At 31.7% G+C, this 72,089-nt stretch overlaps 2 protein-coding genes across 2 annotated transcripts; one reads left to right on the forward strand and one right to left on the reverse strand.

Annotated features, from left to right (window-relative positions):
- The first annotated feature begins 35,082 nt into the window (after nt 1–35,082).
- LOC103573845 (uncharacterized) lies at nt 35,083–37,850 on the forward strand. Its single transcript, XM_008553082.1, has 3 exons — nt 35,083–35,089; nt 36,299–36,990; nt 37,388–37,850. Exons 1-3 carry the CDS (start codon nt 35,083–35,085, stop codon nt 37,805–37,807), a joined length of 1,119 nt encoding a protein of 372 aa, XP_008551304.1. The 3' UTR covers nt 37,808–37,850.
- A 3,868-nt stretch (nt 37,851–41,718) lies between these two features.
- On the reverse strand, nt 41,719–43,116 carry LOC106693843 (uncharacterized). The gene is made up of 2 exons (XM_014443171.2): nt 43,027–43,116; nt 41,719–42,866 (listed from the first exon to the last, which is right to left on the reverse strand). The coding sequence occupies exons 1-2, from the start codon at nt 43,114–43,116 to the stop codon at nt 42,240–42,242; spliced, it is 717 nt and encodes a 238-aa protein (XP_014298657.1). The 3' UTR covers nt 41,719–42,239.
- Between the last annotated feature and the right edge of the window lie 28,973 nt (nt 43,117–72,089).

The raw sequence follows: 72,089 nt of genomic DNA on the forward strand, positions 1-72,089 counted from the left end.
ATGCAGGTTTTCCCGATGATAGATGTTTATTGAAATATTCCCCTATGGGTTCGCCGTACTCAGTTCACAAGATATTAAATTGTTCTTAACACTAAGGTTCTTTTCTTTAACTTAAATCTCTTGGATTTACACTTAACTATTAAACTTAAACTTACGGTTTTACACTTTGAATTCATTGAGTCTTTAGCATATGAGTTCATATGAGTTCAGTCTGAATCTCCGACTCCAACAATACATTCGAAAGAGAATCGCTTTCAACACACTTAACAATTGTTATAAAAATCACCCACGCCTTCTCATGTTGTACGCGAGCGGTACTTTGCGTGAGGTGATTTTTGGAATAGAAGATATAATTTTGAAAAGACAATTTTGAATAGAAATTTAACGGTATCAAGCAACTTGCCACGCCTCCTCGAGTGCAATATCGAGACGATCTTCCCGTCGGATTGTATAGTATACTTGACTGTTTAGATTTTATTAATAAAAATGAACTAATCAGTTTAAGAAAAATAAAAATTAGGAAAAGGGGTTTGCCTAAACGTAACACGGTTTAAAGCTTATGCTGGCCAGCAAGGAAGATACATTAACTTCTCAAGCGTCATAGGCTGCCGCACTTTGGTGTTCATTGTTTTTATCACCTCGGTTCGTGGTTCTGGAAGGAACAATTTAGAATATATTATTGGGTGAATCTAAAATACATTTAAGTGTAATTCCTTGATTGGAGGAAACGTTGACGACGTACAACGAGGTGTTGGCCGAAGTTGCTATACCTAAAATTGTTAACGCTGCATTTTACAGCGAGCGCGGCAAAGACGCCCCTTTGAATGGAGAAGAAGAAGAAGAAGAATAGCTGATATTAACTATGATCATGTACCGTATGGTCAATATCAAAATATTAGCTCTTTAATGCGATACATGAGTACACTTCCTGCATTATCTAAGCATATTAATTTTGTACATGACGCCGGTGGCTATATATTAGTTCATAAAATATGTGATTGCGCTACTATACAAACAATAAAGTTAAATTAAATACTTGAAACGATACTAGGATTTGGCGTAGACTATTCACCTAGACCTATCTCAAATAAAAACAAATGCGAAGGGTGAACTCTTGCATCGTTAGCTAATGCAGTGCCTGGAAACATATTTGTGTATAGTGATATTTGTGAAGGTTATATAACAGGGGACGTGCAATCACCTCTGCTACGTCTCGTACCTGTTCATACCGATCATCATTACCTCTATGGTTCAACTAAAATAAAGACTTTTTCACCGGGCTGTTCTATACCCTTATTACGCAGAACCATGAACAATATTGAAATTGATATAAGAGACGAGTTTGGGAATCCTATTTGATTAGAATACGGTACGCTGACCGTGGAATTAAATTTCAGAAGAAAAATTCAAGCATCACAAAATGGCCAGGTCTGAAATAATACAGTACGGTGATGGAACTCGTGATTATAATGGCATGTCAAGTTCACATAGGCTTGCCAAATTAAAGAGTCCATGGTATTTGTAGCTTCCTTGGCGGCTTTCTTAGACGTGTATGACCATTTTTAAAAAGCGGTACAAAAGCACTTGGCAAGGAAGCTTTAAAATCTGATATAAATATTGCTACAGATGTTTTGAATCACAACATACCAGTAAAAAAGGCGTTAAGGGCCAGAGGTTTATTAGCTTAGCAAGAAGACATTCTAATAAGAGAAGACGAGTGATAAGAGATTATAACAGGGCTATGCTGCTACTCTGGTCGTTCATTTATCAAGGGCGCCACTGAATGTGATAACGGCTTCCCAGAGCCGAATCTTAGATCATCAGGGTCGGTGTAGTTTTATTTAATTGTGAGAGATGGATGAGGAAGGATAATTTATAAATAATTATAATGGTTTTAACCTTTTCATTTAATAAACCTTTTTAACCTTATGACCGTTATAATCCTTATATCTTCATTAAACCTTATATACTTTATAAACTTTTACCACTTATAAACGTTATAACTTCATTAAACCTTACAACCTTCTATAAACCTTATTTAACTTGTAACCCTTCATCACTTATAAACCTTTCATTTATCAACCCGCAATATTTTATTTATTAAAAGCTGCCAACTACCTTTGGCATTTTACACACACTTACACACACAATAATTTGCCAACTACCTTTGGACTTTTATTTCCTTACAGCTAATTTTAAAATCGCTTAACCTTCGCGACACCTTAATCAATATTACCACAAATTCTCCATTAAAAATGCTGATTATTTTACTCACACACTCACTCAGCCCCCTGGACTTTATTCCACACATACACTGATTTTAAAATACACTACTGGAAAAAATTAAAGGATCAAAAAAAAAAATTCCAAATTTTTAGGTGCTTTTCAACAGGCCGTACCTTCGAGATAAATGGTCGTACAAGGAAGAAAAAAAACGGAAATCGTAGCTCCAAGTATCTATTTTTTAGATTAAAACTTCAAAAATGTTTAGTGTCAGCGGTTTTTGAATAATCATAGAAAAACCAGCGACAAAAAAAATTTCAAATTTATTTTACATTTTTTAACTTCCCGCTAAGAAAATCGACGATTTTCAAAAATTTCGGGAAGTTATTGTTTTCACCCCGATTTTCGAAAATCGAGTTTTCATCGGATGTCGACGTTTTGAGGTCCTAGGAAGCTATTCTGACTATTTTCAGAATGATGTTCGAGTGTGTGTATGTATGTGTGTGTGTGTGTGTGTGTGTGTGGGGGGGGGGGTGTATGTATGTGTGTGTGTGTGTGTGTGTATGTGTGTGTGTGTGTGTATGTATGTAAACTCTTTGTAACTTTTGAAATAATGAATCGATTTGGACGGTCGAGGTGGCAATTAAAAGAGCTTGTTGGCCATCAACTTTCCTGAAAATTTCAGATTATTTGATCGAATAGACTCGAAAATATTTGCGAATTACGAAAAAAAAAAAATTTTTTTTTAGTTTTTTATTGATTTCTCAAAAACGACTTATACGATCTAATCAGCTCTAGTACTCAATAAAACGCGTCGATTGCCACCTCAAACATCTAAATCGGATAATTCGTTCGAGAGTTATCACGGGAGAAAGAAATGGTGAAAAGCGGTTTTTTCTAAATATTTTAGAAACGACTGACGCGATCGATTTCAAATTTTAATCAGCTCTAGGATTCAATAAAACGCGCCGATTGCCACGTCAACTATCGAAATCGATTGATTAGTTCAAAACATATCGGCGTTGAAATGTTAAAAAAATAACATTTTATGTTATTTTTTCCGGATAAATCATAATATAACGTACTAAAATGTGCCTGATATCATAACAACTCATCTTTTTTATGGTTTCTTTTGATGATATAATGTCATCGGACTTGGTCTTTAGTTTAAATCATATTATCAACAAAAAAATCGATAAAACGTAGTTTTTAATATTTTTATCGGATATTTCATATTTTATTGTTTCTTACATGAGTCAAAACTTATTTAAATCTTGATTTTAATCCCTGACATTGATTTCTGCCTTAATACACTTATTTTACTGAACATAATCAGGAACTAAATTTAAAAAACCGGTTTTTTGATGATTTTCTATTCTTAAATTTTAAAACTTTAGCATAACAGGTAACTTGTTAGAGCTTGAAAAGATCATAAAAAAACAATTGCATGTGATAGCATTTTCGAGCTCGAAGAGCTCGAAAATATATCTACACTAATATTTTCGAGCTCTTTGAGGTCGAAAACAGCGGGAAGTTTTGGGGCTGGCCCGCAGGGTCAAACGACGCCCAGATTTTTTTTTTGGTCTACGGGTGTGGGAAATTTTTTTTTTACTTTACCTCTAAAGATGGAATACTTTCATTATTTAGCTTTAATTTCATTTTTTAAAGACCTCGATACGTCCACTTGTCGCCAAGATATCGGTTTTCAAATGGAAAAGGATCCTTTTGTCTTTGATTATCGATATCTACAGTTAATAGACAGTTAATGTCGACAGTTAATAGTAACACCCATTGGAATCTGATTTGTCATGGTACTGTACGAATAAAGGTTAGGTTTGATACAGGCTTAGAATCTACCATACACTGTCCAGTTTATGCTGAATATGAGAGTGTATTAGAAATAGACGCCTCCAGACAAGTTACAATAGATTTTCCCGGCTAAGCAAAATAAGATATTCGGTTGAAATTCAAAATAAAATACTTCAGTTACTGGAGGTTCACCCAAACCAAAACTGTACTGGCTAGGTTTCTCTGTGGTTTTCCTAGCCACTGCACCTCCATTGCACAAGGGAGGATGCAGGGCGTCACCGTAATGATGCAGTACAGTATAAGCATAAGTCGGGCCACAGCCGCAAAAATTAAAGAAAATAACATCGTAGGGCGTATGTAAAGGGGAAAAAAAACTTAGGGCGTTAGAACGTAAACATTGTAAAAAACTGCAGAAGTTGTACAATTAAAGCACTCTATTAGGAAAATGTAAGTATTATTGTTTTATAAAATCAATTTTTATAAATAAAGTTATAGCATTGCAGCTGTTAATTGCAAATAATAACGAACTAAAAAATATTTTAATTGTTAGTTGTAAATAACGGACGGTACTTCGCGCCCAGAGCTCAGCAGAATTTTTTATCGAGTTTTGTCAACATCATTTACCACACTTAGATAATTTAAACGCTAATGATCATGAACTTTATTAGGATAATAATATATAAAATTATTTTTTATTAAATTTATTTGCATACTTGGCCGATTGCCAGCTGCTATTAATCGATCGATAGTCAAGCGCCATTAATGGGCCCGGGTTATCACTTGGATATTCAGCTGTTCATAGGCCATTAAAAGTTGTCAATGACTGGCCGCTACACAGTTGAAAAATTTGTGTTAAATTTTCCCAAACGTTCCACTCAATTGTTCGTGTTAATTAAACACATTATACTTGTGTCGAACAATAATACGGGGTTAAAACTTATTAATATCAGATAACACATTCAACTTCAGTTAAATTTACACTTGATATTGACAAATAATTGACACAAAATATTTAACCATTGGATTTTTATACACAACAACACAAAATTTTCAACTGTGTAATTATCATACTTCGCCCGGCAAAGGACCATCCAAGTACCGGTTTTCAAACTTCGATGGGGTAAGAAAAGATAGAATTAAGTGTAATAGGAGACAGTTTCGTATGACATGACATTTTTTTGATGATATATTTACCAATACATATTATATATTTTTTCGGCTATAATTTTATAACAAACGTATTTACTAAAATCTCGGAAAAAACTGCGATTTTAAAAATTTTGCGATATTTAATTGGATTTATCTCGAAAACTACTGGTTCTACGATATTGACGTAAATAACTTATTTTGTAGGAAATCATATTCCCTACAAAAAAGTCTTGTACAATATTGTTGTAAAGTTAGTGGCTTGCGAGTAAAATAACATAAACCATGAATTTCGAGAAAAAATTGGCATTAAGACTTTTTACCGGTGAGGCCGGTTACAAAACGTGAATTAGCTACAAGCACTTTCAAAGATAGAAAATTCCTCTGTAATTTCCACCTAATAGTGACTAATTATCATGGAATGCCGCGAAGTTATAGATAACTGATAAAAAAATATTGAAATTTACATGTTAATTAAATGGTAAAATTTCAAATTCATTTAGCGAGTACTTAAAATTATGTTCCTGTAATATTTTATTGATTGAATAAAATTAATTATTTTTCATTGAATTAATTTTACGTAATGTAACGAAAATCGGTTACGATAAGAGAGTCGCCGTGGTTCGCGGGTAGTCAAAACAGATGACGATGCATGAGACCCGAGCTACGACGATTCTCTCATAGGGAACCTGAGATGCAGCGTCAACATTTTGTCAACTCTGTTGGCTTTAATATATTTTTATAACGAATAAATAGTCAGTCTTACAAGAGAGCTCATAGAGCTAGAACCTCTGCTCTCCAGCCTTAATAAATTACTAATAATCCTAAATTAATTCAACCTTATTTTGGGCTACCATTATGCGGCCCACCGGGGGTCTATAGACACTCTAACGAGGCCAAACCTGGATAAAATTAAATCATTAGAAATTATTTTTATTTTTAATTAATTTCGAGTAATTTCCCAAAATGTAACAGTGATTCTGTGACCAAGATGGTTCTAGATTAGAATATAGAAAATAGAATTTAGAAATAGAATTCAGATCTAGATATAGAAAAATAAATTTTTCAATTACAATTTTTGCGGAAGTACAATTATGATTATTTGTGAACTTTATGATTTTTAATTTTGGTGAGGTGAATTGAAACTACGATTTAAACTTATTTATAACTGAAATATTTGTGAAGTGACATTAATTAGTTAAAATAAATTAAAATTAAAGGTTAATGAAAATAAATTTATAAATCAAAATTGATAAATGCGTGGCAAGCGCGAATTAAAAATGTTATTAGACGTCAGATGTACTTTTGACTTCAACTTTTTATTAGTTTGGTAGTGAACCTCAACCAGGTATTCCATACTACAAGTGTAATAAAATTGTAAAAATAAGTAAGATAATTCCTGAATATTAATTCTACTATTAAATATTTATCAGCGAATTTGAATCATAAGTATATTCAAATCAGATATTATGCAATGCAGTGATGATTCGAATACTCTTTAATGCAGTGATGATTTAAAAATTTCTTTTGGCTACGACAAATTATTAGAAGCTCACCAAAAGTAAGATTATTGTAATTAATAATATGCTTTTGCTTACACGCAAGTCCAGTACGCCGTCGGAAGACGCACAGGAGTTAATTGCACCCATTATCGGCAGCCTATTGTTTTATCCAGCTTGATTAACTGCGTAATTTCGACGATTACTAAAATGGATTACAAGTTACATATTTTAATTTATTATTCAATTGCTTGTTATGAGCGAATTTCATATTCAATAATTGAAAAATGTTGCTACGGCTTTAAAGTAATTTTTTGCGAGTTATGCCACGGAAAAATTTAAGCTCGATTACTTGCTTTTCGAGGACAAAAATCAAGTCGATGTAGAACTTTACCGATCCCAGCAAGAATCCATTTGGTGCACGAATCAAGCGGATGCCAGGTTCTACCATTAGTAGTATCTGAATCCATAAAGTTAAAGGCTCATCTTTTAAATGAAGCCGCAATTCGCGAGTTCCGAAAAAAGTCGGAAATTAATCTCGGCCACTTTAATAGATCAAAAGGATCTAACAGAGTTGAAACTGTCTAAGAGAAGACAGTGTTGGATTCAAATAAAGTTGAGCCATAAAACGTACCACTTATAAATATTTTGAATGAAGATACTTTGAAGCATATGATTGATTTTAATTGTTTTGATTGAGTTTAATTGTTTAATTGTTTAAGTAATAATTCGAGTCACGTGTATTTCAAGAAGAGGATGCCTGTACTTGATATGTCAGGAGTCCATTCAGTTCGGTCTGCTCAAGGATTATTGAGGGCTGAAAATTTAAATAACCGGGTTGACGAGCTTGTTGTTGCCGCAACTACGGAAAATGTAATTATGCCAACCCGAGCCAATAGAGTTTTTCAGGTTGTCATGTAACGATTCAAATTATTTAATCGTCATTAGTTGTTAGTAAAATATTTTAATTTCACGTTTAAATTCGAATCGTTGTGCGGGCATTCCGCCATTTCGCCGATGGAGACGGCAATCCGTGAACAGTGCTAGCGCATGCGCGCGGTGTATGAGAAAGCACGTGTATGAATTAATTTTATTTTATGATTTAAAAATACAAACCATTGATTTTTGTTAATTTTAAGTATTCGTTCATCATCAGGTATTATTGTTGTTAATAATTTAACCAAAATTAAATATTGAGAAATATTATTATTTTTCGATTGTTTAATGATTAAACTCGGAAACCAACAGCTGTCGGGGGAAAATTTAATATTTATTTTTATCTGGATCTTTCCCTACTGCTTAATTTTATTTAATTTTCCCGCTCTTATTTATGACTTGTATGTAATTATTTATCATATATTTACTATTTTTTCATTATTTATTTAATTCTTATTGTGTCGCTCGAGTGTTCATCCGCTTCGCCACAAGTCACTTGCTCGGATTTTTCCTCGTAAATTCCCCGTGAATAAATTTTATTCGTTTTAAGTAAATGGTCTGGCGCCTGCGAGCACTAACCCTGCCTGAGGAGCTGGTCCAGGCACGGCAACATTTAATTATTGTTTATAATTTAACAATTATTAGAATTTATTATTTTATTATAACTTGATTTTATTATTCGTTGATATTTCTTATTATTTTTTTTCATCACGCGTGGGCGACCGCATACGCTATATTGTGCGATTCCGCGTCTCCGTCACGGAATTTCAGAACGTTATACGTTATAGGATTTCTGGGTCTCACCCAGGTGATCCGGGTTTGATTCCCGAAACCGGAACCATATAAAGTATACCGTTCTGAAATTCCGCGACGGAGACGTGGAACCGCACAATATAGCGTATGCGGTCGCCCTCGCGTGATAAAAAAAATAATAAGAAATATCAACGAATAATAAAATCAAGTTATAATAAAATAATAAATTTTAATAATCGTTAAATTATAAACAATAATTAAATGTTGCCGTGTCTGGACCAGCTCCTCAGGCTGGGTTAGTGCACGCAGGCGCCAGACCGTTTACTGAAAACGGACAAAATTTATTCACGGCGAATTTACGAGGGAAAATCCGAGCAAGTGACTTGTGGCGAAGCGGATGAACACTCGAGCGACACAATAAAAATTAAATAAATAATGAAAAAATAGTAAATATATGATAAATAATTACATACAGGTAATAAATATGAGCGGGAAAATTAAATAAAATTAAGCAGTAGGGAAAAATCCAGAGGAAAATAAATATTTAATTTTCCCCCGACAGCGGTAGGCTTCCGAGTTTTAATCACTAAACAATAGAAAAATGCTAACATTTCTCAATATTTAATTTTGGTTTAATTATTAACTACAATAATACCTGGTGATTGCCCAAAAATATGATCGCAGTATCACAATAAATTGTAGAAACTCAATAGACCAAAAATAAATATAATTTAACTTAACTAATAATCTTGATTTGATACTAAGTAAAAGAAACAATTATTTAATTTTTAAATTTTCCCAAATAAGAATAACACATAAAAAAAATCTTTGTATATTTCTTTTTTTTTATTTATGTCTAAACACTCGTGAGAGAGAGAAAGACACGGGATTTATCCTTACTCACACTCAAAATAATAAATTCTTCTCTGTTAAAATAATTTATAATTTTAGATAAGAAATTTCAATAATAATTTTAGACAACTGCGGTAAATAAATGAATCAAAACAAAAAAAGTAAAGTCCCTTAATTATCTTACATAATAATAAATATAAATGATAATCCTCAATATTCATACAAATACTTTGAGTGAAAACAAAAAAATAATTTTAATACTTTGGGGAATTTTCACCCAAGTGATGATGTCAGTACTTGAGGAATTCGCGCTGTATGCGCTCTGTAGATATATATATATATATATATATATATATATATATATATATATATTTATATATATATATATATATTTATATATATATTTATATATATATATATATATTTGTCTACCAGCAACGTTTAACTACGTTGTATTTGACTAGTATACATATATATAAAAATACCTGGATATGTTCAACTATATAAAATAATTATCCAACGATACTTAACAATAATTATTTATGCATATGTCGTGTATCATTCAGTTCATAATTATAAACCAAGCAATCGTATCCTCCGCGGCGACCAACAACTACCGGGGGAGGTTATCAGGTAGAAAATATACGCAGCGAAATGAATCCAAAGTACTTAGTTGAAATGATAATCTCCCGATGATCAGATCCAAACGATCAAACAATACAACAACTAAATGGCCAATATTAGCAATAACTTTAGTATTTAGCAAAGATTGAATAAAAAACGTAATGATGCACAATTTTACTCTGAGGACAGCGTCCACACACAATAACTGCCCGTATCTTTTTAATTTATTTACTCTATCCTCCACGTGTTGGTCGTCGCCCATCGCCCTTAATTACTATTATGATTATTTCTACTATCCCTGGGCCTAGTTTCAAATTATAAATATAAATTATAAAGATAATTTCTTGACACCTGAATGAGACATGAATAATTAATTTTATGTATGAACTATTTATTTATAACACATACATGTTTTCATTTTTTCCAATAAAAGAAATAATAATTATTTAAAAATCATAGAATTGACGTTGGGAATATAGCCAAGGTATTGATTTTCCGCTACCCGGCGGTCAATATTTTTCCAAACATCAACTGGCATCCTTAGTCCGATGACAAGTTTAATAAAAATGATATGTTAAACAAATGTTGGGGTATAATGTTACGCTGGATTATGTATCCCAACTGTTACGAAATCATAAACAAATACTTAAAATTAACAAAAATCAATGGTTTGTATTTTTAAATCATAAAATAAAATTAATTCACACACATGCTCTCTCATACGCCGCGCTCATGCGCTTGCACTGTGCACGGACTACCATCTTCATCGGCGAAATGGCGGAATGCCCGCGCAACGATTCCAAATTAAACGTGAAATTAAAATATTTAACTTACAACTAATGACGATTAAATAATTTGAATCGTTACGTGACAAGGTTCAGCATACTTGTGAAAATGACCGCTTTGACTTTCTGAATTTAAAAACCATGAGAATTAACGAACTACTTTACTGCTCTGTAGAGACTAAAGTAGAACATTATTACAGTCAAATATTGGGCTCAAAAATCGATTCACCATCGTGGGTTTTTTCAACAGGAAACATTTCACAAAATGATAGACAATGAACGTTTTATAAACATTATTGTAATAATGTGAACGATGAAAACAGTGGTTCTACGTTTTCAGGCTCAAGCTTTATGACAAATATATATTTTACATTATGTTTTGTATAAAAGGTATATTTGACCTGATAATTCCTATAAAGAATCGTTTACGATTTCGTTTTAACATAACTACTTTAAAAATGATATATTTAAGTTAAGATTAAAAAAACCTCCAAATAAATTTATGTTCTTGGAAACTAAATATGATTATCACAATATTGATTGCGGTAATATCATAAACTTATAACTATACGCTAACTTGAATCAAGAAGAACTAGTAGTTACGGATTTACTTTTGATCTTATTGAATGTAAAAAGATCGAAACATTATTCAATGTTAATATTTTATATGGTTCTTATTGAATTATCATTCAAACTCCGTGTATACCTTCATAAAACTGGTTTAATCTGGATTAAAAATCGGGTTAATTGGGCCAACTGCAAATATTGTCATCGTAGCCTGACGGAAAAATACCGCGGTGTGAAAAATAGATTTTTCAAAACAATCGGCAACGATACTTCCCGTTCTACGTGTGATGTTAATCCACCTACAATCAGTTTTTTCGCTTGTATAAATGTTAAATTTATACACGTTGAGCTATTTATATTCATAAATTTCCAAGGCTTCCACTATTTGTTAAAAACAGTTGGAAGGTCGAGTTTAACTTCGGACAAGCTGCAAAAATGTCTCAAATCCAATACCGTTACCGATATAAAGATTAACTGTCTCCAAAGCATCAACAGCTATACTACATTTAACTAATCAACTTGACCACGTTTAATATTTTCCGACGCCAGATTAGCCAGTGAGGTATATAATAATTATATTTAATTTTTGTATTGCCAAAAAACCAATCGAACTTTAGATTATTTTTGTAACAGAAATATTGATCCACTTATGTCGGCAGGTGCAATTAAATTGTTATTTTGAATTTTACTTATTACTAGGGTCATAAATATAGCTATAAATTTGAATTATTTACTCATGTATGTAAGAAAAATTGCTCATCTCAAGTTCAGCTTTATATTCATAAGTGAAGAAATTATTTACTATACTCAAAATAGATTTTGATTTTTCGTTTATATAGAGTCGTTTAAACATTCAACTTTAGTTTATATAGATTTATTTATATGTTTAATTTTAGTTGGTATTGAGTCATACATTTCATTTGAATTATATCGAGTCATGAATTTCATCTTCAGTCGTAGCGTTATTCATTTAAAACGCTGCGACTTGCTTATGTCGGGAGGTGTTACGTTCCCGTAATATTTTATTGATTGAATTAAATTAATTATTTTTCATTAAATTAATTTTACGTCATGTAACGGAAATCGGTTACGATAAAAGAGTCGCCGTGGCTCGCGGGTAGTCAAAACAGATGACGAGGCATGAGACCCGGGCTACGACGATTCTCTCACAGGGAACCTGAGATGCAGCGTCAACATTTTGTCAACTCTGTTGGCTTTATTACATTTTTATAACGAATAAATAGTCAGTCTTACAAGAGAGCTCATGGAGCTAGAACCTCTGCTCTCCAGCCTTAATAAATTACTATTAATCCTAAATTAATTCAACCTTATTTTGGGCTGCCATTAGCAGCCCAATACCCTACGACTCCGTGGTTATTTTGGGCGCTGCTACCGGCAGCCCAATAATCTAAAAATCATCAATTAAATATTGGGCGCTAATACCGGCTGTCTAATAATTTATCCAGTCCTGGGTGATGCCACCGGCTATCCAGGGTTCCTAAAATCCTGCATCCTTATAAATAATATGGAGACCGGGTCGCGAACATATTTTAAAACCGCGAAAATCAAATCAAATTAATAATTAATAAAATAATCGACGACCACGGGCCACCGGGGGTCTATAGACACTCTAACGAGGCCAAACCTGGATAAAATTAAATCATTAGAAATTATTTTTATTTTTAATTAATTTTGAGTAATTTCCTAAAATGTAACAAGTCGTTTCAAATGAGCTACCCTAATATATATTATCACGTATACCATGGTAAAATTCCTCGACCGAGACGTAGAGCAGTCTGATATCGTATGTTGCTACCCACGTGATAAATAAATGATAATAAAGTAATAATATTCAATGATAATAAATACTGAGATCAAATTATAAGAAAATAATAAATTTAAATAATTGTTAAATTATAAATAATAATTAATTAGTGTACCTGAACCAGCTCCTTAGGCTGGGTTAGTGCACGCAGGCGCCAGACTGTTTATCCAAAACGGACAAAAATTATTCAGGGGGTAAACACTCTAGTGACATAATAGAAATTAAATAAATAATGGAAAATTGTTAATAAATAGTAGATAATTACATACAAATAATAAATAAAATTAGGAAAAATAAGATGAAACAGTAGGAAAAGATCCAGAGGAAAATAAATGCCAAATTTTCCCCGATAGCTGTTGGTTTCCGAGTTTTAATAATTTAAACAATAGTAAAATAATCATTTTTCACAATATTTAGTTTTGTTAAATCATTAGCAATAACACTTGGTTATATTACCAGAAATACACTTTACAATCGTTGTATTTCTACTACTGGGGGTTAATTCATCAGATAATGATCGCAGTATCAAAACAAAGTATTCATCCTCAATCCAAGAAATAATAATATAACTCAAAAATTATTCATACTCAATTTAGGAAAAACAAATTTAATATAATTTTTTTGATAACATTAATTTTTAATATTAAACGAAACAAATAATTATTCTAGTGGAATTTGTCTAAATCATAAATAATCACAATACTTTTCATTTTATTTTAATTGATCTTTTAACACTTGTGAGAGAGAGAAAGATACAGAATTTTTATTCTCACTCACACTCAAAATAATAAATTTTTTCTCTTTCACTTAATTTATAATAAAAATTCGAAAATATTATTGACCTTTGGGGTACATAAATAAATCAAAACAAAGATAAAATTGGTTAGTTATTTTAAATAAAAAAATAACGCTAAATAATAATAAATAATATCTTATAGATACTGTTAGTAAATAATAATTTGAATACTTTGGGAATTTTTCACCTAAGTGATGATGTCAGTACTTGAGGAATTTGCTCAAATACTGTAGGCTCACTATAGATATATGTATCTATAGACATATCTGTATCTACCAGCAACGTTTAACAACGTTGGTTATGTATTTGTATATATATCTATATTTATCTGGATATTTTCAACTACATAAAAAAAGAAATATCCAACGATAATTAACAATAATTATTTATAATATATATCATGTATTATTCAGTTGGCGATTATAAATAAGTTAATTTTTCTCGCCGCGGTGACCAATAATTACCGGGGGAGGTTATCACATGAAAATATATAAAGCGAAAGAAATCCAAAGTACTTACTCATAAATAAACTCCAGATCAGCAAAGCAATATCAATGAATAGGAATCAATTCACCCGGTAAATTATGACCAAAACAATAACTTTATTACTAATAAATGCACAAACTTATCAACAATTTTTATGTTCTTTATACTAGGCCAGCGTCCGTACCCAACACTAATCCGTATCTTTCTGAGTTATTTTACTCTATCCTCTACCTGTTGGTCGTCACCCACGTGGCGCAATCGTCGCTCTTATTTATTATTATCATATTTATTTTTTTTCTAGCCCTAAGCTTAGTTTTAAAATAAACTTATAAATTGTAAAGATAATTTTTCGACACCTGAATGATACATGAATAATTATTTAAGTGTATGGACTATTTACTCATACTATATGCATATTTTTATCTTGTAAAATCAATTAAATAATAATTATTTTTAATCATGAGATTGATGCAGGGAATACAGCCTAAGTATTGATTTTCCCCTACCCGGCGGTCAATATTTTTCCCAAAACATCAAATGACATCCCTAATCGGATGACAAGTTTAATAGGACTAGTCTTCAAAAACCCTTGTAGAAATATGGATTTTCTGCGGACTGTCCTCAAAAACCCCAAATATCCTCAGAAACCCTCCTAGATATACGCAAATGCCAAAAAATGGCCACATAAGCCATACTGGATAAACATATATATATATATATATATTTATTCTGACGTTATTTTTTGTACAAGGCTTGGATTAAAGTTAACGTCATAAGCACCAACTGATTGTATTGTATTTTCGAATAAGGTAACTCAAGACTCATAGTTTAGCTTACAGTAATTAACAATTTTGATACAGATTATTGATTTAAGTTATAGTTTAAGAATGGAGTTTAGAGTAACGTCTGGCTACAGTTACAGTTTTCGATAAGAAAAATTAGAGTAAAGAATTAGAATCAGATTTGTGGAAAATTATTATTGGATATGGCTTGAGATTAGAGTTTGGTAAATGATGGAATTTGAGTTTTGGATTTACAGTTTTGGGTGTATTGAGTATGTGGACAAGTCAGAGTAACCGTGGAGTGAGGCTCAAGTAATTGCCACCCGGTTATATCTGATGTCAGGATGCTTGCCCGACCCTATGAGACTTCCATGTGGATTGCGTAGGTCTAGCTGAAATGCTAGCGCTTCAAAATACGGACTATGGATTAGGTATATGAGATCAATTTTTTTTATGATTGGCAGGACTCAGAGATAGTTTTGTGACCACTATCACTGTGGAAGCCGTTATTTCTGGTCAATTTTGAAGTTTTGGGTTTTGTTGGTAGTCCTCAGTGGACATTTTTGACCAGTGTGCTGCTGAGGGTACCGCTGTTCACTTAAATATAGGAATTCGGTCTGCGATCTCAACCGAAGCCAATCCCAGGAGAACAACCACATTGGGATATCCATGCTCAATAGAATGCACCTTAATTATTGCCTGCTGAGTCTTTGATATTGAGTTGGAATTATGGAGTGAAGTATAGAGCTGATAAAAATGGCGATAATATTTTCAATTTGGGAAGTATGGTCGAGAGCATTCGACTCTAGTAGCTCGAAACGAGCAGACGTGTCCAGAAATGGCGCTACAGTTCATGGCGTTGAGGAAAGCTACCGATTCAGATTATCGTTACAGAAGTATTTTTTAAAAACAGTGTAGGACATCACTTGATATTTTATTCATCAGTAATCAGGTATGAACTAATTATTATAATTATTAATAATGAATCGAGTTTGAGTCCGAGTCTTAAGGTATTATGCTACCGTTTTTAATTATAGAAAAGTTGTAAGATTTGAGAGAATTATGAGAATATTGTTACAGTTTAGAGTCATAATCACGAGTTATTGTTAGTATGATTTTATGAAAATAATTATAAGAAATATGTCCAGTTATTAAACTAATTATTACCTAGTTAACATCAATATAAGACCCATGAATGTTAGTTTTACGATTTTGTTAAAGAAAATGTTCTAGAGTATCGGATCCATCATTATTGGTCTAGTTCACCGAATGCTAATCGAGTATCGGCTGGCTCCAGTTACTTAATAATTCATTTATTTATTTATAAGATCTCGATACGTATCATTTAGGTATCAATTTACGTCTGTTAAGATTACTTTCATTATTATTATTATTAGCTTCTGTGTTTTGCTATAAAGAAGAATTATTTGTACGATACTACTGTTTTTTTTTTTTGTTTATTGTTATATAGAGATTCGAGATTATTGTTGTTTAATAAAAATTGTAAATCCACTAATAATCTACATAGATGTGGAATGATGTAACCCGGACCACTCCCTCTCTCCATAATCCTACACACTGAGCGACACCATGGCATACCGTGACTCTGTTTTTAGTTTTCCAGTCTCTGTTTTATTTGTAACAGGGTAATATTAATGAATATAAAATAATAAATAAATTTGAATTTGAAATTCGTTCCCGCCAATGACTGGCCGATGACCTCGTAAGTTACGAGTAGTGTTGCGACTAGTCACCGGGTGTCGCATGGATCACTAAGGCCCGTCCGTTCGTCATTTCCTTAGTCTAAGAAAGTGGGAATAGGTTTCCGGAGAAGTGAACGGGAGTGAAATAATATAATGGACTGCGGAACGAAAAAGACACACAGAGAGTTGTCGAGACGACGAGAACACCAGGCGGAAAACCAACATCCAGGTAAATATATATGTCCGTTCACGCTTCACGTGGAACGAGGCGATTTATTAATTTATATTTTACTGTTCAATAAATTATTAGGCCTTTAGGCCGATAATCACAATAATCAATAACTTAACAAAAATATTAATGCGTACTGTTCCTTGACAGATTTTGATAAAATAACCTCACGAGGAAGAGACGAGAGAGAAAGCGGAAGAATAGTCCAAGAGGCAATCCAGCCACCACGAGAAAAATTTATCAGCGTGTCGAAGTTTCTCAAGGTAAATTTTATAATTAATTGAGGCCTTTGATTTAATTATCAGAGGGCCGAATTAATTATAAATTAATTACTTAACATCTTTCTGCTGGTTACGTAAATTAAATCGGTATTTCAAGGCCCGTCGGTCAGTTTAACCACGCTTCTCGACATTTCCGTAAAATCTTTGCCGTATACTCGTCGTTCTGTCGAAACTCAAAATTTATTCTATTTCGAGGCCTCTCGGCTGGAAAAAAATACATTTTTCCGCGTAAATTATTCCATAATTAAATTCAATTAAATTCAATAACTTAATAAAATTATCCCAGGCCTGTCGGCCGCTCTAGGCAAAGTTTTCCGCGTGTAAGATCGTAAATTAAGGCCTTGCGACGCCAACTCACCGGCCGAATATTCTAGTCAATTTTAGACGTAATTCTAGTCGTAAAATTAGTCATAAAATATTTTTAAATTAATGTTAAAATAATTCTAATTAAATTTATAAAATCAAAAGTAAGACGCTAGAAAATTACGATAAAATTATCTCGAGTAAAGCTTAAGAATGGATTATTTTGTCAGTAAATTAAGTTGAGTGTTAAAATACATAATGAAAATAATTATTAGTAAATTGAGAAAATAAAATATATAAATTTTGGAATTGGATATTGAAGAGAAATTTGTCTGTGAAAATTAATTAGTTAATAATTAAATTAAAACCAGAATTAATTAATTATAAATATAATTGAATTAAATAAGACAGTGAAAATTAATAAATGAATTAATTGGATCAGTGCAAATAAATAAGAATTAAATAGTTGTGAAATTTATATTGGAACTTTTATTAGTGAAATTTTTGTATTGGGAAATCAAGTTTTGTAATTAAGTAAAAGAAACGGATGTCATGAAATAATTAGAGTTCAAAGTAGATTCAATTAGTGTAAAAGAAAACTGTGTCTGTGATTTAGGTCCGGTGGACATGTTAAGTTATTTTAAATTATTATACATCCAGGGGATGTTTTTAAATTGAAATTAAGGCTTACCGTCCAGGGGACAAGTTAATAAAATAGGTTAAGGTTAATGTCCAGGGGACAATCTTAAGGTTTACCGTCCAGAGGACGAGGTATATTAACGTGGGTGTGTGGGTGTGGAAACCGTCCAGGGGACGAGAAAAATTAGTTTGCCATATGTAACCGTCCAGGGGACGAGAGAAATTAGTTTGTCATAAGGAAATTAGTTTGTCATAAGGAAATTAGTTTGTCATAAGGACTTTAGTTTGTCATAAGAAATTAGTTTGTCATAAGGAAATTAGTTTGCCATAAGAAATAATTATTGTCACAGGTTAATGAAATAAAGCAAGGTGCTTAAATTAAATAAAATTTGAATTAACATTATTTCAGCCTACCCTACGATTCCTCTTCTCACCCACAAAATATTACGAACGACCCTGAGTAATAAATTAATTTAATTTAATTAAAGTAAAATCCTCCAACATCCGGTTCTGGAAGGCCGAGTCCATCTTCCAGTGGCGCCCTAATATTCGACTATAATACTAGGTGCGACCAGACTTGGCAAGATTAGTCTCTCTGTCATATATTTTTGCTTATAAGTTCTGAGTATTTTTGGTTAAGTTTTCGTTTTAGTTTTAGTTTGAGTGGTTTTGGTGATAATTCTACAGATCAAAAATTATCCAGTTTTATTTGTGCGTGGTTTTGAGATAGTTCCACAGATCAAAAATTTATCTAATTCTTAAGATTTACTGGCTTGGTGATTCCAGTGATAAAAATTACCTGGCGCCCTGTTAATATTGAGTCTGGAAGCTAAAGGCCGAGAACGGAGTTGTAGCGCAAAATTTAACGTATAGTGTGAACAATTTTTGCGTTATAATATTTATATATATATATATATATATATATATATATATATATATATATATATGTGTGTACAGGAATATTGTATACATACAATACATTCGTACGCTGCCTCGTACGATACCCTATACACTCACGCCTGAAAAGTGAAAGGTCTGGAGAATAAGCTGCGCACAAAAACGTAACGAGGTCATTCGTTGAGTAGATTTTACACCTCATATTTTTTCGATACCGGGCTCCTTGTATGAAAATCGATTCTTAAGGAGTAAACTCCCAAAAATTCTATGTAATTAGTTGTAACTAAGGTAGATGTCCCAATACCGGAACGACGAAGGGTATACGACTGATTTTTATCGTTTTAAAAATATTCAAATAAATTATAAACCAAAATAATTTATTTCATCATGTAGAATAGACATTTACCAATTAAAAAATAATCAAATTAGTTCATTTTTCTTAAATTTAATATAATAAAAAAAATTTTTTTCTATGACACCCAAAAGACCCAATACCGGAACGCTGAAATAGCCTTGTCCCAATACGGAAATCCGGTTGTCCTAATACCGGAACAGTAAATAAAATAAGTTATTTTTTGCATTCATTCATGGTGAAAATATTAATAATTATTAAATATTATTAATGTAAAACGAGTATAAATGTAGCAGACATCAGAGAACTTTAAAATTATAACTAAATAAGATAAATAATTAAAAACATAATATTTACAAAAAAAAGCACTATTCATTTCAAAATTATTTGAATTCGCATTTTTTAAAACTTTATATTATTAATTATTTACTCGATTTATTAATAATTTTAAATTTGTCTGATATCTGCTATATCACACCTATAATGTAAAATGTATTTAAAATTTTAAAATGATTGAATAATCAATGAAAATAAATATTTTGAACTAAAGAATAGAAACAAAATAAATCATTTAGGGTTATACTAGAAAAATAATTAAAAAAAAAAACTAAAAACAAAAATCTATTTTTTATGATTTAAATTAGAATTTATCTATACTTAATCTATTTTTTATAACAATCATACATACTGCATTAAATATAAGGGCTCCAGTAATAATTAATATTGTACTTGATTTAGCCAGTCAATAAAACTCACCGTTAATGTCTATCGATAACATTAATATGATTGGCTGTTCCGGTACTGGGCATGGGTTCATTTTTGTGTACCAACAGACGAACAGTAAAATTAATATAATAATACTATTTTTTTCATATTTTCAATATGTTTTCTTGAATTTTATGTCATTCAAGATGCATATACAAAAAAAAAATTATTGAAAAGTAATTCTATGCATTTTTTATAAGCTTAAGGGGCCATGAAGGAAGATTTGATATCGGCTTTAGACTCAAAATTTTGGTGCATTGTTGTAAGCTCAATTTTGCACTAATTTTGATGACATTTTACAATCTTATCAAAAATAAAATGATCAAGGTCAGAAACTATTTTTGAAGATAATACAAAAAAAAACATAAAAATTTTAATTATTGAAAAATAACAACTTTTTATAACCTATAGAGACCTACATTAAAAATGAATAATATTTCATATTCTGTACAAAAATAGTTTATGAAAAATAGTTTCTGACCTCTAGAATCGTCCACAGAATATGAAACACCCATACAAAATTCAATTAATGTTCATAATTGTTAATAATAATGCACCGAAAATAATTATCGATAAACAATTTCACATTAGGATAGAAAGTACATAAACTGATGTTTTATATAGTCTCAGTAGATGGCGACTCTAGTCCAATAAAGTTTTAAATTCAAATTCCGATACGGGGTTGCAAGTAAATAATTATTTTTGCTATTTTGATTTATCACTTAGTTTTTAAATATTTACTGAAAAGAAATCAAAATTTTCTCAATTTAGAAAATATACATGATGGGTCATTTTTAATTAATTAAATTATTAATTAATAATTGAGAAATACTTTAATTAAAAATTAGAGACAATGAAAATTTGAAATATTGAACAAAATTATCCATTAAAAAAGAATAATTATAAGTAATTTAAATATTTAAATAATTAAAGTTCTTTTTATTTTGTGTTGCAACTTTTTACTCGATTTTTGCAACTCAAAATTTTTTTTTTCGACATTAAAGATAAAAAAATTGTTATTTCCTTGCAAGAATCCAAAATTATGGCAGATAAAAAGTTCGTTGCTACTTTTTCAAAAATAATTAAAAAAGCTTCACAATAAATTCTAAATTATCATTTTTAAATTTCAATATAATAACATCAATATAAATTAATAAAACAAAGCATAAAATACAATCTTTGTGACGAAAATATTACTTTGAGAATAAAAATTAGTTCCGCAAATCAAAAAAATTTTTGAACTAGGATACGGATTAATTCCAAACATACAAATGTAGATGTATTAATTCTGTAATGTAATGTCAAAAAATTACAAAAGAATAATAAACTCTATAGGAGAATAAAATGATGAATAGGTCCTAAAAAGATATTTTGATGAATTTTTTAGGGCATGCTGGTATTATCTTAAATATATGTTGCTCATAGTTTGAAACTTTTTATTCGATAGGTTTTTTAGAAGAAAATTATAAAAAACCCAATGACAATGTTTTTTTTTTTTTTTTTTTTTTTTTTTAGATAAGCTAAATCGATTTGTCTAAAGTTTAATTATGTTTCTTAGATTGACACATACTTTCTATAGACAAAATGACAGCAAAAAATTGAGTTTTACGAATTCTTTAAATAATACAAATTATTTTTCGTAAAAATTGTAAGCTTACTATAGTATAAATCATTTTATTGTAAAATGATTAACTGCTTGTATCTTACAAACAGTGTACTTCAGCAATATAAGTGTAGCAAATAATTATGTAGAGAATAAAATGTCCTAAAAGATTGGTACTTTGCATATTTTTCGTCAGATCATGAACATTCACACCGAGTTAAAAGTACACCGTGCTCTCCTCGTGAAAAAATCGCTTCCAGCTAACGATTATTTTTTTTTCAGTGTAATTTAGTGAAGTTTTTTGTATAGTTTGTATCGTTGAGAAAAATAAAACTTACTTTAGGTCGGTGTATTCTACCAAGTAGATCGTTAAATTGTTATAGAGTTATACACCAACCAAGTAATATTTTTTTGATTTTACAATTTGTATAATTACTTTAAGAAAATATACTTAGTTGGAGTAGTACTTTGTTATATGATTGAACTAACAATTTTCTTTGTAAGATGCAACGATACATATGCTATCAAAAATTTTTTTTCTCTCAGTGTACACCAAATAAAAATTTAAGAGATTGCCATTTTTTGTTGAATGAGTCTCTGATGAAATAACATTGTTATTATTATTTTTGTTAATGCGTTTATATGATAAAATAATATACAAATTTTAGATCGATAGATGAAGTTAATTCTGAGGAAAAATAATTATAAAATTTTTAGTTTTTGCTTTTTCTTTTTCGAAAACCAAGTCACATTGGGGTCAGAAACTTTGAGAAATTTACTACTAATAAAAAACCCATATGTTTTTAAAATTTCATTGAAACATCTCTCTACTGCCGACTTACCATTCTTATTTCTGTATGATCTCTGTTGGAAATGAAACTATTAACTAAAGCATTTTTAACTCAAATCGTTGCTACACTCTATTGACGGTACATTTATTATAATTACAAAAATTTTATTGCAAATTCATGCAGTTGCGAGTATATTATCAGATTTTTCACATGGCACAAAACAAAAATACTTAATAATTAAAGCTCATAAAACCAAATTCTTAATTATAAACAATCTGTACTTTTTAAATTAGGAATTAATTGTTTGAATCACTAAATTTAAATTGAAAAAAGAATTTTTTTTTCAGTTTTAATTGATCAAATTTTACAAATTTCAGTTTGCTAGTTGATTTCACCAACTATAATTTTTCTTATCGTATATTGATCGATCATCTATTAATTTCTGATTTTATAATTTTTTTCATAATTTGTAATCTAGTCTTCTATATACATTTGTAAATAAGAACAATCTATGACATTATATAACTTAAATGATGAAATTGACACATCCTACATAAATAATTTACCAAAGTATGAATTTCATTTTGCACATAAATTAAAATATAATTTATAACATATAAATAATCGTTTTTTTTGTCTATGAACTTATATGTACCCATATATCAAATTATATATAAACTCATATTAACTAAATGCGACCAATTCATCACATACAGCTCTAATTATAATTATACATCGATTTTTATCAGATCCATTTCATAGTAGTTATTTATACTAATATAATAGAACTTCATTATAATTCGTATATGGTTACGGATATGATTGACTTCTCAGACACAATCAGGTTAAATTGTACATAACTTCATTTACAATGATATATAAATTTTATTATGCTTATATAAAACATCATGTATAATCGTACATGATACTTTGCCCGATTGTTAGATAAAAGACCTATAAATAGACATTTTAAACAAATATTTGTTTCGAGAACAGAAAATGAATAGCGTTGTTTTTTGTAGAAAGTTGGCTTTTCCAGAAGTTCGTGAGAGGGTAGAAAATAAAAATTTTCACGTCTCCAATTTTAGACCGACAGGCTTAAAAATTAAAATATTGATTATGTACAATACAAAAAAATCAATGGTGCAGTTTTTTTTATAAAACCTATCTTTATGGGGTTAGCCGGGGTATTAAAAATTGACTCTATACTCCGTTATTATGTCTTACAACTTTTTTTTACAAAAAAAGTTGTGGGAGAATAAGAATATTTACGGATGTTCAAACGGTTAATGCTAGAATATTGTTATCAATAATCGAAATAGAATATACTCTCATATAACATTAATATTAATATTAAGAGTCGTATCATCGCAATTTTTGATTTTTTTTCATGAGCAGGTGTTTGTATCATAACTCTCAAACCATAGAGATAAACGAAATTGACTTCAATTCGTTTCTTGAAGGAAATTGAATGCTATACACAAAAGATGGGTTTGAAATTTTTCGTAAGATGAATCGTTTTCTTCTAATCATTCCTTGAACAAAGGTATCAATATAACATTTTATTGTTTAACTTTGAAACTTTGTAATTAATGTAAAAGTCAGTTTTCGAAAAAAAGCTATTAAATATTCTCAAAGGAAATTAAATGCTCTACAAAAAAAGTCTCTTAACAATTATTGCTAAACTTACTCTTTCGAAAATTATTCAAAGTTGAAGTTAAGTTAAAACGATTTCAATAACTTTAAATAACTTTGTTCAGTCACGAGCTTGATTAATTTAAATCAAGCTTCGTGCATTTCCGCTCGGTTCGGGAGAAGCCAAGCTCGCTACTGACTGAAGGTCAGAATAGTGCCGGGTCACTCGCTATTTGGGCCCGGCACATACAATTTCTAGCTCAGGATCGTGTCAAGACGTCCTGAGAACCCGCTACAAGCTGACCAATCACAAAATTCGTTTTATATTGGTCAGCCTATGAGAGAGCTCGCTATCAACTGATACCTGTTGGCGCGCTTTTAAGCCAATAGGAAAATTCGTTATATGCAGCAAAGCTGCCACGTCGACACCAAGCTTCTCGACGATTCAACGACGCTACCATTATTCATTCTACAACTATCTGTCTAACCGCTTCGCTCAGAGTTTCTACAACGTGTCTTTGCTACTTGCAACCTCGTGCTTGAACCGCTTCAGTAAATAATTTGTGTAAAATTATAACTAAATCGCTACGCTAAATTATCCTCAATATTTAGACAGTACATCAAGGCTGCTATTTATTGAGAATAAATAAATTGTTCTTGTGACAATAATTAATTGTTAATTAATTAGTATTGACTTAACCGCTATTGACCACGTGTCAATTTTATACGTGAATTATATCTTTGAGTTTGCATTCGCTATCGCGTATAATTTATCTAGTCGCATTCGCTATTAATCATAATTCTCATAATTTTTAAGTGTAAATAAATCTATAATTTATTTAGAGACAAAATCTGTGTAATTTTTAATTGTTTAACCAACCTCGCCTAAACCAGATCCATTTAGTTTATTCGCTCATTTTACAAACTTTTAGAGGAGTAAATTTAGCAAAGATTGTTTAGGGTCTTTTTTTTGGACAGCATTTAATTTTCTTCAAGAATATTTATTGCCTTTATTCTGGAAACTTATTTTTAGATAAATTACAAAATTCCAAAGTTAAACAGTCAAATTGTAAAATCATGCCAATGTTCAAGGCATAATTATAAGGAAACGGTTGATCTGATGAAAAATTTTCATTAGACCTTTTTTTTAGAGCATTCAATTTCCTTCAAGAAACGAATTAAAGTCAATTTTGTTTATTTCGATGGTTTGAGAGTTATGATACAAGCACCTGCTCATGAAAAAAAAATCAAAAATTGCGATGATACAACTCTTAATACTAATATTAAGGGTTTAAATTTTTACAATAATTTTTTTTTTTGTTGTCCCAAATAATATTTTCAATATACTTAAAAATCAAAAAAATAGTCGATTTTTTTAGCCCAGTCTAATGTAAATCAATATATAAGATTGCATCACTTAGGTCGGATCAGATCTAATCACATATAAGACAATATATAACTATAATTTATGTTAAAATTATTATATTAAGTCCTACATAAATTAGACAAATGATCATTGTTCATTGATTCAATAGTTTATTTTTAGTACAAGGTATGATTGAACAGTAAATTTTTGGATATAATCTATATTTCTTTACGAGCTTCTGATAAGTTACTCTTCAGTTTTATAGAAAACACCTATGCTTACCAGATCGTTATAAATTACTTTTAATGTTCTGATTGATTAAAAACTTGCAGTTCCTGAAAAAAATATAAAATTTGATTTTATTATTCACTGTGATAAATCATAACTTTTTTCAATCAATTTTGTAACATAATTTTCAAAACACGATACAGAAAAATTTTTTTTTATATTTAAATAAATTTAATTTTTTTGTATTAAATTTCTTATGAAATGATTATGAGTCTTAATATAATTTTAATAATTATCGAAATAAATAAAAATTTTCAATCTGCCACGCTTATAAAACGGACTAAAAAGTATAAAATAGTTTCCCTGAGTCTCATGAAGATTTAAAACAACATACAAATTCCGAACTTCTTACAAATAAAATTTGAGATTGTGAATTGTACATAGCTAAGAAAATACTTGTAAGATTTAAAACAAAAAAATGTGGGACGCATGAAATACATAACTGCAAGAAGTGCTGACGAAGAGCAATAAATGGGAAAACACACATCAGTTTATATAATTTGCAGCTCAATAAAATTGTTAGTTGAATTATTAATGCATCAATTATCTGTTACATGCGCCCCACGTTTCTCGTTTTAAATCTTACAAGTATTTTCATAGCTATTAAAAATTCACTTTCATAAATTTTTAGGACTATCTGTAAAAAGTTTGGAATTTGTATATGATTTTAAATCTTTATGAGGCTCAGAGCAATTTTTTTATACTTTATAGTACATCTTAAAAACATGGTGTTTTAAAAATTTTTTCTTATTTCGATTATTATTTTCTGCTTCTTGGTATTTTATGTGTGAAATTTTGAAATCGATTTTAAACACTTTGATAAGATAATGAAAGATACATACGCCACATCTCAGGTTTATTCCAGTTTCCATTCACTTGATAATGTCTGAAATAGAAAATTGTTATAAAATATCCTTTTAAGTTAAAAATTATAAATACACGACTTTATTCATGGCGCTGAAAATCCTAGTCGTCTCATTTTTCACCTCCCTTATTGCAATCTCATTACACGGTGTTTGTTTGCCTGTCATCCAGTTGTGAGCTATGTTAAAGAATCGAACTCATTCAGAAGTTAGTTTTTAATTTATTATAAAGTTGTATCGAACAAACAAACAAATGAATACGAATTTTTCATTCGATTATTCATCATTTGTTTTTGTTATTTTATTTTTTTTTTTCATTTTCTATTTCTTCTGCTTCTTCTTTTTTTTCATTTTCTTGCATTGTTATCTAATTCTGAGCTATGCTCCTAATTTCAAGTCTTCAGCTCATCGGGAAGGTAGTTTAAAATCAATTACAATATTCCACACGAACAGGCATACATGGAACCGAGTTGATGAAAAAATAATAAAATAATAATAATAATAATAACGTGGTAATAAAAAAATAAAATAATAATAAAAACGATTAGCTTCGAAGTAATAAGATTATCATTGGTTGTGATACTCTGCCTCTTGTAATGAGAGTAAATGTTTCTATAATTATACACATAATTATAAGCTGAGTTTTTTAAATTCATTTATATGATTAAAGAACTACATAAACAGTATGAGCAATAAAAAATGGCAGCTTTCTCGAACAATCGAAATAATTAATAGTAATAGACATTTAAAAACCATTTTAGCTATTTAGTTATTTTTGCATTTGCACGTAAAGGGCCCACCTTTCCCCTATTAATTCATAAAATTAATAGACCCTCTGACTTTTTTAGTTGCTCGACAGAGCTTACGTGCAAACTCACTAGTTTTGTAAGAAATACTTACAAAAGCTAAATAAAATTGTTTTTGATATATCTCCTATGATAACTTTTTTGAATTACTTTTTAATAATTCTATAAATAATAAGAATATATTTTAAATTTTCACAAAATATTGAAAATAATTTTTAAAAATATTATTCATCTGAACAAATTTAATTTATATTGAGTTATTGAATGTACTCTTTTAAAAATAAAAAATAAAATGGAAAGCAAATAATTTCGCTAACTATAAGTACATAAATTTGAAGAGGTCCTTCATATGAAGTTTACTGATACTTATTGCTATTTGTTCTATTTTCTGAGTAGACAATTAAAAGTCCATTCAAACCATCGATGCTAGAGGTATATCAAAAAATTTTTATTCTTCAGAAGTGAATATCATAAGAAAAAGTATTTAAATACAAATACTATTTTTTAAATGCATTCCTTCATTCGGAAATCATGATTTTTTCATTGTTGCTTCGGAAAAAAAATCAATTTTTTTGTTGAATTATCGTAATTAAATGATTACGCATTTCTTGGCCATATAGAGAATAATTAGTTGTGGATGGATCATCTTCTAATGCCACTGACGTAGCGAATGCTGCTGCATATACTCCACAAATTGTCAAATCACTTCCTTGAAGAGTAAAATTTTTAAAAATAATGTCTTCATCAAGAATCCAGGGATATCGGTTATGTATAAATGCACGCTCATCGAAAGATAATCCTCTTTTTTTATTTCCAGATAAACTATCATATATGTATATTTTATCATCATCACCATTGTAGTATAAGCAAATCCAATGGCCTGATTTATTCCTACCAATTATTTGCAAGTCTTGGTTTGTCTCTGATGGCGTTATAAGGTTAGATATAACAAAATATGACTGGAAATGTATTGTAGTTGGAATTATTGCTTACAATCTGTAGAAAATATTCGATTGATTCATCATTCAACATTTGATTTGGTGTGCCAATGTTGCGTATGACTTCTTCAGGCGATATATTAGCCCGTATAATATCTAATGACTGTATTTTTTCGTTATCTCACAAAACTGAAGGATTATCTACAGGAAGAATCCAGTGATCACATGATTGGTTATTACTGTTTGTAACGTCAAGTAGAGCTGTCGCACTTTTGTCATTCGCAGTCTGAGTTTTACATTTTCTACGTTTTTGAGGGGGTTGATCATCTTGTGTATTTTTTTTTTTTTATTTTTTTTCCTAATTGCAGTTTTTTTTTTCTTTGCAAGTTCTCGAGCTTGGATAATATATTCAGGGTCCCTAATTGGCATTTTCCTAGCTATCCGACTGTCAATAATTTCAGGTAATAAGCAGTCATAATAGAACTTTGTAAATTTTGGTTCCATATTTTTTTCCCAAAATCCATCGTCCTTTGATACGTTTATAAATTTTAATCCAAGTGGAGTTCATATAGCAAAGAAACAATAATTTCGTTGTGCTGTATGTAATTGATCTTGCACTTGGTAGTAATTCAATAGCAGTTTTTTCATTTTCTTTTCCAAATAAAATACTCTCTGAACTTAATTGTGGTGAAAACCGAATCTTCTTGACAATTTCAGCGCAAGAAGTTGATTCCCTTTTATTACAAATTTCACCGAAATGTGATGCAGTAATGATATCAGCTCGATACATACACCAATCACCACAGTTACTTTGACCAACAGTCTCTCTTTCAAACTCTTCACGTCTACGTTGCCGTTCTTTTAATTTTTTCAGATGATCATCTTTGCGTGTGTTGTAAACAAACCACGAAGCATTCTCTGTATTAGCAAATGGTCCATAATCTTTATCTGTACCATAGTAATGCCGGCGCTTTCGTCCACCAGTTTCACGATACTTTTTCGTATATTCCAATTGATTGAGCCTGCTTTGTTCCATTTGTAAAACAATTTCAGACACTGGCTTGTTTAGATCAGAAAAAATTCTCGATAGTATTACTTTATTGTTGAACTGTATCACTGCACAAAGTGCTCTTAATTCAAAAGAATTGCTAATGCTATTGTTAATACGGCGACAACCATGAAACTTATTTGCTAATGAATTATACAGCTCTGCGGCATTACTTGTTGCATTGTCTAAAAAACTGCTTACATTTAGAACTAACCGAGATACTTGTGTCTCGATTTCTGTTAGCATACCAACTTTTCGAAGGAATGCTACTTTATTCTCTGAAATATTTTTACAAATTTCAATTAATTCACCGTTATCATTTTTTTTCACAATTCGCATGTTCTCCAAATATATGGTACGGTGTATTGATTATGTCATTCAACAAACGCGTTGTTTTTTCTTCGACTGTTCCATCCTCGTTTTTGCGACGTACCATTGCTTGCTCTGTATGTACACGCATTTTAAGAGCACTTGTTTTCACTTCTTCTCGTAAGGTCTTAACTAATCCTCTTTTTACGTCACAAACAAATTTAGTTTTTTTAGCTTCTTCTTCCATATGATTATAGAAATTTCGAAATAAATGATTTTTACATTCGATTTTATCAACTCGAACGCTATATTCAGCATGTGGATAACTATCTTCAATCGATTTATATACACTACTATCACCGTCACCAACAACGTATTTATATATCAAACCATGCATTTCAATGCTATTTTTGAAACCTTCTGTAATTATGTCTGTTTCCATACTAGTTGACGCTTGATCACGTCCCCAATTCTTGACACATGGATGTTCTGAATTACGTTCACATCCAGTACAGCATTTATTTCTTATTCCACACCAAAGTACTAGACCAGTACGTTGACCAATAATTACGGCAGTTCCCGATAAAGCATCATATCTTCCTCCTCTATACGATCGTTTAGACCAAGCACCATCTACAATGACAGTAATAAAAGGTCTATCAGGTTTGCCATTTCTACCTTTAACAATATCTCCAGCTTGTCTCGCTAATTTGAGCTCTAGCTGACCAGCTTTTTTCATTTATTCCAGTGATACCTTAGAAATTGATTTACCAATTCTGCTACGATAATCTCGGTATGATACTTGAGATATGAAAGGGATATCCATAGCGGCAAATTGTTCTTGCAGTGCTGAACATCCACTACCAGCTATCAATGTACCGAGTGCAGCACCATCATGAAGGTTTAATTTATCTGATGGCTCGTCAGGATCAGTCCAAATTCGTGCAATTTTTTTACAGTTTCTGCATTCCCAAGTCATAAGTGTTCTCAAACCTTTATTCATTACTTAACGTATTCGAAGATCTTTGAAACGACCTTCACAACTATCGTCATGAGAATCAAATGCATTATGCAACTGTTCAAAGACCCAAGAAAGATCAGTTATGCGGCGACCCTGAATTTTTGGTTCTTCATAGTATAATCTATTACTAGACTCATTATAGGAATCCATAGACTCGTTAGTGCTAAAATTACTTGAATTATTTTTTGATTCGTCTAATAGCAGCCTAGTACTAGAATCATCAGAACTATTTTCTGATTCATTTTGTTGAAATCTTACACCAGACGCGTCAGGAGTATCTTCTGATGCCTCTGACTGATGGTCATCCTGAAGATTACAAGTATCTTTGGGTTCAAGTCTATCACCAAGATTATCAGAAATATTTTCTGATTCATCTTGTTGAAATCTTACACCAGACGCGTCAGAAGCATCTTCTGATGCCTCTGACTGATGTTTATCCTGAAGTTTACAAATATCTTTGGGGTCAAGTCGAGCACCAAGATCATCAGAAATATTTTCTAATTCATTTTGTTGAAATTTTGCATCAGAAGCGTCAGAAGTATCTCGTGACTATTCTAACTGAAATCTACTCTGAAGATCTAAAATATCTTCGAGTTTAAGTTTAGCATCATGCTTATCAGCAATATTTTTCACTTGTGTGAATTTCGGTTTATGAACAGGATTATCATAATGATAATCCCTCCGACACATCATTTCATTGGTTGTTTCATGATAAAAGTTAGGTTCCGTTCCACTAACTTGATGTTTTGCCTGATAGACTTTCATATTTTGAGATAGCTTACTATGGGTTCGGATAGGTATCAAAAGACTTGTTTCACAAGTTGAATTTGATACACTGGATTTATAAACTTTTTTATAATTATTATCTAAGCTATCTACGTCAAATACATGCTTATTATTATTAATAGATACATCGCCGTATTGACAGTAATTTTGTTCAAGCTAGTTATCATTGATTGATTTTTAGTATTCAATGCTTTATGAAAATGAATTTTTCGAGTACCGTTCATTACAACATTTTTTGTACAATGTAAATTATTTGAAAATTCATGCATTTGAATTATTCTACTATTAGAATTGGATACCTCAACAACAGGCATGTGATGATCACTAATACTATTTGTGCGACTAGAAATAGTCGCATTACAGTTTATGCTATTCGACTGATTTTTATCAAGTAATATCAATCCAGCAGATAATTGACTGCTGTCTGATATCATAGTAATATTCGCTGCAGATTGGCTAGAATTAAAGCTTTCTAATTCATGCATAATTTTTTTAAATTTTACTTTTCTACAACCATGCAAATTTTGTTCGTGCAAATTTAAATTATTTTCATGGAAGCTGCTAATTTTGAAAGCATATGATTGTTGATTATCATCTTTATTTATGTAACCGGAATCTTTTTGAGTAGCATCACTATGATTGTAAGTATTTGTATAAGATTTCTGACGATTAAAAATATGCTGCTTAATAAGTTCTGGTGATATAGCAATCATTTCCTCTTTTCGAAAGTCATTTGTATCACTATTACTTACTTTAATTACTATACTGCTTTGAATAGGAGTTGAGATCTCTTCCGAAGTTGTATCCATCGATGTTGGTAAGCCTTGCGGTCCACGCCTACAAGAAATAAAAGTAGCTTAGGAAATTTTATGTATTACTTTAATAAGATTGTAAATATGTAAGTTTATTTAATAATGAACATTTTTATGAAAAGATCTTTAGATAAGAGATTTCAAGCTTTGAAATGTTTTTTTTTTTAACATCTCGATACGATAATTTGTCACGATCATTTCGACTTCCAAACATTACTGTAAAATTTTAAAAAATTTTTCGTTTCTTTAATTTTTTGCATGACCGTATCATGACGAATTTGAAATAATTATTATTTTTAAATTAAAGAAATTACTTATTTTGACTTAAATACATAAACGATTGTTCCAATAATCGCAAATTTATCATTGTTCCATTATCTACCCTACTTGTTCGTTACTGATTAAAAAATTGATTACATACCTATCCAAACGTTTGCTTTTTTCCGGCAATAATTTCGTCGTTTGATGTTCTTCGTGTTCCCCATATTTTTGTGATAATGATCTTAATTATTGTCCCACCTCTATTCCAGTTAACGCTGGGTAAAGATATTTTACAAATGTTATATTATTTTTTGTAGGATTAGAAATAAACCTTATCTAACATCCTGAAAAAGGATTTGTTGTTTAATTTGTTCTTAAATTGGTTGGAATTCATACTTACCAAAACAGTTTCACTATTTTTTTTAATATTTATTTTTTAATATAAGCTGTAACTAATAAGAAAAATGATTGAATTCATTCTGAAATCGAAATAATTCTATTAAATATTTATAAATGAATAACTCAATATTTAAAATTATCAAATTTTTATAAAATCAAAAACGCGTATAAAATATTTTCAAAATCAAATAAAAACTACTATCGTTAATTAAGAAATAACTCTAATAAATGAATAGTCTTTTTTGATAAGTAGAAAATGACAATTTGATAATTTTCATAAATAACTATTTTTTATTTTTCGCAAAGATCTTTATTTCATCTTATTATTAATTTTTTCGGTTTATAAAATGTTTATTTCTGCTAATTAACTAAATTATTAATATTTTATCATTAATTAAATATTTTTTTCAAGGGAAATTATTTATTCATTTCTTTTATATGCAGTTTTTAAACAAATAAGGTTTTTCATTCTTTCTCTTCCAATAGAAAGTAAATTTATGAATATTGTGTATTAATTTAGAACAGTTTAAAAAATATTTAATTTGCTTTTTACTCGTTGGAAAAAAAAATTAGTGCTTTTTTAATGTAATTTCATTAATAAAATATAATTCCAGATGAATTTTTTTAATTAGTAGTTCGAGAAGCAAACATTTTTAATTTTCGAAAAATTAAAAAATATAGTGCATAATAAGGTATCTGAATGTGATTAATTTTTTGAAAAATAAATGTTTCTGTTACAATACTATTTGTTAAAAAATATAAAAATAGAAATTTTATTTTGCTGATCACTGATATCAATATGTATTCAAAGACATTAGAATAATTCGATGTTTAAAAATTGCAAAAATTATAATCAAACTCGTGAGACGGGAATATAATAAAATATGATATATTCTCAGTGGGTTTGCAAAAAAAAACTATAACCCACAGCTTATAATAACATTTAAATGTTTAATCACATTTAACCCTTATGTTAATTTTTGTAAATACTTACATTTGTAATGAGATCCTTGTATTTAAAACCACTTCACTTGTATTGGAAAATTCCTGATTATAAGTAACTAATTTTTTATCCAAAATAGTTAATTATACTATTATTGTTATATCAATGTTATGTAGTATTTATATTATTATTATGAATTATCGTTAAATTCAATTCCTTACAGTAAACCGTATGAACCTATTGTTTTATTATTTTTCTGGTAATCCCACTTACACAGCTATGAAAACACAAAAAACATTTGAGAGATGGCTAGCTATAAATATATATACATATAATATATATATATATATATATATTATATGCATGAAAGTGTGTTTACGTGCGAAAATATTCATTAAATACGTCGTGTATGGCACGAATATTTAAAATGACAATTTTTTTGTATACATCGATTTTTACGATTACAGAAAGTAATTGTTTGACAATAGCCAATGTAATATCACTTAAATAAATATTTTTACTTAAATGAATGTACCCTAAAAATTTATATTTTAAATTAATAAATTTCCACAAAAGGAATCATGACTGCACATATCTAGATATAGGTTGGATTCGGCTTGGTCGTTTGCACGCTTTCAGTACACATACATACATATAACATCACATGTATAAGGCTGTGGGATGTAGTGGTGCTCACCGTGCTCAGAGCGCCCAAGAAGAATCCAACCCTATATGACTACTAGCTACGTTCCGTTGTTCTTGTAAAAGAAGGACGCTTACAAATTTGTGGTGGGAGATTAGTGTCTTTGGTTCGGCTATTGGTAGCATTGCTTAATTCTCTTGATTCCATGCTTGCATTTATAAGTCGTTCAAACAAAAGACAACGCGTTCAAACTTGTTCAACGATTGTGCAATAAATAATTATTGTCGTCTCCAGATAAAGTTCGTCACTAAATTCATCATGAACCGTAAGTATTACTTCAATAATTTATAAAAATATATTTTCTTCCATAATTATTTTGTTCGCAACTGTTCTTTTATATTATAATTTGATTATAAAAATAAATTGTAGTTATAAGAAAATTAAAATCTCTTAATTATAAAGTTTACTAGAAGTATATTTGTTTAAACTTATAATTTATAATGATTTATTGCGACGTATTAAAATTTGATTTATCCTATAGATACACTCGAGTATTTTTACATGTCGTTTAATAAATTACATCAAAATTTATATCCTAGTTACAAGATACCTAGAGTTACTTCAGCTTAATAAAATTCAAAATAATCGTCATCAAATATTAAAACATTTTTATAAAATTTAACTTCATTTGTTAACTTATTTCTTTAGTCAGATTTTTTTTGTAACGACGTGGAACACATTTAAGTTAGAATTTATTTTCGCTTGCTGTTTCCTTTGTTGCAATACAAAGACAGTACTCTGGTATATTATAAAAAAAAAAAAATTAAATTAAATAAACGCTAGGTTCCTTCGTTTTTTTAGAATTATATTTTTATCTTTCTATTTATTATTGGGATTTTTTTTTATGATAATGTCACGGGAAACGTATCCTATTGCCTCTTATTCAATGCAGAAACTTTCGGTAACATTACGCTCATCATCGTTAATTCCTGTTGACTATATTACAATAATGAAAATAAAAAAAATTATGACAAGAAAGAAAAAAATTTTTAATTTTAAAATAGATGATAAATAAATGTTTAAATTATTTTTGTATATTTTTTAACTTAATTAAGTAAACTGAGCATGCATTAGAGTACTTATACTAATTTTCAATAACAAGAAAACTATTTTGAACTTTAATTGAGATGTTCTACGAAATTCAATTTTTTCCCTTTTTTTTAAAACTTTAATTACCTCTTGATTTAATTTATTTGATCTGAATTTACGGAAAAGAAAAAATTTTTTTTTGTTAACTTTACTTCACATATATTGAAAAAAAAAAAAAAAAAAAAAAAAATATTAACCTTGAGTGAGTCAAAATCACATTAAATTATTAACTAATATTTGAAGATATATATATATATATATATATATATATATATATATATATATATATACATAATATATAATATATAATATATAATATATAATATATGTAATTTTACTGTTGATTTATTTAAGAAAAATTTCATTTTATCTTTTCTTATTTTAGGTAAAAGTAGAGAAAAATACAGGAGCCCGACTCCTCCACGACGAAGTCGTCGATCACGAGGTGATCGTGATGATTTCACGACCGGTTTCGCTACACATATAGTTCCAAAAAATATATCAACAGTCGATTCTCAAAAGAAGCTTTCATTGATATCTCAGAAAGTATCTGTACCTTCAACATCAACAGCTGATCAGTCTGTTGGTGTTGAATCAAATAAAAAATCACCAAAAAATTTAATAACGAATAATGGAACTCTTATGACTGATGCAAACAAGGAAACTTTGACAATAGATAAACAGTTAATGACTGAATCGGTTTCTAATAAGCAACAATTACCCTCAGATTCTCTACAATCAAATGATTCAACAACATTGAAATCCACACAGTCATTAATTCCGTCTAAACCACAGCCAGTCACCAATTCTCAATCTGTTGATCCCAAGGTATCAGAACGTCAACAGTTGTCTACTAACTCTCAACAATCATCAGGTTCATTATTCGTTCAAACTCGTAAATACTCTAAAAATAAAAATGCAATACATATTTCCACAAATGGAGCACATTTCTCAGGTACACATCGAAATCATAAGAAAAGATTTGTCAAAAATAATTTATATCTTAGAGTGAAAAATTTAGAGTCTATGATAAAACAAAACGGAAGAACATCTCCACAAGTTAGTCGTTCAGGACAGGTAATTACGTTTTTTATCATGCTCTATTTTGAACATTTGTTGAAAGTGATTGAAGATCATTTTATCCTTTTTTTATTTTTTTTTTATTTATATCCTTATCAACGTTGACTTAAAAAAATTTTCATGGTCTCAAAAGCTATAACTTAAAAATATCGCAGTAAAATAAAAAACATTTAGTGTTTACTGCTGTTCTTATTGAATTATAATTTGTTAAATGAATTTTTAGAAGTGTCAATAAATAGAAACGTCAACTTTCATAAATTTTTTTTGTTTATTTTGGTGTGATAGTATAACGAACGTTGTAGCTGTTTAAAATTTTCAATATATAAGGACATATTCTACTTTATTTTTCTTTTGAAAGGATGTAAAAATAAGTTTATATTATTTAAATTTTTAGAGATGTGTACCAAATGTTACCACGGATGCTGTTTCAAGTTCAACATCGGTTCAATCGACTGATCCAAAAACTAATACTTTAACCTTCATGAGTGAAACAACTCCCACTTCACAATTTCCTCTAATGATAACATCTATGGTACCAATAATGCAACCGTGCACTGCTCAACCGATCCAGCCTGTAATTCATTCACCAATGTTGTCGATCATGAATCCAATGACAAATATGGCTTCTTTTATTCATCCGATGAGTCCAACATCATCAATGACTCCGACAATTAACCCTATAATGGCAGCTGTACCATCTATGATGGGACCGATGGGACCAATCGTACAAAGCGGACAACCGATACGTCGTTTTATCCAACGTCGCAGTTACGCATCATTTTTTCAAGACCCATATTATCACTACTTCATGTAAAAGAGAAAAATATTCCTACTTATTTCGTTTACTTAGTAGTTTAAACTTCATTTCATATAAGAATAATTGCACAATAAGACAAATATTATTACTAGTGATAACAGTTTTCTGAAGAGATTAATATTGATAAAGATATAAATAAATAAATATTTTTATCCACAAATTGTAAGCTCATTGAATTATGAAACAAGTTTTAAAATATTGATAGTGATATTGTTATCTGAAATATTTGATATAATTACTGACTTTTTTTTTAATCGAGCAACCTTTATTTTATAAATAAGAAAAAAAAATGCATCTTACTTTTAAAATCCCTAAAATAAAATTGTGCAATTATTCCCTTTTCATATGAAAGTAAAATTTCTTTGATTTAATATCTTATTTTTTATCATGAAAATAATAATATTATTATTACTTTATATTATAAAAATTATATATTATTACTATATATATATTACTACTTTATATTAAACTATGTTAAGTGAGCGAATAAATCAGGTGGATCTGGTTTAGGCGAGGTGAATTAAACAATTAAAAATTACACAGATTTTATCAATAAATAAATTATAGATTTATTTACACTTTAAAAATTATGAGAACTTATATTCAAACGAATGCGACTAGAAATTAATACGTGATAACGAATGCAAACTCAGATATTCAATTCACGTATAAATTGGCACGTGGTCAGTAGCGGTTAAGTTAACGGAAATTAATTCACAATTAATTACTAGCGAAAGAACAATTTATATATTCTCAATAAATAGCAGCCTTAATATACTGACTAAATATTGAGGAAAATTCAGCGTAGCGGTTTAGTTTTATATCACAAAAGAATGAATTACTGAAGCGGTTTCAAGCACGAGGTTGCAAGTAGCGAAGCACGTTGTAGAATAGATAGATGGTAGCGTCGTTGAGTCGTCGCGAAGCTTGGTGTCGACGTGGCAGCCTTGCTGCATATAACGAATTTTTTCATTGGCTTAAAAGCGCGCCAACAGGTAGCAGTTGATAGCGAACTATTTCATTGGCTGACCAATATAAAACGAATTATGTGATTGGCCAACTTGTAGCGGGTTCTCAAGGCATCTTGACACGGTCCTGAGTTAGAAATTGTATGTGCCAGGCTCAAATAGCGAGTGACCCGGCACTATTCTGACCTTCAGTCAGTAGCGAGCTCGGCAACTCCCAAATCGAGCGGAAATGCACGAAGCTTGATTCAAACTAGTCAAGCTCGTGACTGAACAAACTAATAATATTATATTTACACAGAAAAAAATGATTTCTTGGCACTAAAAATGTTTACTAGTCCCAAAAAAATTTTTACGTACCCCAAGAAACTGTGCATTATCAATTGAAAACAAAAATTTTCTCGGAGCAAGAAAAACTTTTTTGAGGCGAGAAAAAATTTTTTGCGCCAAGAAATTCATTTTTGTTCTGTGTATTTTTAATAACGTATATTTGTTGAAAATCCTTTCTCTATTATAATAACATAATAATTCTTAACTAATCATAGATATTTTCTAATTTTCTATATGGTACATGATTGTGAATGTAGCAGAGATCAGACAAATTTGAAATTATAAATAAATAGAGTAAATAATTAAAAAAATAATATTTAAAAAAATATGCACTTATTAATTTTAAAATGTTTTGAATTCGCATTTTTTAAAAATTTTATTTCATCAATTATTTACTCTAGTTATTAGTTTCAACTTGTCTGATGTCTACTACATTCACACTCATGCATGGTACACGTCAGTATTGTTTTTTTGGTCCATGAGACATAATTATTTTTTTTCAATGTATCATAAAAATAAGTATTTATTTATTAGAAACAGCAAGAGTCGATTCAATTTTAAAATTACAATTTATCCTCAAATTATAAACCATTTGTAATACTGTTTTGAAAATATATAAATTTTTAGTGATGTATTTTGATTCATGACATTAATTCTATCATATTATTATATTTTTTACTATTGAAATAAATTTAGAAAAATATCCAAAGTGATTTCATTAACAATAAATTTTATAATCAATAATTCAAAATGACTAGTAACTAAACCATTATGATAATGAAGTTAGCCGTCTTATAATTTTTGAATTTTTTTAAAAATGACAAATTAAAAAAAAAATTTTTTTAAATTACACCTATAAATTTTTTTATTTTCGACATGCAGATATTTCAGTTTTTTTTTTTTTTTCGTAATTAATTTGTTGAGAAAAAAAACCAAAACCTGTTAATTGTCTGCGAACTTCAGGATCATAAAACATTGTGCGATCTTCATTACTAAATCTACTCAAAATAATAATTTTTACTATTTAACATTGAATATAAAAAGATTTTATGACAATAAAGTTAGCGGACATCTGAAAATTTTTAAAATTTTATCATATTCAAATGTAATTTTTTAACCAAAAAATTTGAAAATAAACTTTTAAAAAAATTCTAAAATCAGTACATGCATTTTTTTTATTTTATTAATTTAATTGTTTAATTTTTTTATATGTAATTTTAAAAATTGTCTTATGTCTGCTAAATTTGCACTCATGACGATTCTCAATAATCTAATGATAAAAATGAATCTAAAGAGTATAAGTTTCAAATTAACCGCTACATTTTATGAGGATAACGATTAAGAGGCATGCGCAGTGTATCTCTTTGTGCAGAATGTAAAAATAAAAATGTGAGGTTCAAGTGGAGTTGTAGCTGGTATCTCATGTTGTGTACTGAGAAATAAATTAGATATTTGATCAATACTTAATTTCAATCAATGATTATTACGCACTTAGTTCCAAAAAAACGTAAATTGAACTACAATATCATGATAATTAGTGGATAGAATGTTATAACATGGAAATAGTCATTCGGAAAGTGTTATCTGACTTCTTTGAAAAAATTGAGGTTAAAGATGACGTTGCAGATGTACAATTTTTTATCTTGTATATTTAAAATAAGTCAAGTAGTTCGACTTTTCATAAAATTTAAACTAATATTCAAAACATTTTTTAATGTATGTCTTATCATACCGTTCATGGTGGCTAAGTATTATAATAGATTTAAATTTAAATGGCTTCTGTCTTGTATGTACGAATGTTATGGTTATTGCTCTAAAATACGCAAATCTTTGAATAAATGACTGCATAAAATAGCATGTGTTGGTATTTTTTATTACATAAGCTTATAAAATCATTTGCATGTGCTTTGATAATTTTTTTTTTATTTAAACAAAATATTTAAGGGGCTATTTTTAGTGCATGTAGTAGATTAAATATCATACTTTTGGTATGATCTACGACACGAAGTATAGATACAAGGAGTCCGAACGTAATGTTGAACGAATGGTCTCAATTTAGGGGACAGAATTTTCGCCGGCAGAGCGCGCCATTTTTCAAGAAGTACTCGTTTAAATCCTTACGCGGGAAGTTTTGCTGCTATTGACAGCTCTGGAAAAAAATATTTTGAGAAACGGGGAATAAAATTAAAGGCAATCTGCAAAGCTAAAATCATGTGGTATTAATGGATAATAATTTAAAAATTAGTAGAGATCATACCATTTTATTCAATGAAAAAAAGTAGATGAATGCTGAAAAAAAAGTTTTTAAATAAATAAAGTAAGTAACTACACAGTGACTTAAAAATTTACTAGTTAAAATATTTTAAAAAATTTCAATATTACGATAAATATACTTTATGAAAATAATTAATTAACAAGTTATTATCAAACATATTTATTATTAAAATGGTATAAGTTACAAACAAAACGAGTTTAATATTTAAAAATTAAATTATTTAAGTTAAACGTATATTCAGAATCTTTCTTTGTGATCTAAAATACTGAATGTTATTTATATTAGAGTGAATAATTTTTTTTATAATAGTAAGCGCGAGTTAATGTAATTTAGAAATCTTTCGAGATTTTTTAGATTTAACTTTTCTCTCCGTAGCACTTTTATTAGAACACTTGACTAGAAAATGCCCCCGCGTTATTAAAAAATTATTATTTGTTGTTTCCGTCTTACGTTTTTGGATCAAACGTCTCAACTTTCGACAAGTAATACATCTGTATTCCACAACTTTTCTTTTATATCATTCCTCCGGCAATAATATACCTGTGCAAGTGACTGAACATCTATAAAAATGAAATATTAAGATTCAATTACACAAGTCAAACACGGTACTTGAGATTTTAATTACTTAGTAACAACAGCATTAGTTATTGTAAATTAATGTATCTAAATTCATGGTTACCTTTTGTCATCGTATCCAGTTCCACTGCAGAAAAAGGTGTTTTCTAAAGAGCTTAATAACTGCCAAACACAATCAATTGACGAAATATTTACATCCATATCAATAAGGATATTTGTTTTGGCATTCACGATCTGTAACGTAAGAATAACTTTTTGATACCATTCAAATAATTGTTTTCAGTTAAGCCTGGAAGCTTCTTACCGTAACTTTAAGATCTTTATGAATTTTTACGTGACAAACTAATTCCAATTTTAAATTTATATATGATAATGAAATATATGAATCTTTAATCACAGTCCAACTCCAATTTTTACGTAGTGGCTGAACTTCTAAAATTTTTTCTATGGAATGAAACGAAAACTTTTCGGGCTCATTTATGATCACCAAATTATCACTATTAATCAAAATATTTGTACCAATAGCAAAATTTGTGTTTGTAGAATTTTTATTGTCAGGCTCAATTACTTCGTTTATAATTTCATTTACGATTGTTGACTCAATAGACTCAATAGGATTTAGACTACAGTCGACAATCATATCATCGTTAATTATACCAGAGGTATTTGAACGAACATCATCTGATAATAAGCTGTAATTATTTTCATTGGTAGTCACATTGGATTTTGGTACAGCATTCTTCTTCAAATGAACTTTTTCGTATTCATAAAAATATATACTCCCATCTTTTAGAACCTCTTGATTACTTTTAATAACATCGTTTGGATTAAAATGTAATTCGCAAATAAAATTGGTATTTTTTAATTCTTTGCCAAGAGCAGTGCTCCATTTGCTGAGCATTTCAATATCCTTTTAGAAAAAAATATTAAACTAAAATAATTACTTCTATACTACACAAGAAAAATAAAAATGTAACATTTTTTAAACATTATTATTTAAAAACTACACTAATGTAATAATGAATTATTTATTAACATAAATTTTTAAATATTATTTTGAGGTGACTCACTTTTGGTGCTTTGAATAAAGCCACTTTTCCTAAATGCTCACTTGCCTTTCGGCCACTAAGACAACCATCAACGGCACAACACTTTCCCATTTTTTTATAAAAATAATTATAATAAATAAATTAATATTTTATATTTAATTTAATATATTTTTTTACATTGACGAGCCAGGTTAGCCAGTCCGTATGTCCGTGTGATAATAATAATAGTATCGGTACCTCCTCAACACTCGCGCAGCCTGTGGCAAAAAAGAGAACTATGATCTGGGTCGATTATTTGTGTACATAAATAATGTGAAAAATCCTATACCGTTCGGACTCCTTGTATCTATACTTCGTGATCTACGATATCAATGGTCGAATAGCGATTTGTGATGATCAAAAAGATGGCTGAACGTGTAATACACTAATTGGAGTATTATTTAATCATACTTATTTTGCCTTTTTGCATGTGTAATACACGTGATATCAATAAATAAAATATTATTGCTCGAAAATAAAGACATTAAAACCAAATATGTCATCTCTATGTAAAATGTCGTCATGTATAAAGTGACCCTTGATGATATTTGTCAACACAAGAGCTTTGATAATCATTTGTATGACCTATAAACAATTTTTTTCTTATTTGGATCTGGAATTTTAAAGGGATTTTTTTGGTGCATGTAGTAAATTAAATATCACACTTTTGGTATGATCTACGATATGAATGATCGACTATTCATTTGTGATTGTTGTGATGATCAAATTGATGGTTGACGTGTAATGCACTAATTGTAGTATTGTTTAATTATACTTATCTCGCCTTTTTGAGATTGTGTTATACACATGATATAAATAAATAAAATCTTATTGCTCGAAGATTGAGGCATATTAAAACAATACATTTAATCTTCTCTAAAATGTTATGTATAAAAAGACACTTATTGGCATTTTGTAACACATTCACGAAGAGAATTTCGGACTTAAACGATTGTATTGTTACTTATTTTAGTTATTTAAAGAACAAAATAGTCATAACTATAATGAAGGATTTAAATTTATCCTATTTTTTGTATCGAAATTTTTACAACTTAGAATGATAACAGTAATCATCTTCGAATACAACAATTATAATCTTTAATAGTTACAATTAGAACATTCGATAGTAATCATTGCCACCATCAATTGTTGTTGTTATAATTTTCAATGGTAAAACTAATTATTATTATCACTGAAAAATTTACTATCGTAAAATTTATTAAATTTATTAAATAGTTAAAATTAAAAATTTACTATCGTAGATAGTATAGTTTTCTCCGTGTGGGTCTTACATATAACTTGCATATATATTTTAAATGACATCTTTTTTATTTTATTAATAAACTAATTTTTTTTCTTAGTGCACATGTGGTAGATTAAATTTCACAATCTTGATATGATCTCCTGCGATGTTAATGGTCAAATAGCCATTAATAATCGTTGTGATGGTCACATTAATGATTGAACATAGAATGAATCAATTGTAATATTGTTGAATTATATGTTTTTCTCGCCGTTTCGCATTTGTACTAATTCGAGTATGAGTTTATCACAGCTTCCTCGGATTAATATAACCGTAGAACATTCTTACTGTTATATTCCTACTTTTGTATATCATGTTGCAAAGGTTGAATGAAGGCAATTTTAGGGAAGAGTAAAGTGGATTGGATGAGTCGAGGATGCAGGCTAATATCACCCGAATTCTGAAATCGTGTGTTTATCTCGCGTCACACATTGAAATTTTCGTAACACCTGCATTAATACTGAGAATTGTACCAATAGCTCAGCAAGAAAATACTGCTATAGGGTAGAAATACTATTTGTGGTCACTGCTTCATTTTCGGACTTTAAATGGTTTTTTTAAGTAATGAATAATATTAAACAAAAACTTTCATTGTAATAATGTGATTGAAGTATCTTTGAATCCAATTCAAAAATTAACTATGCCATTGTATATTATACAAATTATTTTATAAAAATTTGTGGTCTGACATGCTCTGAGATGGCCAAAAACAGTAGCTTGACTTTGATTTTTAAATGCTAATTGTAGTAATATAACAAGGAAAGCAATGGTTTTTTATGAATTCAACAATTTTTTTATTGGAACTCATTACTTTTAAAATTTTCTAAACGCAACTGACAGTTCGGTTGGATGTTAGAATTGCAAAAATACTTAGAGACTTATAATTACAATATAAGATTCTAACAGAGAATAAATGAATTCAGAAATTAACTGAGCAGACAGAAACTGGTCAGTTTCTGTCTGCTAAATCGCATTGGCCTAAAATCAACTATTGAAATTGATTTAACTGGTTAACACAGGTATTGAAACTGCAAGATGAATTAAAATTAAAATGTCATCATGTTGCTAGTAAATAATTTCATTATAAATAAATATAGACGTTAGTAATATTCAAATTAAAAAATGTTTTTCAAACTAAACTAAACTAATTTAGATTTCTCCATACTGAAAAAATAAATATATATAAATATATATATATATATATATATATATATATATGTATATATATATATATATATATATATACATATATATACATATATATATATATACATATATATACATATATATACATATATATATATATATACATATATATACATATATATACATAAAAATATATATATATATATATATATATATATATATATATATATATATATATTTTTTTTTTTTCAAATATATTGTTGACAGTATTTAAAAACTTTACTTTTTAATCATAAAGATTGTCAACATTATTCATTAATGAATTAGCAACACAACATAAGTCAACGATAAAAAACTTGTGAGGACAATGTAATTTATCAATATCTACATGAGCGATTCGTAGAATATTGTTTTATTTTAATTGGCTTCAGACGTTTGAACTCATATAATCGTTTACCGTCATCTTGTTTCATTCTTTGCTATCCAACATACTGCACACAAAAAAAGATTTCTTGGCACAACAAATTTTTTCTCACCCCGAGAAAATTTTTACTTGCCCTAAAAAATTTTTCGCATTATGAATTGGTATCAAAAATTTTATTGGGGCGAGAAAAAAATTTTTTGAGCTAAGAAAAAGTTTTTGCGCCAAGAAATTTTTTGTAGTCCTAAGGAAATTTTTCTTTCCATTTATAAGGAATTTTTCTTGCGCCAAGAAATCCTTTTTTTCTGTGTGTAGAATTATAACATAACTTGGATGAATATTTTTACCTTGGGTAGTAAATGAATGACTCTTAAAAAATTCACTGTCGAAATTGTCAGTTTTACCTTATCCGATAAATATCTTTGCTTTTCTAGTCATTATGACCGCTCCGACTGCATAAATGATGAATGATAAATTTAATTTTAAAAATAGAAAACGTTGAAAATTAAATATCATCTACAAAAAATGGTAACACATTACAAAATTTGCGGAGTAACACGAATAAAGTCCGAAACGAATGTGGAGCGGATGATTTTTTTTATTTATTTAATTCCTTCTGAGCGAGATTCACTCTGAAGTGGTTATCTATATTTTATTTACAAAAACAAATTTTGTTGACTGAAATATGAGAAGTCATAATCCAACAATCAAAGGACTAAACTACAGTAACATCATTAGAAAAAAAAAATTAATTATTGGTAATTGAATAAATCATTTACATGATTATGAATAAGAAATTGTTTCTGTCAAATACACATTTATTTTAACTTTAAACTCCGGATCGGAGTAATTGTGAATTAAAATAAAATCCACATTCACTTTAATTTATTGTATTACTTATAAAGTTAACATTATAATTTTAATTATTATATTTATTCGTTTTTCAAACGATAAAAATGTAGACGAATTCAGTTAGTCATTTAAAAAACAAAAGATATTTTTCATGATTACTAAAATAATGGTCTTTTAGAAAATACAAAATGTAATTTGTCAAATTCAAAACTTATGTAATTATATTTTTTCCATAAAAAATTAACTAAAATAATATAACATTTCTATTCTTCGAAAGAAAAATTTTTTATAAATGGAAAATAAAATGAATTCAGATAATTCTCTATAAAATAAATGATTACGATATATTAAAATGATTTGTTTTCGATGAATCGACAATTGGAATTATTGAGTTACTTGTTTTAATATTGAGAAGAATTTTATAATTTAAATTAAAAAATTTATGCAAATTATTAAAAATAAATATATACTGACATATTAATATCGCTTGAGGAAAAAATATAAATTACTTATCATGATTAGTCAGTTTATATTTTCTATTTATTTACAAAATAAATTTATGTTTTTGATACAAAAGTGCATTAGCTATTCATGTCATTAGTAATTAAAATTGAAATTGAAAATCTGAGAGATAGAATTTTATAAAAATGTATGTTGATGATATTAATTTATGAATATTCGTTTTTATACACTCATATGACATCCCAATTAAAATAATTCATGTGGTATTGCATGGGCACCCATAGGAATCCATATAGAAGAGTATGGATTTATGTAAGAATCCATAAGGATTAATACAGCAGTGTAAGGATTTAAATAGGAATCCATGGGTATCTGCATTTCCATATGGGAAATCCACATAGAAAACTGGGTTTTTGCATTCCCATGTTGGAAACTCACATAGGAAATTTTTGGTACCTGGATTCCCATATGGAAACTTAGATAAATGGATTCCTTTTTTATGGGAAATTCATATGAGAATCTGGGCTCCAACATAAGTAATTTCTATAGAATCCAGGGTATCTGGATTTCTATGTCTATTATCTATTGATACGAGTATATGAATCTATGGATTCTTATCGGAAACCATATGGGAATCCATTCGAAACTGCCATGTGGGAACCCACATAGGAATCTAGGCAGGATTCCCATTAGGAATTTTTTAATAGGTATAAATTTATCTTCAAATGAAATTAATTCATTTTTAGCCTACCTGTTTTTAAATAAAATGTAAATGTTCACTTTATCGGCTAAGTTTAATCGCATGAGTAATAACTGTTAGTTATTATTCTGATCACAGATGGCATTTTCTAAAATGCCATCTAGCGATAAGTGAACGCAAAATTCAATTTTTTCCCTTTCATGGCCCCTTAAGACCATTGACTGATTTCTTAGCAAAACCATTAAGAGACATGAAAAAGTCATGCATCCGAGACTATTGCTCTAATTAACATTTTTTTTTCATATTTTGAATATTTTCTAAAATCTATGTTATATCTTATTTTTTAACTGAAATATTAAGGTTTCAAATAAAGAAAGTTTTATTTAGTTTCATCGCGTACGAGTTGAAATATAATATAATGATTATCAAATCGTTCCGCTCTTGGGTCTTGTTCCGGTATTAGGACATTTACCTTATTTTACTTATTTTCTAATAATTTAATCAATTAAATCTTTTAATTTTTAACTGAATCCTACAATTGTGTCCAAACTTGTATAATATTGTAATTCATACAGTTTTTAACTGTTTTACTTATTCATAGTAATTAAATTATTTAAGAATTTTAACATTAAATTCGACTGCTGGTCAAAAATGTCACTGTTTCCGGCTTGAATACTGGGAGAAGCTTGTTTAAGCGGTGCGTTCGTCTGAGTACTAACGCTCATTATGTAGCTGGTAGAGAGCGACGCACTGCTCTTCTCTGAATGTTGGACGACATCATGAAATTCTATCGGCGGTTCAACGATCGTTGAGGTAAGCTCGAATCCAATATTATCTTTTCCAAGAACTTTTCCTTATTGATGATTTTCTTGCAGATCTTGCTGGCGTTATAAAGTCTCTATGGCTTCACTTTTGGACGAAAGAGATAATATTTTTTGCACGTGTAGATCATTATGCCCATGCATGGTAAAAACGTGAGTACTATTATGATGCCTGTGTTAGTGGCCGTGGTTATTTTACGTTAGAATATTTTCCGTTTGTGTTATCCTATATGATAGAAACTTTCTCCCAAGCTTTCATGATGGTTACAACGAAAAGATTGTAAGTCATATTCTGCCCTGTTATGACAAAACGACGAATCTCGAGATACGCTGTTTTTTCGTAACAAAGCTAAAAAGTTTTATTTAGTGTCACTTAATAATAGGGTATTATTTTTTTTTTATTTTTATTTTATTGCATTAAACAGTTACAAAACTTGCTTTTAGCAAGGAAAGGCCTTTATAACTAGGGTAGAATACATTAATGTATATAAATAATATTAAATACTATTACAAGAATACCTAGACAACAAAAGTTAAATTACAGTAGATTGCACTATCAAAGACCAAGATCCCATGCTCTTAAAAGCGAACATTTTTCAAAAAACTGCCAATAGCAAATAAGGCTTTGATGTCGGAAGTCATAAGTAGACTGGTCGTTGATCCACTGACTCTTAGAACTTCTTGCAGGTGGTAGTTGCGAAGTGCGGAAAACAGAGGACATCTGACGAGCATATGCTCAATACTGTCCGGTTCCTGGAAGTTACAGAGCTGGCAGTTGGTGTTCGGAGCAAACTTCCATGTTTGCTTGTTCACGGTTATTGTGCAGTAGTAACTGTTTGACAGTCGCAGTTGCGCAATTGTGCGTTTGGTCACCAGTGGAATTTTCAGCAGGAGATATTTTGCTGGTCCATACCGGGCTAGTCTGAGTAGCGAAAACCCGAGAGACTTGGAGGCGCTTGAAGCATTAATATCTTTGCTAAGTAGGACCTCACGGTAACGCTGAAAGATCGAGTCGGTTCTTGCATCCCAGCAAGCCGGGTCCAGTGTATCCAAAAGATCCCCAGAATCACATTCGAAAAGAAATTCTCGCGATTGCGTGGCCCAGTTGTAACGCGAAGTCGCTGCAGTGTTTTCGGTCAGTTGAAGAAGGCGCAAGAGACAGGCTTTGTGTACAGTCGAGTCGTAAGCTTTTAGGGTTTTGATTACCTATCTCCACACCAGCCTCATGGCTTTCCATACCACCGGTGTTAGTCCGAATTCGAGACGCACTACCCAGTCCGGCGTGTTTCTTGGGAGCTTGAAAAGTTTTTCATAAAAAAAGGTTTCTGCCACTTCTAGAGAATTGCGATACCAAAGACCCCACGTAGGAAACACATAGAGAAAGACTGACTTCACCATGCTATCATAGATTTTATTATATGCTTCCAGAGAATCACACTTAGCCTTAGCTAATATAGCCATGGCGGCACCAGCTGTACACTTTGTCTTCTTTACTGCCAATTGAAGAGAGGAATAGCCCATTGCCGATGACGCTACCTTGACACCTAAGTACGTATAGTGATTGACGATCTCCAAGCAGGTCTGTTTGTATGTTCTGTAGTTATCCGGGCAGTCTTTCACCCTGCCTGATGCTTTGAAAATAACAATTTTCGTTTTGAGGGCATTAACAGTGAGACCGTTTGCCTCGCAATACTCATCCAAGGCTTTTAGTTTCAGATGCAGGTCAATGTGTGAGTGGGCAAAAATTACTGTGTCGTCCGCGTACAGAAAAAGCAAGATATGAAGTAGCCTATTTATGTTCAGCCCATAGAAATCTTTTGTTCTAACGAATTAAACGATGTCATCCACAAAAAATAAAAAAAGGTCAGGGCTTAGGGACTCGCCTTGTAGGACGCCCTCGGTGACCTCGAATTTATTCGACTTGGATCCGTTTGATTTAATTTGAATTTTCGCATTGTCATAGAGGGATTTCACCGTCAAAATAAATTTCGAGCTGATATTTAGGTGGCGCAATTTTTGCCATTGACGGGAGTAGGGGATCGAATTAAATGTCCTCTTGAAATCCACGAAAATAGCACAAATTTCTCTGCTATCATTATGACGAAATTGCAGCTGTATAGCATTAAGCAGCGTGAAAATGGCGTTCGTGAAGCCAAGGCCCTTACGGAAACCTAATTGGCAATCTGATAAAATAGTATTAATGTCGGTCCAGTAGTCTGACTAGTCTTTTTTTCAAGATGTTGGTGAAAATTTCCGTGATTGAGTTGATGAGAGCGATGCCGCGATAATTATTCGGGTCTGTTTTGTCTCCTTTTTTGTGGATCATGGTCATCAGAGCTTCAGCCCAAGAGGTTGGAACCTGCTCGTTCTCCAGGACCTTGTTTAATAATGTAACAATCGGTACACCTGAGTCACCACTCAACTGAACCTTAAATTCAGTTATTTTTCTCTTATTTTGTTTTTATTTTATAAGAATTAACCTGGAGAATTCGGAGCACACTCACCAAAGATACAATAATACAGGGGTATCCGCACATACGTATATGTGCATGAGTTTTGTACATATGTGTGTGTTATGTATGCGTACGTTGACCATATATAGATATCTATGACGTATTTTGGGCTTGCTCTGAATTCCCACAGAAAGGTATGCGAGTATGAGCGGTCAAGTTACAAGAGAGAGAGACGTAGATAAGAACAAGCAGCTAGAAAATAGTACGTCTTTCTTTCTCTATGCACAGCTGCACCACTACGGCCGATCCCTTATAAAGAATCCACCGACTCAATGTCTTCCAGATGTCCCACGAAAAGATTTCTCTGAATCTTCCGCGGCCGCGAGTCCCTTGTCATCATAAAAATCACCGAAAAGGGCTCAATAAATTTGTCAAAATATTTCCCTGTTCTAGTTCAACTCAAATTTTTACGACCTTTCTATTTTAACCATCTGTTACCAATGGTCCTCACGTCTCCCGCGGATCCTTACTATTTCTTTTCCAATGTACAAATCTATCTCTAATTTTATTTTATTTTTAATTTTTAATTGCATTTCTCAGAAGTGTCCAAAATATCGGTAATAAATGTCATTATATATTTTGGAGAAACATCGTTTTTACAGAATCTCACGGTCTCCCGCGGATTCTTACTTTTCCCTTTTCCACCATAGGAAGCTCTTCTATTTTAAATTTTAATGACATTTCTCGGAATCACCTAAAATATTGATAATAAATGTCATCATAGACACGCAGTCTCTAAAAATTTATATGGTCCCCCACAGAACCTCTCCGTTCCTTCACCTATCACTAAAGATTTTTCATCTCAATTTTGTATTATTTTTAAAATTATATTTTCCTAGAGTATGTAATATATCGATCATAAATGTCATCATATATTCATTACTTTATTTTTAAGCAGTACACCACGGACTTATTTTTCTATTTACATCCTGTTTACTACAAAATTCCAAGAACTCCCGTAATAAAATGTCATTCTCAGCTCTCTAAAAGAAATCAAACCCTTCTATATTATTGTCTTCTTCGTCTTTAACCTATGCAAGAGGCATTTTCGGCCCCACTTTTCTTTCAAACTTTTTCATATAAAAACCCCGGAAAAATAATCAAAGTCAGTCATTACCGCCGCAACTAAAACCCTTGCCGGATCTATCCGCGAGTAAGACTCACTGAGTTGATTTCGAAATTCGTTCTCGTGACGCTCCACGCCTAGGCAATCGGAGGTCCTAGTTCGATAATCGAAATTCGATTCTTTTATTAAACATCAAAAAGTCATTACCGCCACAACTAATAACCTTGTCGGATCTATCCGCATCTAAAATTCGTTCTCGTGACGCTCCACGCCTAGGCAATCGGGGGTCCTAGATCGATAATCGGATTCATCCACGAGTAAGACTCACTGAGTCGATTTCAAAATTCGTTCTCGTGACGCTCCACGCTTAGGCAATCGGGGGTCCTAGATCGATAATCGCAACTCGATTCTTATTTAAAATATAAATTACGCGACTTGAATTTTATTCTTAAAACCTTTCCTCGTGAGGTCCTACGCCTAGGCATCTGGACTCCTAGGTTGGATACCTAGAGTAAAATCATTTGAGTTCGCGATAAAATTAACTAAACTCTTTCACGTGACGTCCACCGCTTAAGCAATCGGAGTCCTTGTTCGGGAATAGTTAATACTTCTTTAAAAATCATTTAAAGAATATATATATCATCGTAAATTCACTAGAAAGCAAAGCCGGCCTATCGGTTCAGCGTGCATAGCATTCTCATGAAAAGATTTAATCTGTAAATCTCGATAAAACCATAAAAACATTGTAAACTCCTGTGTACACAAGATTCAAATTGGTGAATCTGAAGTGAGTGTGTGTGCAGGTATATCATCCCATTGGGGTAAGTTCATTATTATAATATTTTGTAAAATTAAATCTGTCAATATACTACACATGTTTTTTTTTGTATACATTTGTCTTTTCATTTACTGTCCTTTTCTCTGGCATTCGAGTGCTGGTAATTTAAGTCATAGTAACTTTAAAGTAAGACAGAGAAAGAACACGGTCTTCTCGAGGGCCCATATTCATCGACCCAATATCCCTCTCGCTTAGAAAATCCCTGACCTACCCTAACGCCACGCAGGTCATTGAACGGGACCGTCTATCGTACATCCGCTCGGTACAAATAGACAAATAAGTTGTAAAGTGACACGAAATTATAACATTCTTATATCAGCCACGTGATTGTAATTCCTTGGTTGGATGACAGAATAAAAATAATTTCATACATTAATCTATTAATTAATAATCGGTGCTTAAATCCCTATATTCTCACACTAACCACGTGAGGTTCAATCGAACTTCTTGGCTGAGTTATAGAAAGGGGAAAATCGGCATTCTGATATTAAATAATAGATTTAAAATTACCCTTTCGCCCGTCGCCTTCACTCACTTCGATCGTGACAATAAATTTCTCAGAATTTCCTTGCATTGGCCTGTGAGAGATTCGAACAATTCATTCGTAAGCAGATCCGGACCCGCAGCTTTGCCTGTTTTTAACGTTGAAAGTACAAAATCCAGCTCTGTGTAAGAAATTTCAGCGTCCAGTATATCATCCTCGATACGCGTAGATGGAGGCGGAATTATCACCCTGGGATGATATATATCCGCGTAGAAGTCGTTCCAGGTTTCTATTGGGATTACTGACTGAACTCCTTCCTTGGAGCAGAACTTTCTGACCGTAGCCCAGAAATTGGCAGGCACTGACACGTTGGCGAAAGAATCCTTGATATTCTGAATGTGAGCTTCCTTTTTTGCTTGGCACAGGTTTCTATAAAAAGCTTTGCAGCTCGCCACAGACTGGCAGGCTTTGGCACAGTAGTTTTCCTTTTTGCATTCGCGCAAAGCTGTATGCAGGGCTTCTTTAGCTTCCTTGCAGGATAAATTGAACCAGGCATTGCGATATCTCCTGCTTGTAGTTGGAAAATTCGCAATTCTTATCAAGCCAGCCTTGTCAGCGGCTGAATACATGGCACAGTGTAACCAATTATACAGGGCAGCTGGATGAACCTCTGCAAGATCAATCGGAGCTTGAACTTCGGAGAGATGACCCTAAAAATCTTGACTAGCCTTGTCTGACCAAATAATCCGCGTAGTTGATTGCGGGGCGGTTTTACTCCGGGTATCAACTAGTGATTCATCTAGGTCAGCCAGAATACTCAGATAGACTGGTCTGTGATCTGATAGCAGACTGGTTTGTGTTCTAAAATGATTTCTAGGTCCACAATAAAGTGGAGAGATGGAATGTCGGCCCATATCAGGTCAATGATCGAGATGCCATTACCGTCAAAAGTAGGTTGTGCCGAAGAGTCGCTTTTTGTTCTGCCATTGAGTAGTACGAAGTTGTTGTCAAGCATGAAATCCAAGAGGAGATGACTTCTGTCGCAGACAAAGTTATCAGTTGTTGACATCGTGTCATTCAAGTACATTCCACTGAAAAGATCCGCCGGCCAGGGGTTCAGCGAGCCGACTCTTGCATTCATGTCCCCACCGATAATGAACAGGTCAAAGGAGTGACTGGACTTAATTTCGTTAGTTGTTTCCCAAGTTGACTTTATTAAAGATCCACCATGGGGAGTTATCTAGCATTGAGGAATTGAGATCATGCCTGATGGCAGAAACTAGGCCACCGCTGGGGTGACCTACAGCATGTTCCCTTACGGCATTTACAGAGTAAGTTTTATACTTGTTGAGAAAAACTGGAGTTAACGGCTGTAGACCATGTTTCGCAAGCAGCTATGATATCTGAATTGTTTATAAGAGAGCTAGACTCGAGATTCAAAAAACCATGAAGGTTCCAAAAAGGTTATTCTTGTTATTCTTGTATTGTTCAGTTTTTTGGGAAGTTAGTTCCAATTTCTATTGACGTGTGAGATGCAGAGGGCGACGCGGGCTAATTGGTTGCCAGAGGCATAAGTGAATTCTTTGAATAGTTCCAGACATAGGTCAGATCATCGACTAAGACCTTATTTCCTTTTCTACTGGTTTTTTTCCCCTCTTTAACCTGTTGTTTTATAAATTGTCTAATTTGCCAATCGATATTTCTTTCTCTAGAGGTGCGATCAGGCTCAATAAAAATTTCTGTGCCGAGTAATTTATTATTTTTTTCTTTGAGAATGGAGGCTTTTTGACTGGTATTAAGAAGGTCTACAAAAACACGGTTATGGTATTCCTTAACTATAATATTTGCACAATCCACATTAAATTTGGAGCTTAAGAAGTGCTTTACTTCCGCAATATGATTGTTTGTAGAAAAAATGAGTCCAGCTATGGAAATCTTGGTTTCTTTGTTTTCTTTTTCCAGGTAGTCGAATTTATTAACAAAATACTCTATTTTTTCCTTGTACGCTCCATCAACCACAGGATTACTCTCTGTGATCCCAGTGGATACCATCATCTTCAACTCATTTACTTGACTTATTTTGACCGTATTTAGTTCCAGAGCTTTAACGCGCTCACTAAGATCAGTCTTGGTGCCTTGCAGCTCTTTTTTGAGACTTTTAAGGCTGCACTGAATGTCAGCAAAGGCAGCTTGATCTCTGTTAAAGTTTTGTTCTAACCTCGCCGTGACGTCCGCGTGCTTTTTTTCCTGGTCTGCCCTAAGCGCCCCGATTTCTGAGAGAATTTTATCCATGACTTCAGTACGTACTTGCTCTGCGTTGTTTGGGCTCGCGGATTTGTTCGACTTTTTTAAAGCTCTCGGTGACTGCTCACACTCTTTCACTAGCAATTGATCTTCGGGGTTCCTTTTCCTCTTGCTTTCGATGGAGTCAACAATTGAGGGACACGATGAGGATTTGGATATCGTGAGGCACTGGAGATTCGAGGGTCTTCCTCTTCCCGCCAGTGAATTAGAGACTTTCCGGGATAATAAGTTGAGATTTTTATCTACCTTGCCAGCAGTAGGCCACGCTTTCGAATTTTGAGTGTTCCAAAGGGTGCCCGAAATAGACTCGAGAGAAAGAATTTTAATTTCCTCCACTTTCGTATACTTCTTTTCTGGCTCAACCCAATACGTAAATTCTGTCGTTTTCCGATTTTTGTAGAATCTTTAAAGGTTGGGAAGCGTTTAATAGTTGGATGATTTATTCTCGAACTATTCCTCTGGCGGCTAGAATTTACTGTTAAATTTTGAATAGAGCTTCGGTCTATTTAAATCAAAGGAGTTGTAATTGATCTCTTTATTGTGGGTTTTGAAGGATTTTGACCTTTCAAAATATTTTCCATGTGGGGATCCGAATTTTTATAAGTGTGTAAAGAATTTTTGTAATGAACATAAACTTTAGGAATAACTGGATTCTCCGATCTAGTGGCAACTTCCGGCATCGATATATTTATTTTTACGTGGGAATTCTGACTTCCCAAATTTTGATTTGACTCGAAACCAACATCCGAAGGTGAAATCAGACGATGATATTCTAATGTACCCGAAAGGGCTTTTTCCTTCGCTTCACGGTCCTCTCGGATCGTACTCTCTAAATCGGTTCGTCCCCCGACTGTTGATCTAACGACGGAACTTCTTCAACACTCTCCGAATCGTTTCATCCCCTCGCCTGTTGATTTAACGAAGGAACTTTCTTATCATTATCCAAATATTTTCATCCCCCCAGCTGCTGATCTAACGATGTATCAACAAGATGATTTTCGTGTTCATCAAATGGTGGTAGGGAGAAGTCGGTTGTTAAGCATACGCGAACAAAGGCCTTGAAAATGTCTTCCAAATTTCAAGGCTCTTGTTTTATAATTAAAGGCTGTAAGAAGGGTGGTATACTCTCGAACAAAACATTACTAGGTCTTATATCTGCTCTCTTTACTACAAGGTTACAAGTTTCCGGACGAGAATACTTACTAAAGCGTGAAAGTAAACCTCGCTAATAAACGTAAAACTTGACTAGAGATTCATCCTTCTTACACCTAAGACTATTTAACTCTCTAAGAAGTCCACTAAAAACTTCTTTTCACTAAACTTCATCGGTTCACATTACAGCATGTGGGAATTGACCTTGAAAAGCCTCTACTGAAAAGGCCAATGCTTGGTCTGGTTCGTATTCGGGATCCATGAACTTTTTCGCTTCCAATCGAGGTTGCTGGTATGTATAGTCAGGGAGATTTTGAGAACCTCCTAACTGTCCATGGTAGTTCATGGGTTCAGGCATCACTCCGTATGCCAGAGCCCTGGGTTCTACGTAAAATTCAGACTGTGGCTGCGTCGCCCAGCTGGGGCCTTGGACGGGCCTTGGTTCTGCCTTTGGAAATAGGATTGAAACCTATTCTGCTGGGTCTGAGGATCGGATTGGTAAGCCTGAGATTTTGGCCTCGTTAGCTGTTGACGCATTTGCGCATTATATTTACTTGTTTGTTCTTTGATAGCTTCAATGAGCTCTGTAAGATTTCTGTACTCCTGAGTAGAGGCCAAAGATTGCAGATAATCTGAGAGGGAGTAAATAAACGTGTCGACCGCAAATCGCTGTGCTTAACTGTTTAGTGTTGCGCGATCTCCTACAGGGACGGAAGATTCGATTTTTCGAAGAATCGCTCTCAATCTATAGAAGAAATTTTCTACCGTTTCGACAGTACCTTTCTGGATGATAGTCAATTTTTGGAGGTAGATTTTTAGGGGATCGTTTTGATTTTTATCTCCCCCTCCATTTGGATTTTCGTCTTTTCTATCATTTGGGAGGGCACCTCCAGGGAGGACCATTTTAAAAGCAAAGTCTAGTGTGGACTAGTTTCGACGGAGAGAGAGAACGAGGTAAAAGAGGATTTCGTTGAATTTAGATTTTTTATGGAAAATTATTGCTTCAAGCTCCGAGTACGTACCGGGTGGGGCACATCCATTGAAAATTATTTTCGGCTTAGGACTTTCGTAGAGGGGTTTCTTAGAGTTAAACTCTGTAGAAGTGTAAATCGGTGAATCTTCTTTCTAATAACGAGTTTCTATTAGAGGTTGATGGTATAATCTGCCCTCCAAATAGCCGAGGTACCATTTTTGTGATTGGAAACGGCGATCCACACGTCTATTTTTTTTCAACCATAAGTTGGGTTCTATTACGTCTAACATGCAATAATAACAAATATCATGTACAATCTCTTATTTTGAGTCAAGACACATAAGTCCTTTACTCGGGCGACGGAGACCTCGTCATTACGGTAATGAGTATGAGGAATAAGATTAATATGGAGAATTATTCTAGAGAAATAATAGTATAAAACGACTGCATAACTTACAATTGTTAATTAATAAATTTATTCAGCTTTTCGTTGTACAAATGGTGGTTGTTGCTGTTTGGAAGATCGCTGGTTTTCGCAAAATGTATAATATACTGGCTAAGACCTAGTATTCAACGTTCGTTCGGTCAGTACCCCTGGGTGGTAATAATTTCTTTGATGCGCGGTACAACGAATATTACGACAGAGTTTTAGCTTAACCAAGGTGCGAAGACTGGACTGGACTAGACTGGACAATTAGACCGAAAAACTGCGGGTTTATATAGTCCGAAATCGAGGGGAACCGAGCCGTGCCCCTGAATCTGATACCATAAGAGGAGATGCTTACTCTACTAGCGTCTATTTTTATATGCTTCTCCTTCCGCGGTTTATTATGCACGTGCGGTACCCGACGTCAAGTCGAGAGAGAAAAAAAAACAATTAAATCATTTCCTTAATTATTCGGTATTCGAATTGGGGGTTTCCTTTTAAATGAATTTTCAATTCGGATGCTGGTTATCAAAAAAAAGTTCAGCGTAGCCTTAAAAGAGTGAGAATTATTGTACGTTTAGTTTAAGAAGATTCTGAAAGCGTAAACATGGACTTGTTCTTAGTGGCACGTGCCATTCCGGCTTGGCCTCCAAATTAACGAATGGAGGGGTGCCATCTAAGAAGTATCGGCGAACACCAGAGCGGCTACTGGACGGCTCCTGTTACCGGGTAATAAAAAATGAGAGCTCTGGGGGGGGGGACAGCTAGAATCATCGGTGGACTAGCATAATGTCAGGGCCGAGGTCCTATGTCTCATAAATCACGCGACTGCGGTCTTGAGTAAAAATAAAGGGATCAGAGAACTAACGTAAGTGTGTCTTAGTTTTGCTCCTGAAATTAGGGGTCCACTCTTGCTCTCCTCTTCTCAACATTAAAAAGAGGCGCACTGGATTCGAGAGTGAGGGTACCTAGTCGGTATGTTGAGTAATATAAGTGATTACTCTGTACACATGCAGACTGCGTCAGTTATGTTTTCCATTTCTATGTTCTCCTAATTCAGATGATCGCGAGGATACGTGTATGAGCCCGCTTACATGAATGTAGACGCGCTCCGGCACTATTTCCCTTATTATGCTATGTATACGAATTACATATGAAGTCTTGCTAGGAGTTTTGAAATATTAGTGGAATTAGCTATTGAAACCACGGTTTAGGTTTGCACAAGCGATGAATGTGTTTACGGGAGATCAATTTTTGAGAGACAGGTTCACGGGTTACCTCATCAGGTGAGTGTGTTTAAATGAATTCTATTTTAAACCACACCCGATGTAACTAAGGTGTATTAACTCGGTTTCTCGATTGAATAAGGAAATACAAGTATTTGTTTGTGTTTTTAATGTGTTTGGATGTTTTATTACCTCAATAATAATAAAATCGTTATGTTATTCCAATAATAAAATTTTAACTCAGTTATGAGGGAACACACACAGTTCTCCCCGCTCTAGTTCCCACTACCACGCGTATACTCTGCTCCGACTTGGAGAAGAGCTTCTATAGCGAGAATACCTCTTCTTATGTTTAGATATTTTTGTCTTACCATGGTACGGTAGGATTTCAATATACAATTCAGGTCGCTACCGTATTTGGTGTGGCTCAATAAGTTATAGATGAAACTGAACGGAATATAGTATAGTGCCGGATAGGTCAACTGGTAGAGCACTCGGCGCGATACCGACATGGTCTGGGTTCGATTCCCAGTTTGGGCTATCTATATTTTACTCAATTTATCTATAAATTGTCTTATTGAGAAGGTTTGCATGTTTTAGGTTTCCACTATATTAAATTGGTATATTCCGTCCAATTTGATCTATAACTTATTGAGCCACACCGTCCATCGTACAATATTACACCAATTTAATATAGTGGAAACCTGAAACATGCAAAACTTCTCAATAAGACAATTTATAGATAAATTGAGAAAAACATAGATAGCCCGAACTGGGAATCGAACCCAGACCATGTCGGTATCGCGCCGAGTGCTCTACCAGTTGAGCTATCCGGCACTATACTATATTCCGTTCAATTTCATCTATAACTTATTGAGCCACACTGTCCATCGTACGGTATTAACACCAATTTAATATAGTGGAAACCTAAAACATGCAAACCTTCTCAATAAGACAATTTATAGATAAATTGAGTAAAATATAGATAGCCCAAACTGGGAATCGAACCCAGACCATGTCGGTATCGCGCCGAGTGCTCTACCAGTTGACCTATTCGGCACTATACTATATTCCGTTCAATTTCATCTATAACCTATTGAGCCACACCGTCCATCGTACGGTATTACACTAATTTAATATAGTGGAAACCAAAAACATGCAAGCCTTCTCAATAAGACAATTTATAGATAAATTGAGTAAAATATAAATAGCCCGAACTTTTGGATACACCTCCAGAGCTACGGTATAGCACTGGATACAAATTTTTTTTCTTTTAATTTTTCTATTCTCTACCCTGGTCGTACCAGTTCACTGAGTGAGAATTGGTGCTAGTTAAACAACCAACTCCCACGCAGTGATTCCTCAATCCACTGCCGAGATGTGCTAGCCAAAGCACCAACTTGGCTGGTCAAAAAATATAGGTAAAAGAGTCGCTCGTGACCAACTTATTCTGTGTACCTCACTCAATTTCGAAAATAATTATAGGAAAACACAAAAATGTTGATGATGCTAAAGATAACTATTATATTAAAAAAAAAATTTTTAAATATAATTCGAAATAAAAATGTCTAAATTTCATAGGAGAGGTCAGATAGTTTAGTGCCAACGCCCAATTCCAAACGAAGAAGTCGAATGAGAATACTCCAATTACAGATTGGCAATAGCTGCACAGCAACGTGAGTACATAAGCACCTGTGCAAGTAATTATAATTCAACGGTCACCAATGGAGAAAGATTGTCCGACGACCTGGATACCGTCGTCTTAATCAGCAGAAAAGGTAGGAGGTCACTTTGATTTTAATTTATAATTAAATTTATTATAATAAAATATTGACGAATAATATTTTTTATTTTTAGAGACTGCTGTAAACAAATTTGGAGCGGCGTTAGATAAAGAAGAGTCGAATGACTTCTAAATAGAAGAAAAATTTTGATAAATATGTGTGGCGACCACACCCAAAGAAAATAAAAATGAAAGTTATAATTTTTCGAAATTTGAAAAATTCAACAAAGGAGGGAAAAAAAAATTTCTGGGAAATATTCAATTTTATTTCTAATTTTTGGATTGAAGGAAAGAATATCGTTAAAATCCCACCACTGCCATAAAAAATCAGCTCTATTATGTCCGGATTTAATTAATTAAGAATAATTAATTGTTGGAAATAGTTGCGTGGGCCTCAAGTGGGAGGCACCGGGCAAACAGGGTGATTTTCTTAGAGAATAAGCTTTAGGTCTTATATTTATTGTGAGAACTCGAACGATAAACCCCGCAGGGGTCTCTCTGTGTATCGATGCCGAATTCTGATTTTTGTACGTTAAAGAAATTGATCATTTCACCTACCTTTTGGTGTTCGCTGCTTACTTGTAAGTTGGTCTTTGTGATCTTTGAACTGCAACTCTCGTGGACGGCTTCTGTTGATCTCTGGTTGAAAGATGATTTGGTCTACACAGAAGGGAGGTGGTTCTTAATATTAAAAATTGTTTAATATTCTGGTTTTCCCAATGATAGATGTTTATTGAAATATTCCCCTATGGGCTCGCCGTAGTCAGTTCACACGATGTTAAACTGTTCTTAACACTTAGGTACTTTCTTTACCTTAAATCTCTGGGATTTATACTCATCTATTAAACTTAAACTTATGGTTTTACACTTTGGATTCATTGAGTCTTTATCTCATTTGAGTTTGGTCTGAGTCTCCGGCTCCAACAATTCACTCGGACGAGAAGGGACCTCGCCAAGTGTCATCAGTCTACTACTCTACTAGTCCATTTTGGGTCTCGGTCCTCGAAGCCTCAGTACTCGAGCAAGTGCTTGCTGGCCCTTTTATATGTAAGTTTTGGAGGATTGGAACTATCCTACTGTCGTCTCAATTGAAGGAGAATTTGATCTAGGGGGCCTCTGACATGGCCCCAGGTAACTAAAGAGTGTCAATTAAGATACGATTATCATCATAGGTGGCTGTAGAATCAGTTAGATTTTCGCGCTGCTTTAAAGTCGAAAACCAGAAACGTACTGTTACAGCTTACTTCAATCACTTTTGTAGTTTTTCTTGTGCTGAGGTCATCCTGATTGCAGCGAAGCAGTCGTTGCCCTATAACATCATAATTTGATATTTTATTCTAAGATTCTAAGGCCCGAACCTGCATTTTCGCCTATTTTGGGCCATTTTCGAGGCTAATAGCTCTTCTGCTACGACTCCACTGCTCATCTCAATTACTGTTATTATTCATATCGTGAACAGGATCGCCCCAAACGCGCTTGAGCAGTTTTTGTCGTATAACTTCATAATTTCATAATTTTTTTTATGATTCGTTGGCCCAAATTTGCATTTCGGCCTATCTTAGGCTCTTCCGAGGCCCATAACTCTCTTGCTAAGACTTTTTTGCTTACCTTGATTGCTGTTATCATTTTTTTCAAACAAGGGATCACCCTGATCGCGCCTGAGCAGTTGTCACACTATAACTTCATAATTTGATATTTCGTTCTACGATTATGTGGCCAAAGTCGGCATTTTGGCCTAGTTTGAGCAATTTTCAAGGCCAATAGCTCTACTGCTAAAAGTTCATGGCTCTCATAAATTGCTCTTATCATTTTTTTTGCAGTGGGTGGCCCTGAATGCGCCTGAGCAGTCGTCACCGTATAGCTTTATTATTTAATATTTTATTTCAAGATTTTGTGGCCAGAATCGGCATTTTGGCCTATTCTAGGCCATTTTCGGGACTAATAGTGCTACTGCTAAGACTTCATGGCTTCCCTATTTTGCCGATATCATTTTTCTTGTCCAGGGAGTCACCCTAAACGTGCCCGAGCAGTTGTCGACCTGTAACTTCATAATTTTATAATTTTTCGAATAACATTATCATCTATTTCTTGCAATGGACTCATGTTATCGTTTTTATGACAGGCCGTGGATAATTCTAGTTGATGTGACGATACAGGAGGATTAAATTATGCTAAAGCCACATGTGAGTCGTCAAATTTGATCTCAATCAGATGATCGGTTGATTAGTAATAAAGGTACAAATAGACAGCGAGACAGACAAACGAAAATTTCAAAAAAGGTAGATATGGTATAAGAGGGTCATAAAAATGTTATTTGATGCATAATTCGAAATAAAAACACTGTGTATAGACAGATCCTATCGGTTTTTATATTCGTACAGTGCTCCTTCTCTATAATTTCCAACTCGGGGCTGAAATTCTAAGAATTTCTTCTTAAATAGGAATCCCACTTTTTCTTAAGAGTATTAAACGGAGAAACGTCGCGCACAGTCATTCTGAACGTACATAAATATATTTTGATACAATGTAACGAGTGTAGGGGAACATATTCCCTTAAAAATAGGGGAAAGTAGTATCATAGCGAGGGGAATCATAGAGAGGGAGAACTGTATGCATACCAACAATGATAATTTGATCAAAGATTAATAAACTCTTAGATTTAAAAACTGCTCCCTAAGTCATTATTCTGGATTGACAAACAAAAATAGTTAATTGAAATTTAGTGCTTGTGATTGATAATATATCCAACAGTACCTAACTTTAGAGTTATTATGTTAAATAATCAATAGTTCATTATACTGTTCTGCCAGGTTATCAAAATATATTTTGTATGAAGCAATAGATCACGAAAAAATTCGATACGTCGAATGGGTTTGAAAATTCTAAAATTTATGCAAGTGAAAAATTATGAGCTGAAAAATTATGAACTGAATAGTCAAGTTTAAAAATTTTTGCTCGAATCAAATAGTGAATGTTTGAATTTCTATAGATGAATTGGTAATACTAGCAGTCATAAGCAATGTTTCATCGTAATTGATAGATAGAAGCATATAAGAAGTCAAATAGACTTATGATCTTGGCATAGAAGCACGATCGTTCCTTGCTGTCATGCACACATTCATGTACACATGCGTTTGACCGTGTATCTGCCTCTGATCCGCGCCTCTGATCCTTAGTTCTCATATGTCATTATTTTTGTGTCTGAATTGCAACTCTCGCATTAGTATATATCACAAGCTAAACCCTCAAAACGCTATCGACTGCATTGAGCTCATGGACAATTGGAAAAATGATGTTTGTTATTATAAATATGAAATTACTTTACAATTTTCTCATCATCGTTATAGAATTCAAGACTCTACCACCATTATCAACTGCAGTGTTTAAAAGCTCGTCTCGATGACTAGTGTTTGAAGATAAACTTACTGTATCGTTTTTATTATAAATGCCATTTTCTTCATAACCCCTTATATGAAAATCATCGTCTACAACACTATCATAATCACCTTCATAATCGATGCTATTGCTATCACTTATCGTGTTATTTTCGATATTTTTGAAAAACATTGTTTTTTTCTTGGTAGAACATGCGAGATCCGTCGTTATAATATTTATCGAATTGCCAGTCTCTTCAATAACATTATCACAAATACCATCTATTTCTTGCGATGAACTCATGCTATCGTTTTCATGAGAGACCATAGATGATTCTAGTTGATGTGAAGATACAGGAGGATTTGATTGTGTTGAAGTCACATGTGAGTCCTTAACCTTTTTTTCTTGATGAAAATTATTATTTTGAATAGAAGAAATATCCACTGATGATGCAATCACACTGGATTGTACATCTTTGACCAATAATAACGAGGCTGTGGTCGTTGAAACTATGGAAGTCTCTGCTGATGCTTTATGATTTATTGATTCTGATGCTGTTGTGTTGACATAGGGCATCATTAATGGTATCGATGTAGTTAGAGACGAATTACTTTTAATCGTTGCATTATCTGTTGAATCATATGGATTAATGATATTGTTTGATAATGTTGGTACCGATTTTGAAATCGTTGATGAAATAGGAGAAAAGGACTCATATGTCGATGACGATGTGGAATTATTATTGCCCGGGGTTGCTGGAACTTTTTCGCTCACAATAGATTCTAATCGAGTTATCGTTTGTCCTGATGAGTAAGCGTGATTTTTTTGAAGAAATGACGTCAAAGTTGTAGATGCGTTAACCCCTATTAAGTTAAATATGATATTTTTCGTCACTAGAAATACGATACTTTTGTTGGTGGGAGTGTACGTATCTGCTATGTTCGTAGCATCATTAATGAGAAGCATTAATTCATCATCTGTAACATTTGTTTCAATGTTTTCAGGATTTAAATATTCGAAACCTGGAATCTTGTAACGAATCGCTATGAAAAATTGTTTTGTAGCTACTTTAACGAACTCAATAATCATTTTTTTTGATTTTATACAAGTGGATACTAAGTATAACTGTTCAAGACTTTCGACATTATAGTTAGGTGTTTGCTCAATAAAACTTTGCGCAATATGATCATTGCGAAGAAATGATCTTAATGCAGCTTGTTGGTACATAATACGAGAAGTTTCGTTGATATTCATATTTACTTATGATTTTTCGTAGAAGCAGTCTTTGTCGCTAGTTTAAATGATTACACCTTATCACAGTCACCAATATCAAAAGTAATTTATCTAACTTTTACATGAAAATTAATTGCAACTTTTGCTTTGTCGATTGACAAATAGATATAAAACGGTAGAAGACTATAAGTTTCCTGTAACTTTCGCAATACATTAAAACGAATTGTGATTTTATTGCATAATTAGTCTTTTGAGATATTGCGAAATTGACCAAAACGATGAGTTGTATTAACCTCAGACGTCAACAAACGCGACCTAATGATTTTGGTCGAGTGATGAGAGAATCGCCGCAATGCTTTTGAGAGTGCGACGTTGCCTGATCGCTCTGGTTGTTTACTATTGGTGTATTATTTTCTGCGGGGATATTGTCAGAAATTCGAACGTGAAAAAAAATTTTTAACTTTATTTTTATTAATTTTAAAATCTGTATAAAACCATTAGTGATTTGAACAAATTCAACAAACTCATTTTTTAATTAAATTTTGTTAATATTCTATATTATTTAACTTAAAAAAATCGGTCTGTCAGTTTACCCTGCGGTCCAGCCCCAAAACTTCCCGCATATATCGATCTTCTTGAGCTCGAAAAATTGTTGTAGATACATTTTCGAGCTCTTCGGGGTCGATAATACTTTTGTATCCTTTAGTTTTTGAAAAAAAAAAAAAACGTTTTTTACGATTTTTTCTCAAACGATATCTCCCGAACAAATAAACCGATTAAGACGGTTAAGGTGACAATCAACGCGTTTTATCGAATTCTACAACCGATTAGATTTTGAAATTGATTTATTGAGTCGTTTTTGAAAAATTTCGAGAATAATAAAAAATTTTTTTTTTTTTTTAATTCTTTCGACAACGGTTTCTCTTGAACGAATTAACCGATTTTGATGTTTGAGGTAGCATTCGACGCGGCTTATGAGGCTTCAGAGCCCAGTTGATTTCAGAATCAATCCATCTAGCACATAAAAAGTTATCAAAAAAAAAAAACATTTTCATAATTTGATTTCTAGTCCATACCCCTCCCCCCCTTTAAACAGCTATTACTTTACAAAATCGCAGCAATTAAGCAAAAGCTGGGTAGATTCCATTGGAAAACTTCATAAAAGAAGTCTTACCGAGAAGAATGCCGGCGGGGAGGAGTCTAAGTTATATACAAGCTGAGATACAAATATTTGAAAATTAGTGAAAAATAGACTTTTTCGGACATTCGAAAGATTCTCCAGCGGCTGAATTCGCACAAATCGGGCTTACATTTTCAGGATCGTCTCCTTTTTGGGTGTACGTTCGAAGAAAAAATCAGCATCAAAATCGCCGAACTCAGTACACACACTTTCGTCGAGAATTAATGGATCGGCCCATATATACATATATATATATATATATATATATATATATATATATATATATATCTATATATATATATATTAGGGTGTGCCAAAAAAAAATCGATAATTTTGTTATTTGACTTTTCCACGAAAAATTTGTTGGTCAGTCCTAAAAAAAAATTCAGTTAAAATTTCAGCCCTTAATTTCAATTTTCATATGACCATCATCGATCTCAAAGTTTTTCCGTTTAAATGACATGGGAAAACTATTTTTTTACATTATTAATGGCTGCAAACTGTGAAGATTTATTTTTTTTAAATTATTGATCAGTGAACCTTGTTAAGCTATAAATTGTCTATAAATAAGTCCTAGGAATCAAATCTGTGCACTAAATATTTCGTTTATAAATGACGTTAGAATATGCGAATTTTAAAAAATTTGGTATTTGTACATCTGGAGACTAAACCGTTGGTTGCAAAAAAAAAAAGTTAAATAGTATTAAACTTTTTTTTTATAGTCAATATTTTAATTGTTCTAAGTAAATAAATTAAATAATAAGACTTCGAGAGCTCATAACTATCGAACTGTTCATCATAAAAAAAAGTTCTTAATGGCAATTTCGTAGAGAATTAAGTGTACTACAAAATTATTGTTTACCTTTTTTTTTTGTCTTTGACACTGCGGTCGAGGACAAACTAAAATCGTTTACCCTGCCTCCAGCTGAAGACACAATTGCGAAAATCAATGAGCGTAAGAGACGTTAAGCAAATGTGATGGCCTTAAACACCAATGAGTCAGCAAAAAAGGACGGTAAAGATCGCCTGGAGGATGACAGGGCTCAACTACGGGTGGTTATGCCCCAGGAACTGTTGGATAGTGTCAGGTCCCTGAAACTACGAAGAGCTGGGAGACCATTGGCTGATCGTATAAGACCGCTACTAATTGAAGCACAATCCTCCAAGGAAACAAGACATCTTCTGAAATTGAAACCTGCTCCAATCTCAGGAGTTACTTTTAAACCTGATCTCACTTCGGCACAACAATACCACCTGAAATCGCTCAGGGTGAAGCTCAAGACCTTAAATGAGTCTGGTAACAATGATATTACCATCAGATCTATAAATGGTACGCCTTGAATAGTGAACGCAAATTTTCACCAAGTCCACTCGAAGGATACATCTTATAGTCTAAGAGCCAGTGGGTGGCAGACTACATATATTTTAGGAAAGCCTAAAATTTCCTCGGTGAGTCTGTTGTACCTAGCACTCATGAAATGGAAGCTAGCTAAGCCCGGTCGCGGTGGTCCCGGCTACACTCAGGTGTGACAGATGTGAAAATTTCATGAACTAAAAACATATTTTAAGAAAGCTGCCGTTTGAAAACGTTAAAATATACTGTTATAGCTATCTTAAACCGAAACGGCAGAACATTATTGCGGTTATAGAGTGGTGACAGACAATTTGAAAAATTCAAAAACAAAATTTTTTTAAACATATTTTAGGAAACTTTAAATTTATATATGTTATTCTTTGAAGTATCAGAAGCTTATATTTCTGAAGGCAGACCGATACGTCGGTTCCTTCGACCTGGCAGACAGGAAAATCTTTTTCTCTTACGAGTTTACCTAGGTGTAGTAGATACGTTGTATATGAGTAAAAAAAAATTGAGTGGATCCCTCACTTCCACTTAATCATAAAAATTAAGTCTCTGCATTTTGTTCTAAAGTAGTCCCTATGGAAAATCAATTCCCTGAACGATTTTTCAAAATTTTCATTTCAACAATAATTTTTTTTACAGTTAAAATTTTGAATACTTTTAAATAAAAAATAAATTTTAAAACAACCGTTGAAGATAAATTAATCAAAGTTTCAGGAATTATTGTCAAATATCTATATTTTATGAAAATAATAATAGCTTACAATTATTTATTTACTATTCTAATTTTAATTAACTTTTAAGTAAACAAATTAAAGTTTCCTTAATTTCTCGGTAAAAAAATGCAGTTTTTTTTCATCCGTTACATGTGTTATTTATTAAAATTTAAGATCCCTGAAAAAAATCGCACTGTTGTACTGAGAGCGCCCGGCACCCAGCGCGCAGTGATAAAAAAATTCATATTGTTTAAAGTAATTGCGAGCAGTGATATATTTTCAAATATAATTCGTATATGTTGATATATGAGTCATACATGTTCATATACGACCATATATACACGCAAAAAAATGAATTGTAAAAATAAGTAACTGATAACTAAAAATTTATAATGTGGTCATAATTTAATATCATTTCAAACAGTAATTTTATGGTTTTATTGAATATTATAATAATCTTAATTTAAATATTTAAATTTAAAGTATATATGTAAATAAATTATGTTACAAGTAATAGAAATTACTGTTTGCTAGAGAAAAAAATGAAATTATAATAAATTAACGTTTCAACTTTAACATTCTGTAAAGTTCTCCTCTATTTCACACGTCCCACGGCAGAGTGTGATTGGTGCTTAATAGCCGTTATGGCTCTCCGTTGGTGAAAACTGAAAATAAAAATAAGAAACGAACCAAAAGTCCCACCTGGAGATATCCCGAATCTCCCTGGACTCGCAGCTCTGCTCAGGCTGGGTTCGAAAATCCTAGTTGGGCGCCAGTTCGTGTGCCCCACAAACAAATTCAAAAAAAATAAAATAACACGGAGAAAAATGAAAATGAAAATAAATATAAAATACAGGATAGCAGTTTCAGATTTAGGAAGAGGAAAGCATGAAAAAGATAGCAATAATGTAAATAAATAAAATTTAAATTAATAACGGGTTGATGAACATTTGTTCCAAATATATTTTAAACAATTAATTAATTACTCATTGGTAAAACAACCAAATAAATAATAGCAAAAATCAGATAATAATAAATCACTTACGAATTAATATGGTAGGCGTATACAAATTATAGCAGGAATTGAGGGTGCAAAGGAGTAGTTCGAGTTTTCTTTATTCCTAAATATTCCACCAATCCTTTGAAAATTAAAGATTCAAATTCTGTACCTTGATCTGAATGAATTTCTAAAGGCAGACCATGACGACAAATAACATGACAAACTAATGCTTCAACGATTGTGGATGTTTGATGATTTGGAAGAGGAATTGCTTCTGGCCACCTAGTAAAATAATCTGTGACAACTAAAATAAAACGATTTCCTGAAGAGGATTTGGTAATTGGACCGAGGATGTTAATTGCAATTCTTTCAAATGGTGATCCTACATTATGAATTTGATATTCTCCTTTAGTTTTATGATGAGGACCTTTTTCCGAGAAACAAACTTTACAATTTTTGCACCACAACTCAACATCCTGCTTACAAGTTGCCCAATAGAATCTTTGACGAATTTTGTCAAGGGTTTTATCAATTCCAAAATGTCCACCAAATGGAGAGTTATGTGCTTTATGAAGAACGTCGTTAACTTTATTTTTTGGAACAATAATTTGCCAAACGATTTTTGAGAGATTTGAAGATTTTCACTTTTCATAAAGTATATCGTTTTTCAATTCTAAAGAATCCCAATAGAGTAGATAAAGTTTAAAGGTGGAGTTAAGATGAGAAATAGACTGCCAATCCGGTACAAGATTTTTTTTCTTAAAATCAATGATAACTTTCAGCAATTCATCTTCGATTTGGAGTTTACCCCAATCAATATGATCTGCGTTTCCTGAATTTATGTGTTTGATATAAAGATGTTATATCCGCCGCTTTGATTTAAATTAATTAGCCGGAATTTCTCCCTTTGGTAGCGATAGAAAAATTTAACGAGTGAATTGGAGGTTGCGGACAACAATAAAGAATACGAGGAAGGTTTTCACTTTCTATATTTATTATTTAATGTGGATTTTTCGAAGAGTGTGAACCCAAACGCCTTCGAGCTTGGTTACGTTGCATTTATTAATCAATCAACGGAGAGCAAAGATATTAATGTTGTCTCTCACTTACCTTTAGCTAATTCTTTTTTCTAACACGGCAGGTTTTTATACCTCCAGAATTTTGCAGCTTACTTAGCCGCCTCCGAAAGGATTTGGTTGAATGAACGCGGCTGGGGTTGTAGGATAAAGTCTTATGTGCTATTTTCAAATGAACTCACTGAATTAAGATTGTGATCTTTTGTCTTTTTACTTAACTTTTCAATTACTGCACTTATACACTATAATCGTTACAATGGGTTTCACTTATAAAAGATGTAAAACCATTTTATTGATTATTATTATTTTCAATTATTTTTAATATATGCGTCTTTATTTAGCCTTATGGCTTTCTACGCGCAGATTATCTCGACCCGAGATCGGAAAATAATTACACTTGCTTTTTGTGTCACTATTCGATCGAGCCGGACTGAATTTTATAATAATTGTAAATAACAAAATAATACCGCTACACGATATGAAAATATCGGCCTAGTACCTTTATCAATTTACAACTTAACTAAATTTAAATATAAGATAAACCGCTGTTAACAAAATAATACCGCTACACGATATGATATCGGCCTAGTACCTTTTATTAAGGACGGTTACTTATTGCTTTCTCTAGGACAGA

The sequence above is a fragment of the Microplitis demolitor genome, chromosome 9 (genome assembly GCF_026212275.2).
Source record: "Microplitis demolitor isolate Queensland-Clemson2020A chromosome 9, iyMicDemo2.1a, whole genome shotgun sequence".
Classification (NCBI taxonomy): Eukaryota; Metazoa; Arthropoda; class Insecta; order Hymenoptera; family Braconidae; genus Microplitis; species Microplitis demolitor.

Bases quoted from the DNA above. Each gene is read 5' to 3' on its own strand.
- LOC103573845 (XM_008553082.1), top strand. The intron at 36,991-37,387 runs GTAATTACGTTT...TTAAATTTTTAG, and splicing joins AAGTTAGTCGTTCAGGACAG to AGATGTGTACCAAATGTTAC.
- LOC106693843 (XM_014443171.2), bottom strand. From the start codon at position 43,116: ATGGGAAAGTGTTGTGCCGTTGATGGTTGTCTTAGTGGCCGAAAGGCA. The intron at 42,867-43,026 runs GTGAGTCACCTC...TTTTTCTAAAAG, and splicing joins CTTTATTCAAAGCACCAAAA to GATATTGAAATGCTCAGCAA.